The following is a 62,382-nucleotide window of genomic DNA, read 5'->3' on the forward strand; positions in this document are numbered from 1 at the left end:
ACATCTCCGCACACACATAAAATGACGCGTGTAAATCGTGCTTCGCTCAGGGCTGATCGTGCCCCGGATGCATGCTCGGCCACCATACCGCACATTACCAATGATATAGCCTTCGTGTTGCAGAGAAATCAGACAATTACCATATGGATCGGTCGCACAGAATTATAGACGAAAACTTTGACCTTGGTGCATGATTTGCGTGCCAGCTTGTCGATTTGAGAATATGTTCCCATGCTTACTTGAATCAGTCAATTCTGGCAGGTAGACTGCCAAATAATTTCCTTGATTAACAATCTTAAAATTGGGTAGATGCAAATTCAATAAGAGTTTATTTCTTGGTGTGCTCGTGCTACAGTCGAGTGTTTCTATTGAAATATTCTATCACGCCCCATCATCGGATCAATTATTAGACTTTGCGATGAGTGGATTGAACCTGGATAAAAGCCATGGGTGGAAGGGTGCAAGATGTCCACTAGTAGTGCAAATTACTGAATGATAGTATAGAAGTAACTATTGTTAAAGATATCATTTGCAAATGAATCCTTTTACTATATCTGTACCTTGAGAAAACCTCTAAGGTTTGCTTAATGGTTTGTTGAATTGAGGTTTGCCTCGCACTACACCGCAAATGCATAAATTACGATATAAAAGTAGCAATCGCTCATAAGAAGGCTTGCAGGTAAATCCTTTCACAGTAAGCAAACCTTGAAGGTTTCAGCAAATGTATAAAATTCAATGAGACCACAAAAAGAACTTTAAGCTCCTCTCATCTCATGAAGGTAATAGCATATTGAGCTGTCTTTTCAATAAGTTGTGAATATTATTTGTATACAGTTGCGTTCCCACATAAAACACATGACGTTTGTCTAATAACGCGAATATTTAATACGCTTCAGCCTGTCGGTGAATGCTGCGCAGTGATTGGCTTATAGCGCTATGAAGGCTGATTGGCCATAAAGAATGACCTGCGCAGTGACCTCTTATTGCCGCACTGCTATTGGCTGTGACTTATGATACATCATATAACCAAAATCTGAATATACAGGGCTATAAACTGAGCCTAATTGCGTGACATGCATATATCGGATGGAAATTAGTGATTAAACACGTATTATAAAAATTACTTATTGCATTTATAAGATGCGAGTACAATTTTTTCAGACATTACGTATCGAACTGAAAGAAGTTTGTGTACAGGGGCCATCGAACATAATGGATGTGAGCCATGAAATTTTTGGGCAAAACAAATATTTCCAGATGATATTCCTTCCAGCATGTTGAAAAAGATGCAATTGCATATTATTCATTCTCATTTTGAAATATTTGTATCGAGATAATGATAATTTTATTTTTAGAAATTCGTAAATGCTAGGTCATTTTTCCCAAACTGATTTAACAATTATTCCGATCTGCCGGACGAGGCAAGCACATCAGCTTCGTCCAAAATTATTGTTGTCGTGGCAACTGGCAACCTCATAATTTTATCAGTCTTAGGAAGTGCGCCTGCGAAAGTTGTCTTATAATAATAACTGGTGTTGGTTACGCATGCTGTAAGTTAAACTGTTAATGTAACATTACAGCTTAAGTGGTCGATGTATTAAAACAAAGCCACTACATTCTACAGCTTCTTAATCGTTACAGTAACAGTGTCTGGCCGCTGGCGAGTCATCACACATGAGTGACATGACTCGTCACTTTGAGATTGACTGATTGAGTACCGTCAAACGGGGTAATAAGGGACGGGCCGGGTAGCTGGTAATAAGGGATAGTCGTCTCACATTTCATAGAAATGTTGTAGCAGCTCCAGCTAAACTAATCAAAATATTGCAAAACTAAAAATAGTTGCGTAAAGTTCAACATTTTTACTATCTATGTATAATGTAGGGTAAACGCGGTATATTCCGACATCGTGGGTAATTCCGTCACCTCTTTAGTTTTTCCTTTATATTAAGCTTTTTTTCAGTTCCATGCGTTCGTTGATGCAGGGTGGAATTCTAGAAATGGAGGTTCACTTATAAAAAAGCTTTCCACCCAAGGTGGAATGCTTTCCTTAGATACTGTGCTCTGCCAGGTGACTGACTATAAATGAAAAGGAGGATCAAAAGTGGACAAACTAATTCAGTTGTATAGTACCTATTAATATAAACTGTCAATTTGAGCTCAATATAAATGAAAAACTTGAGAAGTGACGGAATTACCTACGATGTCGGAATATACCGCGTTTACCCTAGTGAATAACTGTTTGTATAGGAAGAATATTATGGTTTGAGACTTTTAAATACATCATTGAATATATTAGGAATCCTTTAAGTATACTTGTATTCACTGATTTCAAGTGGTAAATAAATTAATAGATGATTAAGTTAAGAAATGGATTTAGACACATGAAAACTAATTCCGTCACAACTTGAATTGGACACACACAGATCGTTCCAAGCTGTGTACAAAAATTAAAATTTGCTTAATTAAAAGCTTAATAGTTGTTAATTAAAAGCGTACGGTAATTAAGTAGTGTTCAATATTCATTAGTGTTCTAATTCAAAGCCGTGTTGTATTCCAATACAGCTCACACAGCAAACGGAATTCGAACACGTGGATGACGGCATTACGTATCAGTAGAATTTGAAGCGCGTCAGAATACGCCTCACCACGTGCCAAATATTGCCACACACAGTGACGGAATATAGGGATTTGGAAGGTTTGCATTCTAAAGGCTTTCACATAAATATGGCAACATTTTGTGACGTTTCATTGTTGCCAACGCGTACTACGGTGTTTTGAGAGTCACCTAAAGCAAACAGAACTTGAGTAACGCATACAGTTATTTTTTATAGTTTTTCATTTCTCAATGCGTCCTTAATGTGACAGAATATACTGCGTTTACCCTATGATGATAGTATCCCATACCCAGGAGGCGGTACGGCGGTACCTAAACATATTTACAGTAGAACCTCCATTAGCAGAGGCTCCAGTTAACAAAAAAATCAATTAATAACCAAAAATTTTGATAACATTTAACTCATGCAGCAAAAAAAATTCACTTAATGAAAAATTAATGCATCATTGGTCATTACAAAATTGTGCATAGAATGTTATAGATAGAATTGTACACCAGGCAACTTAGAATGAAAATTAGTTAACCCAACCTATGATTTATTTTTTCAAACAATATGATGCCAGATGGTTCTCACTTCTCACTAAAATATTCCTTTAGGTTTCAGCACTGACTGCACTGTCAGGTATGTTTTTTAATATCTCTTTTTGTTTTAGTGAATTCACTTGACCCAATTAAAATGTTGTGAAATTACAAGCTTTCCTTTGGCTATAAGCTTACAGGTACAGAAGAAATGTCATATGGCTGCTGATATGAAGCTTGCAGTGGAGTGTGGACAAGGTCGTTGTTAATGCTCAATGGCATGTCTATGGATATGGTAATATCACATCAATAATACAGTAATGTATGGATATGATAATATCATATCAATAAAGTAAAAACAAGTAAAAATCACAGAAAATGTCATTTATTCTACATCTACATCATCTACAAAGGAAGAGGAACACATCAGAGTACTGTTAGTAATGAATGAGTACATCCCTGCATGTTTAAAATATTTTAAAATTGAGTTTTGTTTCAAGTGTCTCAGATTACCCCTTCCCAGGGGTAATTTGGGATGCTTTTATTTAGGATCTGGCACCTTACAAATAGCATATGGAATTTTTCAGCAATGCCATACAATAGCCCTTGCAAAGAGCTTTAAAATGAGTTCAATTTTGTTTATGAAATGTTTCATGGTAAGAAGTTATTAACAAACAATGCTCAAAACCGTCTCGCATTACCCCGTTTGACGGTATCTGACTCTGCAAATGCTGCTCTTATTATTTGGTGACTTAACTTACCAGTCACCACTTGCAACTAAAATCCATGTAATATACTGGCAGAACTATGTTTTGTAGTGTCAGAATGTTGGATTACTATTTTGTACATATCATTGTGCAATTAGTGGCAAAACAGAGTTTTTTAGACTCTTCCTCAAGTTCAATTTTGAATCCTATAAGCACACCAGCGAAGTAACTAGATACCAGCATGATCATACATGAGATTGACAAGATATTGGTTTAAATCTTGAGTAAATGAGGAAATTTAAAATTAACTGATTCTAAAATAATCTCTGGTTTGCCACTATAGCCACTACATATGATAATGATGTAATAACAAATAAGTGTGTAGCTGTTTCCATCTTGCTTGAAAGTTGTAGTTCATTTAAATTAATATAGTTTATATATTATTAATAGATCATTTCTATTTAAATCTGGAAACTCTAGGACTGTGACAACTTTAGTAGCTTTGACAGTACTGACTCAGAAGCCACACAGAAGGCAGACATATATTCATTATCCCAGCTTTGTCTCAATCTAGGTTAGTGGGCTTGATTTTCCCAATGTTGTAGTTATAAATAATTATTTTACTTATGAAATATATAATATTTAGTAAAATATATATTGCTTATAGTTTTAGGATTGTTATACAGGCATCAATTTGAATTTTCCTTCTTTCATCTCTATCTTAAAATCAAGTCTGTATGGTCTGTAGAATTACTGCTCCAATGACAATTTTGAATTAAATTTTTGGTCTATGTAGATAAGCTAAAGGAATCAATGTTGAATCAATTAGTATCTTTCATCTACCTATATTGATAGCTAACTGTCCTACTAATAAACGAAATACCGTATCCCTTTTAAGCATTATGAACTGTCCTACCACAACCAATATATAAAATGGGTCCCTTAACAGCATTATATTGAAACTTTCAAACCCAAACAGAAGTGTGATATTCAAGCAAGTAAAATACATTCAGAAAATTTCAAATAAGAGATATTTGCTGATCTTCACAGAAATTACATTAATACTATTTAGAACATTTTTATCTAATTTTAATCAATTTCAGATGCTTCATCTATTGTGTCAATGAAAGGGTCCTCAGCAAGCACTTCTAACCCTGGTCTCAATTGACTTATGCTCATCCACAGCAGATGCTGCCAGCCTAATTTTAGGAGTTATTAAAACTCTTATATGCAATGGATACCTGGGGAGGTGAGAAATTATAACTTGCATAAGCATGTTAACATAATTGTTATTAGATGTCCTAGAATTTTTATGATGCAGGTACAAATAATTGTCATGGCAATGATTGAGTTTGTGCACATCTTCTTTACATTTTTCCGTTTTATATAGATTATTCAAAAATGTTTCATTTAGTTGATTGAACAGTCTTGGTTCAGATTCATTAGAGCAAAAGATTATTTATGCTACACAGATTCAGACATCTGAAAGTTTGCTAAATAAGATTTTTGTTTAATTCTTAGTGATACAAGAGGATAAGCTTTGGCAGTAATGTCAAGTACTACATCAAATTTTTATTTCCTTGTTTGATTTGTATCGTTGATAATCAATAGAATGCTAGCACAAATATCCTGTTGATCCACATCTCTGTTTCAATAGTGAAATGTTCTCAATCATCAAATTGCCAATGTGTTCAATCACGTTTTTAACTTGTGCTGATCCTCTGATTTGTTTTTCCCACTTAACGTTTTGAATAACTAACTAATGATAATATATTTACAGGTGTTGAAGAACAGGAGCTGGACAAGAGAAACCAGAATCGGGCTTATAATTTAGCCAATAAAGTTTCTCAATTACGATCAGTAAGTTAAGCTAAGAATTTATTTTATGGTCTTTGTACAGAGAATGATGCCTTCAAATCTCTAAACCATGAATCTTAGTAAAATTAAAACTTATAATGTACTCATTTTCTACAAAAAATGAATGGAATATTTTGCAATACATCATTACCATATAGAATGAGGCTTATAGTTTCCTGAAAAATGTATGCTCCTCAGAAATACAGGAACCTTCTGATGAATCGGTAAAAGCTCCCAATAATATTGATAACTCAGTGATTACTATGAAGAGAGCATTAAAACTTTGATAGTTAATTTTTGAACTAAGATAAAAACTTTAATTGATAAGTCATCAGCAGTAAACTTTTTATCACTCTTCATAATGTACTTCCTTCCTATTATGTACTTATTTTTTCCCTAGGAGTCAAGATTGGATCTTATATATAATGATGCTTCTCTTGATCTGCAGCACAGTGGCGCCAATGTTTATGTTATTAGCCATTGTTTAGAATTTTTATTATGATCAACTTCGAGACTTTTTTAAAGTCTGCTCTACAAGGATACGCAAGATTTGCATTTCATCATTGCTCTTGAAGGGCTCATAGGTTTGTTAGAGCAGACTTGTCAAGATAATGTTTTGAGACTCTAGGTAGTTGAGGGAATTTGTTATTTTTTTGTGGCTTCACGATTAGCCATTGACGAACTGTCAGATATCTACTCTGCAGTGTATAGATAATCTAACCCAGTCTAAATAAGGATAGAATCCTTTCACATGACATTTGAAAACTCGTGATACCTGCGTGTATTTTGCTTAGTTTAATCATGAATGACATCATCTATTCAATCACTAAAATGCGCAGACGTTAAGATTTGTAGAGAAACTGGCAATTTCATGCCTATCAAAGTAATTTAAGCCTATTTATGTATTCTATGATGTTTAATACATTTCACTTTGTTGCAGGTGGCAGTAGATCTTGAGCTAGAAGCGCATGAGCACAATAGGATGCTTGATAATATGGATGGAGATTTTTCTTCTGGCAGCTCATTGCTTGGTGAGTTCAAAATTTCTAGGTTTTATACTCCTCAAAATATTTTTTTCCTTTTTGTTAACATTATATCCCTGCTGATAGAAATGCTAATTGAATAAACTTACCACCTCGAATAAGACAATAGTCAACATTAGACATCGGGAGACTCTGCTTTGCTGCGACTGGAAACTCAATCCTGCCTGCAGTTTTGTTAAATCTTCTTTAAAAGTTGAATTTTAAGCTAGCAAATTAATTGATAGCGTTTGCCATTAGTATGATTTGCCATTAGCACGCATGCCTTATCAATTTACGATATTGCAGGTCTGAGCAGCAACAGACTGCACGGAGTGCTAACGGCGGGGAGGCAGAACAAGCGTGTCATGTGCTACGTCGCCGCTGCTGTAGTCATCATCGTCCTTATTTCTTACCATGCTTTCTCTGGCTCCAGCGTATAGTAGATTTTATTTCACTCTCTCTGTGTAGTCTTGGCTTTAAAGGTAACATGGACTTTAATTTGAAGTCTAATAGCTCTTTATTGCTTCTTTTTCCCCGCTCATTTCCTACATGAAAACACATTTTTGTCCGTAGTCAGTGAAAATGTGTGTGCATCTGTGGAGGTCTACTTCTCTGAAGATATTTTTGTCTTCAAACTAAAATATGTTCTGTATTCAGATTTTTTTATGTGATGCAATAAGGTTAATATCGTGATGAGAATTTGTGACTTATGTAACGTGATGAATACATTTGAATGTTGTTATACTATAGCTGGGGCAATATATTTACAAAGCTCTACCTCGGACAATACAAATTAGTAGGCTGCTGCCATCCGTGTGCTGTTGCTGCTGTTTTTATTGCCACTATCTAATTATTGTTTCTTCTTAATTCAAAACATTTTTGTAGAATAAATTCGTTGAGTTGATCAATGAATATTTAACGATCATCAAAATCACCTTAATTCTATTTGTATTTCTGATGCTTACATTATAAGTTCATTTAAGTTTTTTTTTCTATTTAGTAATTTTTTTATTATTTTCTCAAACAGTTTAAAAGAAATGCATTTTGGTAGTTCTGGAGCTCATAATATTTTGCCAATCAAATGTTTCAGTTTGGAAATGTTGAATGGAAATGCTTTTTATTGCGTAATGTGATAGGTAATGTTCACATGAAATGTTTGATGTTGAGTGTTTATAATGACCTAATGCTGTTCACTCAAATGTACCAATCCAAAACTGATAGATTGTTTAAAATAACTATATTATATTAAACATTCTTGATATCCAACTTCTATTATTATTAGAATTTTGTATTCAAATGCTCAGGTGAACGAGTATGTTATATAAAAGCTTATATGTAGTATTGTACATTGTTCAGTGTTGGCGTTGTTAATAATTCTGGATCCTATTTTCTTACAGAGTTACACTACTTGCCAAGTATTATTGTGTGAAATTGTAATCATACAAACATTATAATTAGAATATTAATCGTTTCGTGCTATGTTAATCTTAATACTATATATTTTAAATTTTATACAAAAGTTACATCGCTTGGGATCTAAAATATTGAGTCACTTAACCGACTTAAGGTATTCTTTATCTCGTCTGTTATTTGCTCTTCTTTTAGTGTAGTTTGCACTTTTTGTGTCTTTCTTTGATCCTTGTTCTTTCTTGATATTTTTCAATCTGGTCTGCTAAATTGAGAGTTTTCACTTGTTATTTAAATCTGAATATCAACCTATTGTAGGGATAATTTTTTTTCTTGGGTCTTAAGTTTTGTGTGTGTTAAGATTTCTCATCGTCATGTGATGAGAGGAACTTACGTATTTTGGGTTGAATGCATAACAAGATATTCTTCAATTCAGGCACTAAACGATTAATTGAAATTTTTTTAGCTGTTTATTTACCTAGACACAGCACATGTTTTATGGAAGTGATGTTGCTGCAAACAATTTTTAGTCGAGGACTATAAAATTTCTATTGTGAGTGCATCCGAGACCATCGCTTGCTCGAGATACACAGTAGCAGCCTAATGAACGTGTTTATGGGACGAGTTCAATCCCAGGCTGGCTGCAGCATTTGCAAAAGTTGAGTCGGACTCGTGCCTTTCCTAAATTTTTCCTAGACCATTTATAACCTCAAGCTTATCCATGCCTAGTCTGATGACGGCTTTTCCCGTCTCCACACAGCTTGACTACACCCCTCGCCTTCTAGTGGGCACCGTATAAACAGAAAATTGAACGTTTTAAATTTGGCTATAACCGTGAGTCCGCAGATGCCATTGGGTGCACAATACTCCACAAAAAAATTCCATTACATCTCGTTAACCTCTGCCTCTGCTCCTGGATAACCAACCATACCATGATTAGTCTGTTATTACAGTTGCCGTGCGTCTCCAGGCTACGGGCACGTTACTAGGATGTACCGGCTTCCTACCTGCCTTGTCGTCTTGACCATCTTGAGATCAAGAATCTTCGTGGTCAATTTTGAATGACGCTTTTTAGCATGTCTGCGAAAAGAAGGAAACTTCCTTTTCTTCTTCGGGTCAGGTTCAATAGAACCTCTCATTTCTTTTTTGGAACATTGAAAGGAAAAAAACTTGGTCTTCTTGAGGTTTGACATCTACTGGTCCCATCCGTGTCTCGCTTATGGAAGATTTTGTCGGTTGAAATTCAATTGGGAGGAATTCTGGTTTCTCTAGGCCGAGTTAATGCCAAATGTTAAGCTCTTCCGCCGTCTCCAAGGAGTAGTGCACGTCGTATGGACAACGACTTCGCGTCAGGACCTGGTGAGGCGGTCTTCCTTTGAGCGCCGTCCCCTCGTAACGACTGCCAGTTGCAGTTTCTTGCTTCCTATCCATTATTCCAAATCGGGCCTGGTAGGGTATATCGGAATATGTCGTGGTTTTGTTTTCAGCACTGTGCTTCTCGACTCTCAAGGATCATGACAGTATACGAGATTCATATAACTATTAACCATTAAGTAAAATTCCGGTTACTACTATTCACAAAATATTTTCTTATTGTTCAGTAGAGAACTGATTATTTCTTCAGGTGATCCGACTCGTCACAGAAAATTACTAAATTCTGATTATATTGACTTTTTATTACAACACTTCTCTTTAACTTCACTTCTTGTTTATTTATCTGTCTGCTACAAATCTTATAATCGACATTAACACACTTCTACCTCTTCAATCGATCTGAAATTTTGCACACTTGCTTAGTTGGAGACAATGCTTGAATCATTTGACAGAATGCTTAATTTTAAAACGTAAAAAATTTTTTTAATCTAAAAAAATTGAAAAAATAATTTTGTCTTCTACGTACAAATCATTTAATTGATATTCAACACACTTCTACATGTACCTGTCCAATCGATCTTAAAATTTCCACACTTTTGCAAAGTCGGAGTCAATGCATGAGTCAATTAACAGAATAAATAATTTTGAAAATTTTAATTTTTTTAATTCTAAAAATAAAATTTAAAAATGATTTTTTTTGTAATATTTGATAATAAAATTAAAAATTCGTTTTATATGTGTAACCTCGGAGATACTGGATTCTTTAGAAGTGTTGTCTGTAAAAAGTTATTTTTAAACGCATATAGTCCAGCAGCTATCCCAAACAATCGTCAGCTATGGAAAGATCGGGTTCCAAAGGTCGGATCCCTTGAGAATCAAGTCACGAAAAGTTCGAGAATCGGCAACAGGCCGTGGGCCTATTTCTTCAACGCCGACACTTCTATTCTATATCATTTCTCTTAACTTACAATATAGTCAAATTTTTGAGCCGGAAACCCGGTTCATTATAAATAACTATTTGGTAGACAGACTACGAGCATGATCCATTACGGCCTTACAATGAAAAATTTGGCTAAGGCATCTATATATCATCGCTCGCTCCGAGACACACAATAGCCGCTGGAATAAAATCCCCATATTACCTATGAAATTCTAGGACTGCTACAACAAAAGCAATAATTTGAATATGACAGTCACAAATGCCTACATAAAATTTTCCTTGATCATTAATCGCATTTAACTTGTGTCGCCTAGTTAGTATCCAGCTTTTCCCTTCCCTGCACAGCCGAGCTGCACTCTCAGAGAAATTAGTGTTACTTTATCTGAATAGCGATGCACTGTTCTGCCAGTGTGTGTGTGTCATCCTGAACTATTTTGGACCGGCAAAATGGTGTATAAGTGCTACGTTCAGAAAGTGTCACTATTTAGACAATTTAGCCAATTAATTTCCTTGAGTGCACCTCTATCGTCAGTCTTGAAAAAATCCGGTAAAAAGACATGCATTTGGATCTTCTATGAACAAGTCACGAAAAGTACAAGAATCGGCGACAGGCCACATCAGGCCTACTCTTCAGCGCCGACATCGTTATGCTATGCTACTTCTCGATTCTTCCTGCGTTAGCACGGTTGGATCGAAAGCGCGTAGTATCGAACAACCTTGGCACGTAACTCGGGGTAATAAGCCCGTTCGTCATATGAGTATAAGTGGCGTTGGAGTTATATTGTAATTATAAATCACGGCTAAGGAATTACCACCAAAAGTAATTAACTTCTCATTGAATAAATCAGGAAGAATCGGGGCAGGATATAAATCAAGCAACAAAATAAAATGAGAACTAGGTCACACGTCTTTTCCTGTCTATGCCGATGAAAATTAGTTAAGTTAAATTAGATCTTGTGTAGTCGCAAGTCGACTGACGTAGTTGTTCTGTTTACGTCGCAACTTTCATCTCACCGCTTTTAAAACGTAGACTTTTCTTCAGAAAGTCGGGCGCACGTTTTGACTTGGACGCATACTGCCAGCCATGGAGGGTTATGGGAGCATGGCTTGGGCACTGCAAACTTGCTTCTGCATGCCCACAACACTTGTGAGTGGTTAAACCTTGGCTCTGGCCAGGCATTCGACCTCCTTTGAAGGAGTTGGTCTCGGAGCTGATATGTGAAAAACGTAGACTTTCGTCAGATAGTCTACGTTAAAGATAACTTACGGTCGACTGTGTCCTAGAGTTAATAACGGCACTACTTATTGTTTCTCGGTGCTACGTACTGGAACCTGCTATCTCACGGCTGAGTCGCTCTCGATGCAACCGTATTTTTATTTTGAAAAATGTTGTAAAGTTTTCGCAACCCTACTTGTAGATTGTTGACGCCCTCATAGTGAAGTCATAGTTGTGTCAACGACTCGAAATGTTTTGCAAGTTGCCAAGCCTGCGGTGGTGTCTGCTCCCATAAATAGTATAATAATTAATAGCGATTTCAGCGTTTATTAGGCCATAGGGCTGTCGCCGATTCTTGACATCGCAGAATATTTACAGCTTGTAGCGGTCTCGAACGCGCAACTCACAGCTTCAATTTTGTTTTTCTTAACCGCCCGGCCTCCTTGCCGATTCTGACCAGAAACTGGCGCACAGAGCTATGATCAAACCCGCACCTCTCTGCTCCAATCCTGGTACTCTGAACTGTAACCACTGGGCCACCGTGTAATAACTCTGTGTAATATAATATTCAGTAAATTCGACATAATATTCAAGTTTTTAATTGAGGCTAGTCGGACCGATAGACCATGAAAAGATCATGTTTTCCAGTCAACAATTCAATACATAAAATTTATGTGAAATATATGCATCCCATCAACCGAAGAAAATGTTCACTGTCATATTACCCAAAGTCTAAAGAACTTTATTCAATGACCTACTGCGCTATTGAAAATGAAAATTTATTTGGTTCTAAAACATGAAACTTGTGGAAAATTTATTTGGGGCTAAAATATAAACTTGTAAAAATAATGTCATTTCATAACCACAGACTATTCTATTCAAACGTCATCTGTCAAACTACAGATGCATTTAATTTAAAAATTATTTGATTTGCCCGCGTTGAAAATTCTAGAGTGGAAGGTTTTGATTGGCTGGAGTTTTCCACTCGGTCCAATCGTTTGAGGCCACCAAAGTCTGCGTCCGAATGCGTTGATCAACTCAAAACTTTTTTATGTTTGATTAAAATTATCCGAAAATTACTCTCAATCCTGCTGCTTCAGACGTTTTACGTTTCTAAAAGAACGCTTCAAGTTATTGAAAACATTTTTTACCTGCAAATAAGAAGTTTATTTCATCACTAGATTTTTTTAGAACGTTCGATTTCAGGATCCGAACGGAAGCACGATAATGTGATGACAGTGTAAGAGAGGTCACACCGGTGTAAACATTGAGCTGTGGAATTCAACGTTTACGGCACATTCACGATGGAATTAAAACTAATCATCGTTGCATCTTTGTTGGCATTTGTAGCTGCTGAGTCATCTGATGTGCTCGAATTGACAGATGCTGATTTTGACAGCAAACTTGCCACAATTGATACCGCTCTTGTAATGTTTTATGCTCCTTGGTAAGTACGCTGTACGATGCTATTTTAGTTAGCCTAAGTTAGGTAGGATATACCTAGATGCATTCTATTCGTAGACTTGAAATCGTTTAATTTATGTTGGAAATAATCGTTTAACTTTCTTTGGATTGTTCATCAACATTTTAAAAATATTCTATTTATAAAGTTATTAAACCATAGTACTTTTTTTCTCAATGCCTTCTATAATTCTATTTATGTACAGGTGTGGCCACTGCAAAAGACTGAAGCCTGAATTCGCCCGAGCATCTTCAGACCTCAAAGACAACGACCCTCCTGTGATCCTTGTTCAGGTGATTTTCACAATATGCCCCATTGTTGATATTGGTGAACTTTTGTTGTTATTACTAAATACTAATTGCAAATACCGGTATGTCAGTCTTGTCATGTCACTCATGTGCTCTACAGCATCTACTGCTACTCTACAGTCATAGTACGTACATGAAGACTGTATGGCTTAATTGTCAATTTGTCAGTAATCAGTAACTGACTTGATTCTTATAGGGAATTTGGCAGAGTAAATTAACTTTAACAGTTGCATCGTGAAATTAGCCTACGTGCATTGAAATACCAAACTATTTCCATATCACAAAATTTGCATTATGATTACAGTACAGTATTTGTCTCTTATTAAATTCAAATAGTAAAGTTAATTGATGCCTAGGCCCTGGCCTAGAGTAGATTTCTACCTCTCCCATAAAGCAGCAAAGAGAAAGACTCCATATACTGTATAGGTATGCCTTTAATGTCAGTAAGTGATAAGTGTTAAGTGATCTTATTTCTTTGTTGCTTTAGCATTTAAAAATTTTGATGACTAACAATATTTTCAATGAAACCAGGCCACATCGTGGTCAGGATAATTTATTGGAACTTTCACTTTCTTCAAATTTTATTCTTGTATAGCACTACTTTGAACAACCAAAGAAATCTTCTAGATTTTCCATGTATTAGAAGATTAGAAGAACAATGAAGAAGTTAAAGGTGGATTATACTGAGGATTGTACTTCTGCAGGTGGATTGTACTGAGGCTGGCAAAGACACCTGCAGCAGGTTTGGTGTGACAGGCTACCCCACTGTGAAGATCTTCAAGGGAGGTGAACTCTCTTCTGACTACAATGGCCCCAGAGAATACAGTGAGTGTCGAGTATGGTTATTTTTTTTCATTCAGTCCTAAATCTGATGCCATTTGATCAAACTGCTCTAGAAAATGATCTATTGGTTTTGTTAATGCAATAATTATAGGCTGAATAATTACAAGTTATTTTTACAATCTTTCCTCCCTATATACACTTACTACTCTCATTCTTATGATAATGGTGATAAATCTGCTGTTATTGAGTGCAGCAATCTGTAGCAGGTCCAGACAGCGTTCCATGCATTGATATGCTCATGCCTGCATTTGTTTCAGATGGAATTGTCAAGTTCATGAAGTCTCAAGTTGGGCCTGCATCAAAGGAATTGAAGAACTTGGCCGACACTGAAACTTTCTTGGCCAAGAATGAAGTTGGCGTTGTTTACTTTGGTGAAGGCTCTCTTAAAGGTGAGTTGGGTGTCATATTAAATTGAAAAATAAAATATTACACTTCATTTATGGAAACTAACTATTAATTCTGGTGAGAATGCTTTTTGCTAAAGCTGTCCCAAAACTTTTCATTTGAAATTGATTTTTTTTTTTGTTTGGCTGTAATCGAATTGTTTGCCACATAAACATTTGTTTTATGAACTTCACACGGTGAAGGCTTTACCTCAGTTTCACTTCATTTGTTAATGCTTTCTACTTTGTTCCTGTTTTTTTTTATAGCTGTTTTCCTGAAGGCCGCTGACATGATGCGCGAGAAAATTAGGTTTGCTCACGTGTCAGATGAAGAGACCCTCAAGAAATATGACGCCAAGGATGCCATCATACTCTTCAGGCCTAAGGTTATGAGCAACAAATTTGAGCCTGACTTCGTCAAATATGAAGGCTCTGAGGATAAAACTGAGATTAAGAAGTTCATCAACGAAAATTAGTAAGTGTACAATAGTGATATAGGTATGTTACTTAACTGGCTGAAACCGTCAAATGCGTTGAGTCTTTATGCATTGTTGTGGTTACCAATGTATTATTGAGTAATACGAGTATCATGTTCTGCATTTGATAGCCAATCAGTTGAAGTTGAGTTATTTCATTTTAATCGTACAGCCCCTGCCTCAATCTAACACCTTTTAGAGATTTCTTTGATCCGTATGATAACTCAAATGAACGGCGATGATGTGATGCATATTAATTTTTTGACTGGACACATATTTACAGTCATGCAGATATTTCATTTCAAATTCTAATGGACTCCAATCTGTGTCCATGGCGTGGCTCAAATTCCACGTTTGAGTTTGTTCTTCTGATCAATGAATTTTGACAGCCATGGCCTGGTCGGTCTGCGCACAACTGATACATCAGGGGACTTCATCGCACCGCTGGTGATCGCTTACTTCAATGTCGACTACGTCAAGAACCCCAAGGGCACCAACTACTGGCGCAACAGAGTTCTCAAGGTTTGTGTGTCACTGGCATGCCTTCTTGTTGAGGCATCAGAAACCAGAACAAAAGGTAGACATTTGAGCGTTAGCAGATGTTGAGCCAAATGTTATATTGCCAATGAAGAATGAGTTTTTATTTATAATAATGGATATTTTGTCTAAAGAAACCTTCATATGAAGGGTCGGTTGACACCGTAATTGCATTGCATTCATGGGATGATTACTGTTCTGAGGCACTATGGTTTACAAGAGGCACTACCTCTTATCAAATTAGGAGGTAGTGCCTCTCGTTTCATTCAATTGTGTATGTTAGTTGGATTCTTGACATTAAATCTTGCTTATTCTTACTTGGTGATTAGTTCTACAAGCTTATATTTCTCAAATTCTGTTTTCAAATTCTCTCATCTCCACTGATATTTATGTTCTTCCAATCTTCCCGAATATGAAATTGTCGAAATAACTGCTGTTGTTGTGATTTCATACATGCGGCTCGAAATTATTTTCTTCTCCCGTGTGAAATTGTCATTCTAATTGCATGTTTATCTAACTTTAATTAGGTCGCTCAAAATTACAAGTCCGACTTCACCTTCGCGGTTGCAAACAACAACGACTTCGCGCACGAGGTTGAAGAGTTCGGCCTGTCCTACGTGTCGGGGGAGAAGCCTGTGGTGTGCGCCTGGGATGCCCAAGGGCAGAAGTTTGTCATGAAGGATGAGTTCAGGTAATTCCTAACTTACTTTATTAAGTATGCTCGTCGCTACTTGTGAGTTGCAAAGAGCTATATCAAGTATGAGTTTGGGCTGAAAAATTGTTCATCATTATTTTGTAAGTGGAAGTAATAGAAAGCGTTGTTTCCTGTACAGAGACTTATAATATCGGCAAAGCCTCTGAGTTGCTTCAAATTCCGAGCCAATATCAGCGGTTCTGTCAGTTTTCGAGCTCAACTTTTTCATCACAATAATATATTTTCATTTAATTGCTGTTTTACTTGATGCTCCTTAAAACTTCCAAGCCAGAACAGTCGCGCTGACCAAAGTTTTTTCACCTTTATTATCTGGAAATTATTCGTTCAGCCTGGAAAGCTTCGAGAGCTTTTTGAAGCAACTGAAGGCCGGCGAGCTGGAGCCTTTCGTGAAGTCTGAGCCCATACCTGAGATCCAAGGCAACGTGATCGTGGCGGTGGGCAAGAACTTCGATGAGGTGGTCACCAACAGCGGTAGGGACGCACTGGTGGAATTCTACGCGCCATGGTGCGGCCACTGCAAGAAACTCACCCCCATTTATGATGAGCTCGGCGACGCGGTGAGTCGCTTCTCGTCGCAAATCAATCCTGCTGCCGTACTCTATTGACCGACTTAAGTATACGTTGCGGCCATTTTTCGTCTGTGATTAGTGGATCTAGCCTGAAATACTGCCAGTGATTGGCTGGCGGAGTTGCGAACCCATGAAATGTTTTTGATGGTATGGAACCATTTGAGTTCCTCCTATTCTCAGTTGTCAATTTGATTTCATTGCTTGATAGTACTTTTTTGCACATGTTAATCCCTCACGTCTGCAATTGTTCATAATCATTGTCTATATTTTAACCGTTGAACTCAGTTCTAACCAATATACTATTTTTTTTAGAATACTTTGGCCCAATCTAATGGTTCCTTCCCTACCCAGTTTCGTCTCTATAAACAGGAATGATTTTCTGTTGTATTGCAGATGGCTGGCGAAGATGTTGACATCATCAAAATGGACGCTACTGCCAATGATGTCCCACCAGCGTTCAATGTCAGAGGTTTCCCGACCTTGTACTGGAAGCCTAAGTCTGGCAAGCCTGTGCCTTACGAGGTCAGTAACTCGTAGCATGTGTCACCCGTCGTTTTGTTTATTCGAGTTGAATGGCGAGTTTCCGGTTATCAAACCCAGACGTGTCTTCAAGACTAACTACTGATGAGGCTTTTCATGGGGATGTCTACTGTATTTATGTAGGTTGGCCCACGTGCAGCGTGGAGCTCTGGCAGTTAATTTCTTAATCATCTTAGTCTAGAATTAATTTCGAGAGCAAATATTCTTTATTTTCTTCGTATGTTTCGTTATGATCGATGATTATGGAATAATTTAAACGTTATGTGTAAAAGATATTTGCCACTAGAAATTTTATTCATTACTAACTAAGAATCATGAATTGTTCATGTGCAGGGAGGGCGAGAACTCGACGACTTTATCAAGTACATCGCCCAGCACGCAACTGACGAGCTCAAGGGCTACACGCGCAGCGGCAAATCCACCAAGGATGAGCTGTAATTCTTCACCGCCGTTCTCTGTGTGGTGTACCGATAGCATTTTTACTTCATCCGTACTGTGTTGCCCCTTTTCTGTGGTCGCGTTGTGTTTCATGTGTGCAGATGGTGCACGTTTGCCGCGTTACATTTCCAAGGTTGGCGTGCAGACGGCACAATGTGCAGCGCAAGCAAATTATGTCTGATAAAACGAATGTTCCGCGACTGCCAGTGGCCCTGCAGTTCGTTGACTTATTTAGCAGTTAAGTTCGCGCAAGTGTTTTTTTTTTTTTTTTTTTTTTTGCTTTTCACAAGGCTTCTGTGCGAGTGCGTTCCCAAGCTTTGTGTACTATTTTTTGAATCGATTAATTAGTCACTGTCCGGCATTGTTCGTATGATTAGTTCGATCAGTATTGCTGAGTAATCATTCCTGATGACTGGTTGGTGCTCTTAACTTGTCTTGAAATTAATTGCATTGATATGTTTCATTTTTGTTTGTACATCACCCAGGCTTTTTATCAAGCCTATCGGTGATAGTGTCGTTAGCTGGTCAAGTGAACATTAAGTGGAGTTTTGTACGTGAATTGTTTTATTTTCCCTCGTGAGATGGAACTCCTGTAGAGAGAAATCGCGTCATTTTGGATGAGATTAGTAAATCCAAATCCCCTTTTGACCCCTGAGCTGTAATGATGAAAGGGTACCAGGTTCCTGGGGACATTTTCTACTGAATCTTTTTGATCCTTTGGGCGATAATGTTTAGGTGCTGTTTTGGACGCGCCCTCTACTACACAAAACGAATTATTTTGCATGAAAATGAACGTATTCAAACTAAAATGTGGATCTTGTGATAGAAACTGCAAAGAAGCGTCTCGTGTCAAGACGATGTCACATTGTCGCGACTGTATGGGGGAAAGCGGGCGTTACCTTCCGAAGATTTATTATCGAGATATTTTTTTAACATCGTTGAAAACGTGTATGATCAACGTATTAATTGGATGCCTTGTTAGTAAACGTGATCCATAATAGATATGACCATAACTTCCAGTACATGCCGTGATTTACGGTGCCTGATCGCCTATGTATGTGGTTGGCCCACTGAAGTACGTGTTTTTACACGTCTGCAGGAGCCAAGATTAAGGTCGAAGGCGTTTTTAATCTGAAAAAGGTGCGCTCACATGAGTTCCCTGATATGATGATATCCTTCCCATCTAGAAGGAACTTTCTTATAATTCATTGCATAGCCGAATTTTTGCTTGTGGCAACTCCCAGGATAATGCAGTTTATGGTCAAACACAAATATAGACAGATATTTCCACATTTTCGAGTATCTAGTCAATCCTGATTGTTCGTTGTTTGTTACTTCAATAATTTTCGACTAATTTGTTACTCCTATAATTAGTCGAGTCGACTCAACTAATATTTGTGATGATAAACGTCTTAAGTCGATATCCACGTGACAACGTTTCTTCTCGCTTCGAGTCACTGACATGTGGAACAGCCTCCCTGAAGATATTGTTGACGCTCCGAGTATGAACGCGTTCAAGAACAGACTAGACAAGGCCATGCATGAGCATATGTTCAGTCTTAAAATGCCTCGTACCCTACGGAACATCTGATATCTAGAAGCGATTTTAAATCTACCGTCCGTAAGGCCAGACTAGTCAAGAAAAGTACAAGAATCGGCGACAGGCCTATCCAGGCCTATTTATTTAATGCCGAAGATACTATACTATACTAAGAGGCGACTAGCTGGTGAATGCTTCGACTAGTCGCCCCGTGTATAAGCACTTATCCATTCCATTCTAAAGTTGGCTCCCGCCTACTCATATCCTGCGCTGCTGGAACCCGAACTGAGTGGCTTCTATCAATGAAGGCAATATTATGCCTAAAAACCTTCGGTTGCACTGAAGTCAGCAGACACAGCGTCAGTCAACATTTAAAACAGCCAGACGAACACACACTGTCAAGAGAGTCTAACGCCATGACTTCCTGTTGTTCTCGTCACATGGTTCTAAGGTCACACGGTGGGAATTTCTTGTAAATGCATAGAAAAAATTAAACTTCTCCTTTGTTTCCGATATAATGTCTTAATAAAGCGCCTTCAGTTAATCTACAATACTTCTTATATTAAAAACTGCCGTATTTTACACTGTGATAAATGTCGCTTCTTGAAACAAATTCTGCAACCCTCCCAAAGGGGCAGAGAAATGGGTATTTTTTACGTTACCTATCCATATACCAGGTATATCGTATTAGACTCGTATCAGAGGCTTATTTAAGGCCAAGACAACTTGTATTATTCACTAAATTCAGATGGAAAGTTTTAGGTGAGGCAAGACGAAACTGGTCGGGGGAAGTAAACACACAATAAATTGATAATGTGAATTTATTTGTTAAGCTACGTGACCTGCTCAATGTGATGATCCAGGAGGAACTGGAAGACCAGGCCAGTGGTGAAGGTCGACGTGATGCACGTGTTTGCGTTGTGAGACGTGGACGTGACGTCGTCGTGGAGACGTTGCACAGGCAGAGATGATTGAGCGATGCCGAGAGACGAGAAGATGTTACCCAAAAGTCAAAACACGTAGTGACGTGGGCACGTAGAGATGTTCACACGTGGAGATAACACCGTAAGCACGCTTTAGTCAAGTGTCACTAACTGCTCGTGGGGAAATTCACTGAATGCACGTGGGGAAAGTCACTGAATGCATGTAGGGAAAATTCACTAAATGCACGTGGGGAAGGTCACTGAATGCACGTGGAGAAGCATAGGTGCGCAGACGAAGATGGCGTCGGTGCGCAGTCTCAGCGCAGACGAAGATGGCGTTGGTACGCAGACGAAGGTGCAGACAGAGGAGACTACACCTAGAGGAGACTATGAAAGGAGCGTGGCGGAAGTGATTTTGCCATCAACCGAATTGAGCTTCCTTTGAACTATTCTTATGATAGTGTGCAAATTATTAATACGATAAACGTAATGTTGAGAGTATTAATAATAATGTAATATACTTAAAATTAGTTCTACGTAGCGAGATATGATATACATAAAATTAGTTATATGTAGCGAGATCCGTTACAGAGAGAAGGTTTCTCCTGATGATATGAAATTGCATATATCATATATGATTGAAAAAAGGCGAACGTATCTGAGACGCAGTGCCTGGTCAGATTGATGACATGAAAATAATTGCTAGGTAGTTAAATAGCTCTAAAACGCCTCACCAGTCTGTTTTCACATCTCTAAAGCCTGTGTTGAATTTTGCTCGTGTTTTCATGCACAAGCTTCTTCACAACTGTGTTATCTACTGATTTTCTTTCTTTCCGAAAACTATTTTGCTCATCAATAAAAACGAAATTTACCACCATTCATTAATTTTAAGGTGTTGCCAGCAGCATCCTTCGAGCGTAGCCTCTTGCAAGATATAACATCAATCGATGTGTTGAGTACCTTGCTGCAACAGTCTACAACAAAGGCCGAGTCATCCATCACAAGGTCCTTCGCATCAGATGCGTTACTTTCAGGAATCCCAAACCAGACCAGGTTGGCCTTCCTACGTTCTCTATCAAGCAATTCACGTGGGCTTTCATTAGCGACTTCAGATAAATCAGCTGTGTTGTTCTTTACTTCCATTTCTTCCGTATTTTTCAACTACAAGTCCGCGTTATTTAAAAATGAAAACACTTTCACTTGTTTGGCTTGTTCATTCTATTTGCACTCACTTTTACTGACTTCACTGAACTGAACTGAAATTCGGTTATTCTCTGGCACGGATCATAAAAAAATGCGAAAAGAGTTCCGAAAACGGCACAGTAAAAAGTTAAATATGTAGAAATTTGGGACCACGAGCACGAGCGTCCGCTCTCGACCACGGTTTAACGGAGACCACCTCTCGACCACGGTTTAACGGAGCGCAGAAAACTAAGAACACTTGTACGCAACAGAGAACATTTTAAAGTTGTACGTGGCGGCAACCATCAGCGCAAATCATTTTGCGCTCACTAAAACGTATCCTTTTTGGGAAGTAGGCTTGTGACAATATTGCTCCGGTCATGTCGGGCGGTACTGGGTTAAGCCGGAATTGACAGCCTTTCAGCTTTTATTTGCAAATTATTTCCCACCGTAACTGATAACAGACGATCATTTCAGTTATTAGACGAAGGGTATTGCATTACCTATTTTTCCCAACTACCAGCAGGTGCTAGTTTCTGCACAAGCAAAGCCTAGATCGTGAGTTGACCCGCGTTAGTGGAACGTCAAAATGAAGTGGACCTCCAGTCAGGCGGACTGAAACACTTCCAAGGATGGAGGCAGGTCAAATAATTACCCAACTCTGACCGGGAAGAGGCATCTACAGACTAAGGCTCTACTTAACTAATAACTAAAGTGTCAATTCAAGGAAAGACTGGTAAAATACGCTGCCTGACATCAAACCCTTTCAGTTTCGTACCCAGAACTTATTCCACTTCTTAAGTTCTTCCTCATTTTCCCCTATACTTGAACTTGACAATCTCATATGAGATTTTATGTGATGCGGCCCAGAGAGTGTTTTTAGACGAAAGATTTGTGACATAGAATCTGCCCGAACATCTTAACGCAAAATTTTCTTAACGTTATATTGTAATATCTCATGATATCTGATTAATTTTGCGGCACCTTGGGCGAGTCGTTGCTATTTCTAACGCTAAAGATTTAGTGCCATTTTTGTATCTCTCACTTGGCTATTATTGATATTGCGCTATGCGCTAGCAGTTTGATTTGAGCTGAATATTGAACGAACTCCACCTCACTGCTATGTTCAACAATCAACATGCTCATCCGATACTTGCATAAATTGAATAACGTCTAATAATATCGAAATATCAATGTGTAATTTAGTTTGGGATATGCTTTGAATTAATTTCGCCAATCTCATAATTTATCATAAGAGTGAGAGCAGTTATTAATCAATGGCGGCTGCAACAATGATTGGGTAATGTTGCAGGCAACAAACATTTCAGTCAAGCGGGATATTCCTCTTATTTCGGTGTTGATAAAAATTACGCTCATCCTGAACATTGGATTATGATGTATTGTATCAAAGAGCTATGGCATACAATATCATTACTCTGACTTCCCTTCACAACTCGTAAAACGATATCGTTTACCAATTTATATCCGCTTTAAGATCTGCCTACCGGTAGCCGATCTTTAGGTTCTGGAAGCCCAACATCTCCGCCGCATTTAAATGATCTTTAATTCGTCGCGTGACGTAGGGTTAAAAAGGGAAGCGAGTATGGCGGCACGTTTTCATTAAAGGCATTATTATTGCATTCTGTTATAACAATTTGCTTTGTGTCAGTGTCAGTTCAACACTTTTTGGCAAATATTTATTCGATAATTTGTTATGGTTCTGGTTCTCCGCTTCTCTCTCTGTATAATCATAATGTGAAGCATCGAATGTGTTGATTGTGCATTTCATTTGTGTTGCAACAAATGCATCAATTTACAGACTGCAAATTGCAGTAATGACTCGCATGAGTCAATAAGAGTAATTAATATTACCAGCCTGCTGTCGACACTTGACTGACTGACTGAGTTGACCGAACGTCCGAACCCTCAGCCTCAAGTCAAGCCTCAAATCTCAATGCCATGGCATGTGCCTGGCTGCTAGTCTGGAAAAGTCCTATTTTTGTCTGAAATATCGCGGCTCTAATATCATATAATTTCAGTAGGTATGAAATCTCGCAGCTTGAATGTCATAAATTTTTGTTCGATTAAAAAATTGCGGTTTGCACTTTGCAAACATGTCATTTCATAAAATTTTCAACTTCCGCAATCCGCATTGCTTTACCGTTTCCGCCAAAAATATCTTGCAGAAAAAACATAAACATCGTAATGTAAACAAATAAACAAAACGTTTGTTGAAGATCGCGCATAGTTGCGGTCATGTCAAAGCGGTCAGACTGTATATTAACACGTGCTGAACTTACAGTAGAGACAAATTTTATTGTTGNGACTGGGTCAAGGTCCGAAGGCCAGATTACGAATGGTATTACAGATATGCAAATGATTATGACAACTTGAGTTACTTGACGTTGTAATATCCTAGGTCGGTGCTAATAATATTAATATGTAGCCAAATAATATTCAACAGAAAATCAACTGCAGTTGCTAATTGATAATGATGCTTAAGGCAATAAAATGGATAATACTGTTGAGTCAGAGTTATTGGGTAACTCTGCTAAAATTCGATAGGCTAGCAACGTTCCTCAAAAATGAGTTACGGGGGGTAACTGGAGAAAATATATATACAAGGTCGCTACAAAAGTATTGTTTTGATATACGATTGAACAGGAAAGTCATAAATTAATTAGTTCATTCATTATTAAAAATAAAGATTTAATTGTTCTGTATACATCAAGTTCTGTTTACATGGAAAACATTTTCAAACATTTCTAACGCAACGGTCGATTAATCCCTGTATTTAGTTTTACAAGAATTTTCAACCTGTAGATCAAGGCAACATTTGCAATTTATTTCATTGCCATCATCGGAAGATGCAAACCCGTTCGATGCGACATGCTTAGCTTTGGATACGTGATTTTGAATTGGATATTCATTGTAACTTTAATTGTGCAAGAAGTGCTACTGGTTATGAAATTAAAATAAAAATTCTTAGTTTTGTTATAGTAACTGTTGCTGATAACTGATAAGTTGATAACTGGTCAGTCTGGACCAGGACTGGACCCTAAACTAAAGTTAACTAAACTTCTTGACTAAAGAAAGCCCTTTTAATAGCCAAAGAAGTTTGTCGTAGCTTGTTATACATTGCACAAGCTTCATTTGCCTATTCTGTGCTTCTTTTTAATTTCAAGTATTGCCGATTACTCTAACATATTGGAATGTGCTGCATTGATGTCTTTTATTTTATTGTCAGGTGCAGCTGACAACGCTGAAAATGAATAAATTCGATGCAATCTGCATAGGATAAAGAGTTGAAAATGAAACAAAATTAATATCTTAGTTTTGTATTTAAAAATGAGTTCATCATTCCGAGAAAGCTGTGCCCTCTGCATTTTAGGGATAGCTTGCGTTTGATTACGCGCAATATTTACGTATCACTATTAGAAGCGGTCAGACGTCATTGTTCATTCAGGAGTAAAGAAGGCACGGTACCTGGTGTGAAGAAATTAAACCATCCAATGTACAAAAACTTGAGGTTATCTACTAATCTTCTTATTAACTATGATTTTTTTTGTTGTTAAGTGCATAGTGACAAACCAGAGAGTTTTTAGAATCAGTTCATTTTTAATTTCCTCATTTACCCAAGATGCAAACCAATTTCTTATGTATGATGATGCTGGTATCCAGGATACTTTACTGGTCTACTTATAGGACTCAAAAATGAACTTGAGGGAGAGTCTAAAAAACTCTCTGCTTTGCCACTATGGTTAAGTGAGCTGTGACCAAACTAGCTACTAAGAAACCTACCGACCAACGACTGGAAAACCTACCGACCAACGACTGGAAAACCTACCGAGTACCGACCAACGACTGGAAAACCTACCGACCAACGAGTGGCATGTGGATTTTCAACGACCAGATGACCCCTGAGATACTATTACAACGACTCTTATGCCACACTATGAAACCTGGATGGTAGGTAGGCTATTAGATTGTAAAAATGGCTTCTCACCTTTTTCAAGCGCTCGATCAAAACAGCTTTGACACCGTTTTTATCCAAATTTCTTTTTTCTAACTCAGCGCGTAATTCCACAACTCGCATATCTTCAAGTTTTTTCATTTTTGTGTCGCACTTGGACTATTGGATCTGTTTGTAGACAATTGATACACACGTCTGCACTTTCATAGATTATCTTCCAATATGGCGGAGGCAGAAAACAAATGAGCGACGGTGAAGACTTACTGAAATTAGGCGTAAATTGATGTGTACAATTTTTACCCTAAAAATACATGACAGAACTATGTCATAACTTGCGAAATCCATTCCTGAGATTGAATTTGGCAAATTATGCCTATATATGCACGATATATATAAATACATGGAATTATTACAAGTTCCACTATTTTGCGGTCCTCATTATGGTCGCTAAGCGCTGCTGATCTCCGAGATCTAAGTCTGAATAATTGGTGCATAATATTGACATGGGCATGAAATACTTCTCAGATTGGTGACGCATCCTAATGAAACTGCATAAAATAATCGACTCTGGAACTCACTATTACGTATTTTCCTACTCAACGGGCGTCTCAGCGGCCAGTTGTCTGCGGGGTGAACGCTAATGAAAACGTGGAAAATTGTGCAACCCGAAAAAAACTGTAGATTTTCGGAGATCAAGTGAAAATTTTCACTGGATTTTGAACGATATATCATGTTCGGGTTATACTAAACATTTTTTCCGCAACGGATTGGATGTAAACAATGTTAAAAAATGTTAATTGTTTGAAGTATAGTTTGAATTACGATGAATTTGAAAGAAATCCGTTCGGTATGTATGAATTTATGACTGGGTAAGTTGAAAATGAAGTCATGTTTTCCGTATTAATATAAAAGTATTTGATGTAAAAATCTGAAATAAATCTGTCCGCAAATTACTAATATTATCTACTTATATTTCAAATTTGAAAGAAATCCGTTCGGTATTTATGGATTTATGACTGGGTAAGTTGAAGGTGAAGTTAGGTTTGCCTCTTGAGATCGCGCTTGAGTTCGCGCTTGAGTTCGCTGAAGTGTCGATCCGGTTGAGCTCTGCAGCTTGCAACATTTTTTGCCTCTTCTACATTAAATGCATGAATATCCTGGTAACTTCCGAATGGAGTCGGATTGAAAAAAAGTCCGATTTTAGCACATCTTGAGCAGATTATTGGTCTAATTTTATGCAAAAATTCCATTAATATATTTTGAGCAGTTGAAAGGTATTTCGTTTTCAGTGTGAGCAAACGCACCAACTATACTGTAGAGTGTATAGGGTGTATCCGAGGGATAATTATCATCCGATACCATAGTTTATAGCTATATAACATATCATAGCATAGTGATGTCAGCACTGAATAATAGGCCTGATGTGGCCTATCAGCTGTCACCGATTTTTGTACTTTTCGTGAATTGTCCACAGGAAATCTAAAAACAGGTCCTTCGACCGGAATCTTTTCAAAATTGACGACAGTTTGAAATAGCTGCTAAATTTCCACCGGGTACGATATGGTGCATTAGTGCTAGGCATTTCAAGTCTGAACATATATTTCTCCATAGTTTTGTCTAGTCTGTTCTTGAACGAGTTTATACCCGGAGCGTCAACGATGTGATCGGGGAGGCTGTTCCACATGTCGGTGATTCGAAGCGAGAAGAAATGATGTCGCGTGGATGAGTTGCAACGCGGTTTTGTAGTTTATAGCCGTGGCTCCTGTGTTGGTTCAGGTTTCGAATTCTAGTAATACTTCTGGGACCTTATAAATATAGCGGTTTCAGCGTTTATTGTGCCGTAGGCCTGTCACTGATTCATAACATCGCAGATCATCCACAGCTTGTTGCGGGCTCGAACTCGCAACTCACTGCTACAATTCCGCCGTACTCAACCGCCCGTCCTCCTTGCCGATTCTGACCAGAAACTGTCGCACAGAACTGGGATTGAACCCGCTCCTCTCTGCTCCAATTCTGGTACTCTGAACTTTAACTACTGGGCAACCCTGCCACGCCACACGGAAACCCCTCCCCTACCTATAAGCTCCCAGCGATTCTTATTTGGCTTCTTTTGTTGAGATCAAACGCTTGACTCGTGTCTATTGCGTTTTGAAAAAGCACATTGGCATGATTCGGTGAGCAGGGAAGTGCAAAATTTGTGTCATACCGTAAAAATGAGCTTAGTAGACAAAGTAGAAGCATGACTGGAACTCTTCTTTTGTTCAAATCGCTGGATAAGAGCCTCCGAAATGAAATGGAGCATGTCAGGGCCTCAGTTTGTCTTAACGGTTTACTCAAGTTTGCCTTTTTACGGGCAAGCACGCTAGACGGTATGGTAGTGTAGCTGTTTTCTTTAGAGCAGCAATTCAAAGTTTTAACTACAGGAGGCCAAAACGTAGCACTGCTGTACCATGTTAGCCTATCTTCCCCGTATTGACGAGATATAGAGACAATGCAAACTTTCGTTACAAAAGCATTAGTTTGACAACGTGATGACTTGTAACAGTTCACGTTGTAACCTACATATATAAATGTCACTTTACATATAGTTATCCAATTTTAACAGTCCATCCCTCCGAAGCAGCTAACTCATCACGCAAAACCGCTGGTCACTGCTGCCCAAGCAAGTTCAGTTTCTTTATCGCACCACTTGTGATTACTGCCCAGGCACTCGCTATTAGGGGCTCATCTACGTCGTGGCGAGACCCCTCTCGGAGTGCTAAATTGGCCCCACTTCAACCTTACTGGTGAGCCATGGGGAGATGGCCCGCAGAGTTCTGCGACAGGAGGACGCTAACCAGTTGGCTTGAAACAAGATTTTTTCTAATGGGGTGTGGAGGCTAGAACCAGATCAAATTTAATTATTGTTGACTTTGTCTCCGTTTCGGGGTTTTTAAGGCCAGGGTAATAAGAGTTAGGATAATACTTGCTCGATGATGGTGGCCCCGGGACTAACTAGGAGACCAGGGCACGTGGTGACGACGAGGTGTCAGGAGCACGTGGTGATGACGAGGTGTCAGGAGCACGTGGAGGGCAGCAATGTGTGTTTAGTTGGTGCTGACGTGATGTGTTGCTGCTAAACAAAGCTTTGTTAATTTTGAACACACGGTTCAATTTGGTAAGTAAGCAAGTTATTAAGTGCGTTTAAGGCATGACAAATTTGACTAACACAGAACATTGCACTCTCTACAGATTCCATCTATCACGGCTTCGCTACATTGATCACAATTCACAAGTGGAGACAAGTCAAGCCGAAAGGCAATGTTTCTAAGTTAGTCAACTTACCACGATCCTACCGGAGAAGCGGCTGGTATGAGAGTGAGCTCTGAGTGGGTAGAAGTGAGCAGCGAGAAACCTACCGGAAATGAATGTTGCCAACGGATGTAGTGATTCACAAGTATGAATTCTATCTAAACTCTTTTCTTAAATATAAAAGTAGTTATGTAGAGAAATTTGCTGCATCGGGACTTAGCGAGCCAGTTGCCAGATCCCTGTACCTTCTCCTCCTGCTCGGTGGCGACATCAAGCCAAACCCGGGCCCTGTCACCGGATGCCCCACCCGCACCACGCGTATAACATCTTCTCGCGTGGGTGGGGGATCTGTCCTGTGCAACACTTGCCAACGCATGTTCCACCTCCAGTGCACTTTATTTTCAACCCTTATAAACTATACCAACAACTGGTTCTGCTCGCTGTGCCTCTCACTGGCCAAGACATTCGCGCCGCAAATTCAACTGCGTACACAGGTCCCTCACTCGCCGGTGCCTCCCCTCGGCTTCTATTGCAGCCTGGCCCCCCGCCTGGGTCTCCCTCTCCGCCTCGCAGTCTATCCCGCTCGACCACAAGCCAGCATACCGCAAACAAAACCTTAACATCCTACAACTTAAAATTGATGGCCTGCACATAAAGCACGTCGAATTTCATGCAATTCGGACAAATTTCACGTCGCCATCCCATCTTACGAGACAAAGCGCAGGCAATCGCTCATGACACCTGCTATTCCAAACTACACTGCCGGCAGACAGGATAGCCTACACGGGTAATGTGGTGGATTAATTACATGTATTTACTAATATATTGAATCCTAGGGGAAAACACAGCACATCAGAACTCTGGCATAAGTAGACAGGAACGCAGAACTACAGGCATTTCACATCCAGATGGGTTACGAAAAAAAACATTACCCCAACGTATACATTACTCCAGTACACTCACCAGATTAGGCGGCCTACTACCGGCTCCCCAGCGACGTCATTTTAGATTATCTGCAATTATTTAATCATTGTGCCATTGCGAAAGATTAGTTCGTTTCCATGCAATCACTAAATCCTGTTCCGCCAATTTGGACAGCTGTTTGGTCCTAGTCCGGGTTGCAAAAGAGAAGAGACATTTGGGGTTCTGTTCTGACCGCTGAAGCGGAAGGTGTGCTGTGCTGAGCTCCCATGACGAAAGCCGGCTTCAGCCGGCTGCCACGTCATCGTTCTCAAATTTTAAGTGCCCGTGGATGCTGTACATTGCTGTCTCGCTCCGAGGCGTTGAACCGGCGAAGGAGCTACTTGCTATAGACAAATACCTAGCAATGCCCACTGCAAAATGCAGTTCAGCTGATACGATTTGAGAAAAATTTTTTTTTGCATCGCGGCCGTCGCCTAGTCCTGACTGGCTTCGCCAGGTGTACTGTTTGAGTGCTTGGAACCGTTACTTTACAAAAACCTTAAGATAGCCCCAGCCCCCATGTGTGGTTGGTGCCTCCGCCCTCCGGGTCTGGGTTTATGGTTGGTGCCCCGTCTTCACATTAATTCTCATCATATTCTTCACATTCATTCTCTTCATATTCTTCACATTCATTCTATTCTTGCAAGTTCGTATACCGTGAGTTTCCGGAAACTCATTAGCTCAGCGTTACTTCCCCCAGGTGAGTGGTTGGTGCCCCCAGGTGAGTGGTTAGCCGTTAGTGCCCCCAGGTGAGTGGTTAGTGCCCCCAGGTGAGTGGTTAGTGCCCCCAGGTGAGTGGTTAGTGCCCCCAGGTGCGTGGTTAGTGCCCCCAGGTGAGTGGTTATTGCCCCCAGGTGAGTGGTTAGTGCCCCCAGGCGCTCTCTGCCCTGGAGTGGGACTCTCTGCCCTGGAGTGGGAGTGGGATTTTCCACCCCGGTGTGGTCTCCACTTTGGCGGCCCCATTCTGCAGTCATTCAGCCGTCAAGAAACATGGACAACTCTTCAGAACACCTAAATTTGTTGCTGAACCTAATTTTTCCTTACTAACACCGTAATTTCCTTAAACCGTCCTGTCATGGGGCCACATTAGGTGTGGTCTCCACTTTGGTGGCCCCATTCTGCAGTCATTCAGCCGTCAAGAAACATGGACAACTCTTCAGAACACCTAAATTTGTTGCTGAACCTAATTTTTCCTTACTTAGCTTACTAACACCGTAATTTCCTTAAACCGTCCTGTCATGGGCCACATTGAACTAGTATTCAGAGGCTCCCATAAACTTTGATTTAAGAAGAAGAAGAAGAGACATTTCGTTTGCGTCCTCTCTGGCTTGGAAATCCAGACTCTGACCACACGAATATTACTGGGAGGAGGAGACTATCAAAAACAAACACAGCACCTCATAATTAAAGCAGTTGCAGAATTTCTCACAAGCACTGGTCGTTTGGAAACGCTGTGAGAAGACCATTTGTTGGGGGCAACCTTGAAAGCAGGGAAACAGCGAGCATCATCCAGGCCATTTGGAAGTAGTTGCTGTTCCACCTGCAAGCCAATGAAACTTGTCTGCTGCTGAGGAAGAGACCCAAGAAAGCAATCAACACTGCCATGTCCAGATGTGACAGTTGGCCCACAGGAGGTCATCTACACATCTCAAACAAAGCTAACAACAACAACAACATTTCGTTTGTTTGCTCGAGGACTCGAGGTGAGAAGGCGTGCTACGCATGCTGCTAGTGCTCTGTGCCATAGAAAACCGCAAACGCAAAGCGTTAATCATCACAAAAAATTCTAGTGAATCTAGTCTTCTCTTAAATTACCTCACTTGAAAATCATTATAGAATCTTAGGCTGAGATGTTTTCATGTGGAAATTAAGTTAACACCCAATTTTGGGAACAAAACCACCGGCAGGCCATCCGGGACGGCCAAGCGGCAACTGGCAACTTGGCAAGGATGACTAAGGAAAAGGAAACTGAACCACAACTGGCCACTTCATCAGCCCCTGCTGAAACTCCCTTGTCTCAGCAGCCAAAAAGCAAGAGAGCAAATACCAAAACGCAAGCGCCATAGAGAAAAGTTGTGTCTGATTCAGTCTGAATTTGCTGGATCATTGAAAAGCCAAATGAGCTAATTCAGTCATGGAATATATCTACTTGGCAAGTTGTGCATGATCTAAAAATTATGGTTCATATATTATTTTTGATATAAAAATTTTAGTTAAGATAGGATAGGTAGTAAGAATAAAAATAAGAGGGAATCAGGGATTAAAGTTGCATTTGAAAGAATCAAGAATGAGGGTTGCAACTTGCAATACTTTTAAGTTTAGAAATTCAATAAGACTACCATAAATATTAATCCATTAGCAATTCCTCTGCAAGTGAAACACAACAAATTAACATTTATGAATTAATAACAAATCATGCCACCAATAAAACATTACCATGTGCCAGGCTGTAGAGTAGGGCCTTTCAGCTAGAGATATAGGCGTCTTTTCAAGCTCTCCATCAGCCACACTGCCACATTGACCTTAAATCGGTGTTCATGGCCGATCATAAACTATGGCTCACCATTCTCAGGCAGCCATGACCGATCATAAACTATAGATTGCTCGATCATCCCCAACTGTCACCGCGCCCATCTTCAGCTTGTTTGATTGCTTGTATCTGTCACCTGATCAGTGATTACAATGTGCGTACGTCTGGCAAGCCCAATGCTAGTATGCTACTGCTGAAAAAATTTGTCAATCTATTGTGTTCTAACGCGATCTATTGTGTTCTAATGCAATCTATTGTGTTCTAACGTGATCTATTGTGTTCTAACATGATCCATTGCGTTCTACCACGATCTATAGCGTTCTAACGCGATCTATTGTGTTCCAACGCAATCTATTGTGTTCCAACGCGATCTATTGTGTTCTAACGTGATCTATTGTGTTCTAACGTGATCTATTGCGTTCTAACGCAATCTATTGTGTTCTAACGCAATCTATTGTGTTCTAACGCGATCTATTGTGTTCTAACACAATCTATTGTGTTCTAACGTGTTCTATTGTTTTCCAACGTGATCTATTGTGTTCTACGCAATCTATTGTGTTCTAACGCAATCTATTGTGTTCTACTAACGCGATCTATTGTGTTCTAACACAATCTATTGTGTTCTAACGTGTTCTATTGTTTTCCAACGTGATCTATTGTGTTCTAACGCGATCTATTGTGTTCTAACATGATCTATTGTGTTCTAACGTGATCTATTGCGTTCTATAGCGTTCTAACATGATCTATTGTGTTCCAACGCAATCTATTGTGTTCTAACGTGATCTATTGTGTTCTAACATGATCTATTGTGTTCTAACATGATCTATTGTGTTCTAACGTGATCTATGTATTGTGTTCTAACGTGATCTATTGTGTTCTAACATGATCTATTGTGTTCTAACATGATCTATTGTGTTCTAACGCAATCTATTGTGTTCTAACGCAATCTATTATGTTCTAACGCGATCTATTGTTTTCTAACGCAATCTATTGTGTTCTAACGCAATCTATTGTGTTCTAACGTGTTCTATTGTTTTCCAACGTGATCTATTGCGTTCTAACGCGATCTATTGTGTTCTAACATGATCTATTGTGTTCTAACGTGATCTATTGCGTTCTATAGCCTTCTAATGTGATCTACTGTGTTCTAACTCGATCTATTGTGTTCTAATGTGATCTATTGTGTTCTAACGTGATCTATTGTGTTCTAACGTGATCTATTGTGTTCAAACGTGATCTATTGTGTTCTAACGTGATCTATTGTGTTCTAACGTGATCTATTGCGTTCTATAGCGTTCTAATGCGATCTATTGTGTTCTAACGCAATCTATTGTGTTCTAACGTGTTCTATTGTATTCTAACATGATCTATTGCGTTCTAACGCAATCTATTGTGTTCTAATGCAATCTATTGTGTTCTAACGCAATCTATTGTGTTCTAATGCGATCTATTGTGTTCTAACACAATCTATTGGGTTCTAAGGTGATCTATAGCGTTCTAACACGATCTATTCTATTGCGTTCTAACATGATCTATTGCATTCTAATGCAATCTATTGCGTTCTAACGCGATCTATAGCGTTCTAACGCGATCTATTGCGTTCTAACATGATCTATTGCATTCTAATGCAATCTATTGCGTTCTAACGCAATCTATAGCGTTCTAACGTGATCTATAGCGTTCTATAGCGTTCTAACACAATCTATTGCACTCTAAAGCAATTTAACCCTTTAGCGGGCAAGCATTGAAATATCCAGAAATTAAAATTTTGGAAACCATTTCAAGAAAGTAAGAAGTATTATACAATATATTTATTTATATGAATTTTTGCAAATTTTGCCCATTGAAGGTTTAAATTGCACCTGAAGAATTCAATAAATGCGATCAGTACACAAAATTTTTCTTAATAATTAAAATTCAGTTTATGCAAATGAAAAATAAGAAACATAAAAATTTAATTAAATTTAATCAAGTGGCCAAAATAAATAAATATATATATTGATACTTCCACCTATTGAAGAAAATGCGGAAAGAGCATCAATTCCATTGTCTGAGTCAAAACCTTCATTTAAATGCTCATATTTCAATTTATGGACTTTGCAGTTGGTGATGCTGTAGATAGAACAATGGTCAGATAATTAGTGATTGACTGAGACATTATAAGGATGACTCAAAAACAAACAAGAAGCCGTGGTGAGGCTTTTTGTGACGCGATTTCAAGTGATCATATATGGTAACTTACCCGTGAAAGGGTTAATGTAACCCAAGGCAATCTAATGTAACCCAAGGCAATCTAATGTAACCCAAGGCAATCTAATGTAACCCAAGGCAATCTAATGTAGCCTAAGGCAATCTAATGTAACCTAATGCATTCTAATGCGCAATCTAATGCATTCTAATTCAATCTAATGCATTCTAATTCAATCTAATATAAACTAATACAATCTAATGCATTCAAATTCAAACTGACACTTTCTACTGNTGTAGCTCTCACAGGTGCCGGAACTGCACACTACATTGCGTAGTTCAGGTGGCTATGAGCTCGTGTGCTTGGGTGCTCAAATGTAGCTCTCACAGGCGCCGGAACTGCGCGCTACATTGCGTAGTTCAGGTGGCTATGAGCTCGTGTGCTTGGGTACTCAAATGTAGCTCTCACAGCCATCGGAACTACGTGCTACAACACATAGTTATGATCGTAGCGTGTAGATCAATACGGCGCATCGGCCATATCGATCGTAAATCGCGATTTATGGAGAAGCATAATTGGCGACCGGCATCCAGTGGCATCCACCTTGGCGTCTTTGGTGCATGAAATTGGCGTCCTCGACCTATGTTGTGCCATGCTCTACAGTCTGGTCTGTAGCACAGTTGTAACAATGGGAAGGCCAAATTTAGTATGAAAACAGCAATGGAATGTGGAAATAGCACTCCCCACTCTGCTTAGGAGCTGAGTCAGTCAGTCAGCTGACTGCTGACAGCCATGAAATACCTAATAAATAGGTACAGTGAATTCACTGGACACTGATATTGAGTAAATTTGAAGTCTCACGACTCACGCTAAGACTGACTCAGTCTTAGCGAGGGGCCCTGGCCAATGCCAAGTGACCTTGCAATGCATATGTAAACATATTGTCCTACGTCCTAATCCTGTAAGCTGTAACGGTACCAATTAACTATTAACCTATAGATATTAGTAAGAGGTTAGACGTTACTCGTTAGAGAGTTCAATTTAGAGGACAATCTGGTAACGATCAAACGATGTTTGCAACTCGCAACTTCGCAAGCATCAGCAATCGTATAGAAGTTGAATATAACCAAATAAACCAATAATACAAAAATCCGCAGTTACTTTAAATTTATACTAATAAAAACATCAATTATAAAAGAACGACATTTACCCCGCTAAAAACATTAGAGCAAGCAATATCTAAATGGAGTTGCTGAAGCTGAATTCCGCTTTCCTTTTCTTGCAGAATCAGACAGCGTCCAGTCCGGACTACGGAGTGATTGTTGTCTTCGACAGGTTGGGTAAGAAGAAGCCACAATAGTTCCCTTTCGTTTGGCCACTTATAATACCCGGACTCAGCAGTAGGTATATCGACTACTAATAGTCTGCATCTTAATATTTGTGCTTAATTTTTTTCTTCGCAGGCTCTACCGGTCATCAACCGCCTTAATGCAGCCGATCGAGTGCTCCCTTTGGGATGATCGTCTCCGCCAAGAAGATGTACAAGTAGCAATGAAGAATGAGACTGATGTTTTTCTTACGTCTCGCTCTTACTAATTTATTTTAAACCTCCTACCAGGTTGGCAACATTCTCTCATTAATGTTGCAAGGTTAACCAAACAATGAAATCTAAATATCATGACCAGTTATCCTCGTGGTCGTGCTAAAAAACTGCCGTATTAGGTTTTAGTGACATAATTGAACAGACGTATTATTTCTATCGGCAGCAAAATACTAACTGATAGGCGTTTAACAAAATGAAGATGAAACGAATGCACAGACTAACATTTCAAGATAACAACAAGAGTCCAATAAATTCACGTTCAGACCCACAGGACAGGGGAGGACTGTCGGAGGCCACCACTGCCTTACGCCACATTGACTTATGTGATACCTTCCATCAGTAACGTAGCTTTCAATACTTCTTGACTTGCACGTAATCTGCCGCAGATAAATCCACTGAAGTAGACCAATCAACCTTCAGTAATTCAGCTGTACATACTCTGGCCTAGAATCGTCCGCAAACGCATGAAAATTTTCACATCAACTTGTCTGCGCGCGTCAAACCTTTGAAGGGAATGTTCTTTACACCCACCTGAGGCCAGTATCTTTGCCCTGCATCTCCTCGGCCTCCGGTCGAACGCCCGTGCGTCGAATCTGCCATTCATGTAGCTAATGTGGGTGCCTCTGTCGGTGGCAGTTGGGCCGGCGTTGGTCTAATGCCATGTTTAAACTATTTTAGACTTAGCAATTATCTCAATGTTGACGTCTCTGATGTACACCGAGCTAAGCAGTCTACTATGTTCTTAAATACAAATTTTTTGCAGTAAAAACTAATGAGCCGACATCGAAAAGATTAATGCGAAGTTAGAGTTGAACCTAACGCCTGAACCTTATAAACTCATTTGAAAATATGGTTCTTCGAGTCAGAATTTTAGCAATTTTGATACGCAACGATTTTCGAACGAATCGCAAAACTTACTAACGAATTTTTGACACATCTATCAAACAGTAGTTTGTTTATTGCACAGAACATAGTGATATCGGCGCTGAAGAGTAGGCCTGATGTGGCCTGTCGCCGAACTTTTCGTGACTTGTTCATATAGAAGATCTAAAATCTTGTCATTTGACTGGATATCCTTATGACTGACGATAGTTTGAAATAGCTACTTGACTTCCACCGGGTTCGATATAGTGCTAGGCATTTCAAATCTGAACATATATTTTTCCATAGCTTTATCCAGTCTGTTCTTGAACGCGTTCATACTTGAGCGCAAACGATGTCATCGGGGAAGCTGTTCCACTTGTCGGTGATTCGAAGCGAGAAGAAATGTTGTCGCGTGGATAAGTTGCAGCGTTTTTTTTTTAGTTTACAGCCGTGGCCCCTGGTGTTGGTTCTTGTTTCAAATTCTAGTAATCCTTCAGGGACCTTGTATAAACCATGAGTGTACTTGTATACTTCAATGAGGTCCCCACATATGTAGTCCTTACATGGCACTACATATTAATAATGTCAAGTAAACGTTGATGACAATCGAAGTTAAGTCAATTTTTATGTTGTTACATCATCGATTCCAACTTTCTTGAAATTATTTTCATGTATGACTCTCATGCATAAACGAATTAATAAACAATCGACCCTGCATCGCTGGTAGCATTTCGCCTAATAATATTATTTAAGGGGCGTCACTCGATCAAATATTCCGTTCTGGTGATTGCATTTACTATAAAAGTAGTCCTGACCAGTTTAATTATCATTCACATATTATTCTGGATGCGCATGGAACAACGCCCTTATTGACGTATTGTATAACCTAAATATTCTGATTCTATAAAATATTTAGTACGTCTTTTTACAACTCCTCGTTCTGCGGGGCAAATGATGTACTAGTGCCGGAATTCAGATTAAATGCCGATTTTCTGATTATATTAAGAATACAGTATGACAATAATTAATTTTATTAACACATCATAAATTTTTTGGCTGCTGTACATATGTTCAGACTATTGTGTACTCATTTACTCGTTAGATAATACAGGTCGAGGAACACGGTACGTTGAATTTTTGTTCCAAGTAACAAAAATTCATCGTTCGATGTGAAGACAGAGTAGAGGCATTTTCATTCGCTATCGTGCACTAAAAATAATAACACAGCAATAAAATCTTCGATTCCCATATGACCACAGCAATAACAACAATCACATTTTATATCATCTCATTTCGTTTTTTTATAGCAATTTAAGTTAATAACATCCATACCATTCATTCAGAACAGGAAAAATTCAAATCATAAGGTGGCGAGAATAGAAAGAGTTCTAATGATGAGACGTGATGTGAGTTGGAGACGTGAAGATAATCTTATGAAAAGTAAGAGTTCTAATGATGAGACGCGATGTGAGTTGGAGACGTGAAGATAATCTTATGAAAAGTAAGAGTTCTAATGATGAGACGCGATGTGAGTTGGAGACGTGAAGATAATCTTATGAAAAGTAAGAGTTCTAATGATGAGACGCGATGTGAGTTGGAGACGTGAAGATAATCTTATGAAAAGTAAGAGTTCTAATGATGAGACGTGATGTGAGTTGGAGGCGTGGAGATAATCTTGATGAAGCACAGCATTGGAGTTCCTCCCTGTGGTCTAAAGGCTCAGATTTGTGTGATTAAGAATTTGATTGTTAGGACAGCAGGATTAATTTAAATATTTAAATCTTGCATTATCTTATAAGCAAATGTTGTTCGTATCAAATATCATATGTATCAAAATACCTCATAATAGTGCTGACTGATAATATGTGCAGAATCTGACTTAAGAATAAACCCTTACTGATGCAAACTGGAGCGCTGTCAGGGGTCCAGCCCCCTGGGTCCTGGCACGTGACATTGATGACGTCATCGTCCGTCGTGGCGCCCAGGAGCTGCGAGTTGTTGCAGCGGTAGGAGGCCGACGCCCCAATGCTGACGCTGCCCTCCCACTGCAGGAGTAGCTGTGGCTGCTGAGACTGCGGGGGTGGTCCATAACACTCTGAAATATACAGTGATTATATAGCGTCTGCGACAAAATGACAGGACTTTGAATGACAACGAGAGAAACATGCTAACAGTATTAGTTTATTATTTGAAAAATGCAATCAGAAGGCATAGAATTGAAAGAAAATATGCCGCGATAATAAATAATACGCTGTTATGAAAGTGAGATCTTAAATCGAAATAGAGAATGCATATTCTGTTCTTACGTGTACAGTTGTCGAGCAGAACAGGACTCCACTCAGCAATGCTGTCGGCCATGTCGCATCGAACCTCCTGCTCGGCTCGACCATCAATTGTTGCGAGACCGCGTGGACACAAGTAACTGGTGGGGGTAAAAATCTGTTTAAAATGGTCAGTTTGAAAAGACTTCGGCAGATATCTGAAGTCAATACAGGTATCACAAGACAACGGAAAGGCCCAGGCAGGTGAGTGAAAGTAGGTATTATAGTGGGCGGTGAGCTAATAGAGTTGATAGTAGTGTTAGGGAGATTTCAGCGCTGCAAAAATAGCTCTGTTGGAGTCACTACCTTGAATTAAATAAGATCATCGCAAAGTTTCTCGGTGCGGCCCTTCTCACAGTCGTTCTGACTGTACAAGAGACAATCTCTGGTTTCTCCCCCAAGCATCCCCCAACACCAGATAGGAGAAGTCTTGAAGGTAATGATGTGAATTGAAAATTTGCCTTTCGCTAGTGAGCAGCAGTATACACTCGGCAGGTAAATGATATAATTATTCGATTATCTAAATAATGTTAACTATCACCTTATCGTTAGATGCCCGCGTTACAAGATGTTATTCAGGAGAGACATAAGGCACGCAGAACACGTGAAATTCACGTGACTCACGTGACTATAGCGCCAGCTTTGGTCTTAAGATTCGGCCACATCATGAGCATGTCGGCGCGGGGTGGGACGGGAGGCAGACCTGTGCATGCTGCTCAATCAATAAAAAAATACTCAATTTGTTTTTTAAAAACTTTTGAAAAGCTCAACTGAATACAGGTGAACCGGTATAAACGGAGATTATAATCGCCTAAGATTCATATAGCATGCCAATGTTCTATCGATGTTATAGCGCTCACTAGGTTTATGCATCAACTTTAGTTGCGAAACATCAAGAAATACATTAAGAAATGCGTTGAATTCTTCTTTGTATCAACAGTTATAATAAATAGCCCCACTTCATACCCCGCAACTCCCCAGCTACATGGGGCTACTTGTGCTATTACAACGCAAAAATAATATCTGTGATCGTACAGTTTGGCAGGGCGCCGGTCCCAGCCCTGTCTCCAGCCTGCACTTTTATTATAGCATAAGTATGACATAGATATAATTATGACACTAAATACATAAGTATAACACCAAGTACATAAGTACAACGTTGAGATATAAGTTTAACACTGCTAAAGTTGTACGCAAGTTCGAGTGAGCGCACAGTTTGGCAGGGCGCAGGTCGACACCAGCTCTGCGTCTTGCCAGCCGCCGAGGGCCGCGTAGCAGACGATCTTCAGAGACGGCGTTTGGGACAACACCACAACCTGGAGTTGGGCACGCAAACAGGCGATCAAGTCAAATGTGTGAGAGAAGCGAGGCCTGTTCGTAGGATAAGAAAGTCTATAGCTACAACAGTTGTAACTATGGCAAGGGTATAAAGTTATACCGCAGTGCAAATCAAAAACTGCAGTGCAACTCATCTATAAGACAAGATTTTCTAAACATCAGCAATCTCTAATTCAAAGTAATACGGTGTTAAATTATCGATGAACCTCATGATATTATAGTGATTTAGACTGTTTCTATTTTCGGCAACACAATCTGGCCAGCTTTTCTTGTCTGATGACAGCAATACATAGTTTAAACTAAGATATTTGCCTGTAGCTCCACTAATCTTATTAATTCATGTCTTATATAAACTCAGTAGGGGGTGTAGACACGAGCACCTGAGAGCCTGGGCACGTGTAGGTGATGGTCGTGCCGAGAGGTATGACAGCAGGTCGCGTGTAGTCCCACGTCTGCACGCTGCCGACAGGAGTAGGCGGGGAATCCCAGCATTCTGCAGTCAGAATATGGGTCTTATTGTCCAAATTATGACTCACTTTCTTACCCACAGCACGAATAGATGTCGAACGTAGCGCTGATGCGCTTTTTTGCCGGGCCAACTGGTCCAGGATGACCCACACGAGGGTAAAATATTCATACTATTTGGAGAAAGTCTCGCTCATTTTTTGACCATAATTCTGGTAGTCTTCATTACAAATCATTCTTTTGATGTACAGCTAGATTATAGCTCCTGATGTACAGACCATACGGCCCTGATGTTCGAGGCATCGCAAAATTTTTGGCGTATATACTGGCCAGTTTTCGACCAGATTTCATACTATTGATGTTTTTCTTTGATATATTATTAAGCAATTTTTCTTAGTGTCAAAATTGTAAAGGGACCTACAAAAGTCTAGCAGACCTAAAAGAAAACCAGAACAAAAAAAAATTATTTATTCATTCTGTGGTATAGTTTCTATTTGTGCGAAACATTGACACGTGGTTAGTTTGACTTTATACCTAATGTGTGTCAATGGAAAGCACCGACCATCTTTTTATCAACAATGCACAAAGTGTTCGTAAGAGCAATAGCAGGTTCACCACAACACTACATACGAAATGATACGATAAAGCACCGACCATATTTTCAACATTGCACAAAGTGTTCGTAATTGCAATAGCAGGTTCACCACAACGCTACATACGATAAAGCACCGATCATATTTTGCAACATTGCACAAAGTGTTCGTAATTGCAATAGCAGGTTCACCACAACGCTACATACGATAAAGCACCGATCATATTAGCAACATTACACAAAGTGTTCGTAAGAGCAGTGGTGGGCAGTAGCGCGCTACATTTTCAGTAGCGGTAGCGGTAGGGGCTCTACATTTAAGGAAATGTAGCAGTTGCGGTAGCGCCCGCTACATATTTAAGTAGCGATACGAGGTTTTGCCGCTACAGCGCTACCGCTACATTTATAGATAAAGCCTTTAGATTTTACTTAAAGGGACCGGCTACCCTCCAACAAAACTTTTTTGTTTACAGACGGATCGTTTTGAAACTTGGTACACACATGTAAAACAGAAATCTAAGACCTNGAGAAATAGCAGGTTCACCACAACACTACATACGATAAAGCACCGACCATATTAGCAACATTACACAAAGTGTTCGTAAGAGAAATAGCAGGTTCACCACAACACTACATACGATAAAGCACCGACCATATTAGCAACATTACACAAAGTGTTCGTAAGAGCAATAGCAGGTTCACCACAACACTACATACGATAAAGCACCGACCATATTAGCAACATTACACAAAGTGTTCGTAAGAGAAATAGCAGGTTCACCACAACACTACATACGATAAAGCACCGACCATATTAGCAACATTACACAAAGTGTTCGTAAGAGCAATAGCAGGTTCACCACAATACTACCTAGGATGGCCGGTGTTTGGCAGACGACGAAGCGGTATCGGGATTTGCAGCTCGTAGAGCGTCCGATGCGTAGAAGAAGCTTCGTCAGTTCGCTGGTGCTGTTCATTGTTGTGTAGTTCAGGGCGTGAGAAACTCCTGCCTCCTGCCACACGTCACGGAAGTCTTCCAGTATGATGGCCGTGTTATCTGAAGGTGTAAAATAATCGAGTGGGTTAAAATTTAAGGTGGCATGTAACGTCAATGCCCCTCAAGTCGACACATTACTCAATTCGCCGGCCTACAAGAGAAACGATAATTTTAAACCCAAAACTTAGCCACAATTTTTCTAGCGAAATCAAACAGCTTCGTATTTATTAAGTGATAATCGAAGCATAAAAATTATATTTTTGACTAGTATGCAATTTTTGACGAACGTCTAGAATGCAGCACCTGAGTAGCGACTCAAGAGTCAAAGAGTCATTGACGGTAGTCCGTGTGATTGCGAAATTCTGATGTTTTCTACTTCTATGAGTCATAAATTTAGATAATTAATTATTAAAAAATAGATGCAGAGCTCATAAATCTCCGGTAAATGTGTCTGCGTCCAATAACTTGACTTAAATTAAGGTTCAACTCGCTGGCATCGGTGACCCATTTTTATTGATCATATTACCTTCGTCGTTTACATCTTTCGCACTGACTTATTCTAATGATAACTCTATGAACTTGATAAATCTGCAGTTTCATTACAGCATTCTTAAAGTTTTAGTTTAGCAGAACCTAATGAATTTACTGTTGTATGATTGTGGCGACGTGGTGAGGGAGAGGTAGAGGCAGTCGCGCTGGTCATCGTTGGGCAGCGGCAGCGTCTGGAGGCTGTTGTTGAGCATCACCTTCCACCCGCCGTCAGCACCGCTGTAGTAAGTTTTACTCAATATTATAAAATTAAAATTTAACTTCATATATTTGATCAAGCGTGAAAGATTGCCCGATGATTTGATGGGCGGTAAATAGTTTTTGAACATAGATATATGGACAAGTTAAAATATTACAGATATTCCCTTAGCGTTTTGAGTCGCCGTGTCTCACAGGTCATTTATTCCTGTCAGTAATGCCACTTGGATGTCTTGTTCGGAATTCGACGAGTTGTTGTATTCCTGAGACGCCAAAAGAATCTGGGCCACGAGCTGCGGTATGGACGGCAGCGCTTGTGCAATAGCGTCCACAGAGAGGGCGGGCATGGCGCCCACGCGTCCACATCTGTCGTACGCGGTGTACGCGCTGCCCGACCCTACATCCATGACACTGCTGCACCAACCGCCTGACCGCACCTGACCTTCTGGACACACAGCTGCACACACAACACGTGTGATGAGTATAACGTCTGGACACACCGCTGCACACACAACACGTGTGATGAGTATAACGTCTGGACACACCGCTGCACACACAACACGTGTGATGAGTGTAACGTCTGGACACACCGCTGCACACACAACACGTGCGATGAGCCTAGCGACGTCTCTAACAACGCTTGAAGAAGTTCCAAATCAAATATACATTTATTGCTCACCCGGAAAGCTGCAGATGAAGTAGATAGGTTCTGTGAGAATGCAGAAGGAGGCGATACCGAGGCCGCTCCTGTCGAGCACGAGACAATCCTTGGTTTGGTCGCCCTCCACCCCGCATCCTGCAGCCTCCCCCTGCCCGGTGTTCTTCGCACACTGAATAGGGAACACCCCGCGACGCCCGTCAGCCCACGTGCCCACTCCCTCCGCTCCCCTGCACACCAAAAGTCTTGCACACCTGTATTTATGTACTGTATTTGTGTTTTTTGATACGCTGGCCGAAAAATATAATATCGGTAAGTGGAATAAACCAGTGGAGCGAATTTTATAGACCGCAAAACTTTATATTTAAGTGGAAATCTTTGGTGCTTTTTGTTGCTCTACAGATTTTGATAAGCTGACCTGTCGTTGTAGCTGACGAAGTAGAGGCCGGTCTGCGTCAGGAAGGATGCCACCATCCACTGCATCTGCGTCACGCGGTGACCGGCGGCATGATAATGTCAGGTCATAAGGCGTCACATAAACTGCAGTACGGCCACCTCTCCACAACACCAGCCTGCACCACTCGTCCTCCACCTCTCCACAAAATCAGCCTGCATCACTCGTCCTCCACCTCTCCACACCCCCAGCCTGCACCACTCCTCCTCCAACTCTCCACAACACCACCACACCACCATCACACCACACTACCATCACACCCACCACACCAGCATCACACCACATCAGCATCACACCACACCACCACCATCAAACCACACCACACTCACCACTCTGACGGAGCTGGGGATGTAGGCCAGTGAGGCCCTTCGTGAGGCGCAGGCGAGGCTCGCCTGCCAGAAGCTCGACGCCTTGAAGGCGCTCCACGCCACGCCTGCGGCAACGGCGCGGCGTTATGGGATTACGCCTTTTGGCGGGGAGTTTGAGACGAAGCCTCACATGAACTTTAATGACAAGGTCACGAAAAATATAAGTGTCGGCGACAGGCCTAAGCAGAACTATTCTTCAATGCCGAAGATATTATACTGTGCTGTACTTTACTGTATATACTGTACTGTACTATAAATACTTTCACATTTCATAACATTGAACGATACATTGACTGTGACTTTCCTTTTCTGACCATACCCTTTTGATCGTACCCTCTCTAATAATACCATATCTGACCACACACCTCTTTGATCATAGGGCATTAATGACCTAATGTTGTATAGGCGTCGCCCCTTGATTATAATTGAGAATTATTTCTAAACCAAACATTGTGTATGGAAATATAATAATGGGATATTGTAGAACTTTGTCCATTCTGTGATTTCACATGTTCTCTTTGAACGGTAGAGCTTTGGGTGTGATAAATACCAACGAACCCTTCCCCCCACTTCGAGATTCTCGCAGTGACCAAGGCCGTTCGTTGCAGGCACCTCCGCAAACAGATCGAACTAAGTCGTCAATGACGAATCCAAGACGCATGCTCGCATTTTGCGGAAAATTCAGCTGAGCACGGCAGTGGCCTCGGTCGTTTTCTCGCAGGCATGCGCGAAATAACTCATCCTTTCCTACTTGGGGTTTTGAAGGCTAAAACTGCACTAACTGGGGCTTTTGAACGGTGCTGTTGACGGGGCGAAGCACTCACACTGGCCGTCTAGGGTGCTGTTGACGAGGCGAGGCACACTCACCCTGGTCGTCGAGGGAGCCGTTGACGGGGCGAGGCACACTCACCCTGGTCGTCGAGGGAGCCGTTGACAGGGCGAGGCACACTCACCCTTGTCGTCGAGGGAGCCGTTGACGGGGCGAGGCACACTCACCCTGGTCGTCGAGGGAGCCGTTGACGGGGCGAGGCACGCTCTCTGACACCGAGTAGCACCACCACCCCGATGGCTCCAGCACGAAGCCTCGAGGGCACACGGCTATCGTGACGTGGCAAAACATATCACAAATGCTGCATTTATATTTCTTTGTATGGAAATATCAATAGGAGGCTGGAATGTAAGGGATGAATTTTGTGAAGATTTTCTTAGATGAAATTGACTTGAGCAATTGCAATATGAAGTTTTACTGTAGCGGGTTGATGGCTTGTACGTACTACGCTAAAGTACATTGGCCGTACTTTCGGGTGGAATGGCATCAATGGTACTTAAAGTATCTGCAATACGAGCGCTGAAGGCAGGTATTCATACATGAGTTCCTTCACACTTCCTACTTCCGAAATACACACAGCTCTCCAACAAGCTACATCTATACAAATTAAAGAAGCAAGCGTTATATTGCATTTTTTGTAAACATAGCTAATACAATATCTCAAGCCACAAGATCGCAGTCTTGACAACGCAAATCCTATAATGAACATAGTAAAATGAAATAGATTTGATATTCTAAATGTATTTCTCTCAACAAAAACCAAAAGCTTTTATCTTGAGGAAACTCCGAGACCATACCAGTGAGCCCGCTGGCAGCGAAACGGCGGGCGCATCCTGCAGCAATGCGAGAGAACTTTTCAGTGTAAAAAGTTTACGGAAACTTTCTTGTCGTGAACTTATTTATTAGCTACCTCGACAGGGGAGTTTAATGTCGATATTGGAATAGTTCTTGTTGGCGAGGCACTCGCTGAAGGGAGCGGACGAGTTGGTCCCCTCCTCCAGCAGGTGACGCTCACACACCACAGAGATGCGAGTGCCCACGCCACGTCTCGACGTCACGTTGCCCGTGTACGTGTCACGTCGGTATGTGGGATCAGACACGCGTATGAACGGCGGGCACGTCATCTCTGGCGGGGTAATGAGAAATGCTATGAATATAAACATCACGACCTGATGTTGAGTAATGTTGTGTGTGGTGTTGTGCTGGATCTTCAGGAGGATGGAGTGTAGCATGTCTTGTCGGGTGTTGTGTAGGATGTTCGGTAGGATGAAGTGCGGCATATTTTGTCGGGTGTTGTGTAGGATGTTCAGGAGGATGAAGTGTAGCATGTTTTGTCGGGTGTTGTGTAGGATGTTCGGTAGGATGAAGTGCGACATAGATTGTCGGGTGTTGTGTAAGATGTTCGGTAGGATGAAGTGTGGCATAGTTTGTCGGGTGTGTGTAGGATATTCGGTAGGATGAAATATGGCATAGTTTGCCGGGTGTTGTGTAGGATGTTCGGTAGGATGAAGTGTGGCATAGTTTGTCGGGTGTTGTGTAGGATGTTCGGTAGGATGAAGTGTGGCATGTTTTTCGGGTGTTGTGTAGGATGTTCGGTAGGATGAAGTGTGGCATGTTTTTCGGGTGTTGTGTAGGATGTTCGGTAGGATGAAGTGTGGCATGTTTTTCGGGTGTTGTGTAGGATGTTCGGTAGGATGAAGTGTGGCATGTTTTTCGGGTGTTGTGTAGGATGTTCGGTAGGATGAAGTGTGGCATGTTTTTCGGGTGTTGTGTAGGATGTTCGGTAGGATGAAGTGTGGCATGTTTTTCGGGTGTTGTGTAGGATGTTCGGTAGGATGAAGTGTGGCATGTTTTTCGGGTGTTGTGTAGGATGTTCGGTAGGATGAAGTGTGGCATGTTTTTCGGGTGTTGTGTAGGATGTTCGGTAGGATGAAGTGTGGCATGTTTTTCGGGTGTTGTGTAGGATGTTCGGTAGGATGAAGTGTGGCATGTTTTTCGGGTGTTGTGTAGGATGTTCGGTAGGATGAAGTGTGGCATGTTTTTCGGGTGTTGTGTAGGATGTTCGGTAGGATGAAGTGTGGCATGTTTTTCGGGTGTTGTGTAGGATGTTCGGTAGGATGAAGTGTGGCATGTTTTTCGGGTGTTGTGTAGGATGTTCGGTAGGATGAAGTGTGGCATGTTTTTCGGGTGTTGTGTAGGATGTTCAGTAGGATGAAGTGTGGCATGTTTTTCGGGTGTTGTGTAGGATGTTCAGTAGGATGAAATGTGGCTTGTTTTGCGGGATGTTCTGCAGAATGTTATGTGAATTCTCATGAGCGACATTTTTTCGTATTTAAAAATGTTCTCACATCTTGCATCGAGTTGTTGCGGAAATTTATTTGTAAATCAATCAGTAATTATTGGGTTAAGAACGTAATTTTCTGTTTTTCGTCGATATAGCATAAATTTGTTATAAAATTTCTTGTTCTTGTCTAAGAATAAATGTGTAGTACCTGAATGTAAAATGTGTAATGCCTGAAGAATTTTATGTCTGCAGTGCCCTATCCCAACATCGTGTATTGGTTTCACCTCGATCGTATGAGATGGGGCGCAGTCTGAGGGAAACCGAAGTCAGGATGGCATTCCATGAAGCCCAAGCCAGAGAGGCGAAGGCTAGACGCCCAAACGCTGCCGTGGAGCCAGAAATAATCTGAATACAAACCACAAATAACAATCAACAAACTGTACACTATGTTAAAATAATGATTTAGGCAACTAATGCTTCATTCACTAACGTCAAACTGGAACGCTCGTTTATCAATGTGGAACGCATGACCCTGAACGTCCACTGTGGAACTTTCAGTCCTGTTGAACTTCATTGAAGAAACAGGACTGAAGCATAACATCTTCATTGAAGAAACAGGAAGTGTTAGATGTTAATTTGTGAATTTCACTTCAATTTTGATGCACAAATAATTAACCACAATACACAGAATTATATAACCTATTCGTGAATTTTATGCTAAGATCTCCAGCCGGTCTCACCGTGCTACTGCTCCCGCCGCTGAGCTGAACCTCGGTGGTGACAAGAGCTGAACCGTTGACGTCCTTCAGGCCATCGCCTGCACATCAAACTCAAGTCAGCGTTTCACAGTGAACAGGACACGCCTCCTATGTGGTGCGTGGGACGCGTGTTGCCAGCACCTCACAAGGAGAATGCAGGATACGCCTCCTATATGGTGCGTGGGACGCGGAGGACATGCATCGTACAGTGTGCGAAGGACGCGTGTTCTCTTTCAATATATTCACTGAATATATATTAGATTCGGATTGATCATTGATTGTTTAGAGCAATATATGCTTTTGAACAACACATAATAAACGTTATGCGTAGCATGATGGAATGCATTGTTTGACCTGCAGTTCCGTAGTAGTCGGTGACGCTGACGCTGTAGTTGGCAGTGACGTTAGCGATGCTGAAGGCGTACGTCGCCCACAGCTCCTCCGTGGCACTCGCCACATTCGCCTGCAGGCGCTGTACCTCGCGCCCCCCGTCCCCCGTCAGCGCCAGCAGCGTGTCCAGCCCTAGAGGAGGCAACCAGCAAGAACCTGTCATGGCCGGTTCTAAGAATCGGCCGGAATTTTGCTCTAGATATATCATGAAAACCTGTTAAAGCAGGTTATGAGAACCTGCTATGGTAGGTTCTGCACCGATATTGTTTTTTTCGTTAAGGCTCCGAGTATAAATGCGTTCAAGAACAGAGTGGATAAAGCTATGGCGAAATATATGTTCAGACTTGAAATGCCTAGAACCGTATCGAACCCGGTGGAAGTCTAGGAGTTATTTCAAACTATCGTCAGCTTGGAAAGGATCCGGCCGAAGGACCTGTTTTTAGATCTCCTGTGGACAAGTCACGAAAAGTGCAAGCATCTGCTACAGGCCACATCAGGCCCATTCTTCAGCGCCGATATCACTATGATATGATATGATTTGATTAGTATAGACCAGATGACCCAGTTAACCTGCCCAGAAGTTGTCCGTGACGTGCCCAGGTCCACGTGACCTGCCCAGAAGTTGTCCGTGACGTGCTCAGGTCTACTGACCTGCCCAGAAGTTGTCAGTGACGTGCCTAGGTCTACTGACCTGCCCAGAAGTTGTCGGTGACGTGACCCACGCCACGAGTGAAGTGAGTCAGGGTGACCAGGTTGGCAGTGTCGGGGTACACGCTGGGGTGGAAGAGGTGGCGGCGCCTCGCTACCACCGCCCAACCCCCCTCGCCTTCCACCAGCGAGCAGAACACCTGCCCCAAAACCTGATGTGTTATACTGGACACCTGCCCCAACACCTCATGTGTTATGCTGAGCACCTGCCCCAACACCTCATGTGTTATGCTGGACACTTGCCCCAACACCTCATGTGTTATGCTGGACACCTGCCCCAACACCTCATGTGTTATGCTCAACACCTGCCCCAACACCCCATGTGCTGAACACCCCACGCCCCCTGCTCAGCCCCCTCCTCCTACTCAGTCCCTCTTCGCCCCCACTCACGACGCGCGGCAGGGGCGGCGCCCCCACGCGCAGCAAAAAGGCCCCCGATGTGCGATGCCCCAAAGAGTACACGGCAGCACAGCTCGTCAGGTCTTGCCTGCAGTCTGCGGGGAAGGAGGGGTGGGATGGTTCAAACTATTTTCGATCATCGAGTCATTCGGTTTAACAATCATTTCTGCCAGCAATCACCGCTGCAGTGGGTAATTGTTCACCATCGTCTCTGCCAACTAGGACTAGGCACTACGACACACTCAGATAATGAAACTTCATTTGTGCCGATGGAGAAATAAGACTTGGCTGCCCTGGAGCGAAATTTCTCTCACCGTATTTGCAGGTAGGAGGCGCCGGTGTCCATAGGCCGGATGGCATACACGTGGTGATGGCGGTGTTGATGTTAGTGAGGTTGAACGATGTTGGGTCCTGATTGCGCGAGTCACTGGGACACCACAACACCCTCTGCTCCCCCAGCAAACCCACAGGGCCACGACCCTGCAGTATGCGCCACTCCGCCCCCACATCAACACTCCCACACTCCTCTGCAGGGAAAACAGATAAATTATAGCTGTGCTAATCAAGACCGTTCAAAAAGTAAATTTTCCACTGATCAGAAGGAAACGCGTCGTCCGAAACTCTTCCCATGTTAAACTAGGCGAATTGATCAATTTTCCAAGGACTTCACGGTTCTACAATATATTATTTCTTCAAATTATTTACTTCAAAAGTACCTACCTATTCCGGTGTTAACTTGACGGATTCTCGCAATAATTTGACTTTTCCCTGAGTTAATTTGACTCATTTGACCCCACACATTTATTTGACGACAGAAGGAGGCACTCACTGTTGGGGGCGCCCGCCAGCAGGGATACCCACGATGCCCTGGGCAGTGCAGGGTCGTCCGTTGGCCCTGTGTTCGTGAGGGCATCACGTGTTATTACTCATAACATTCTGGTTTAATTACTGTCTATAATTAAATTTCTTTTTTGTTGATAACACTGATTATTCCCCAGTTTATTACTTCTAAAAATTTTTCATTGATTTTATCTACTATTTTTTGGTGCCTATACATATCTTATCTTATTCATGAATTCTACGACTCACTTTCATGCAAATTATAGTTCAGGGCATGACTGTCAGTACAGAAAAATTTCCTAGAAGTAAACAGACTCCTATTGGTAAAAGCAAAGTCCCTATTGTTCAACATATGTCGGCTGAAGCTTATTAGTGCCGGTCATCCGCTGGCTTTTCATCGGCCTCCTGAAAACTACACCCGCTGCCTGCAACCAGCGGGGACACAGATCTTATCACGCATATCGCGAGCTCCGGGCGTGTAAGAAAAGAGCCCGTACCTTATGCTGCCGACCTGAATACATAGCCTTTAGGTTTCGCCATTCACTGGGCGGAACTCTGCATATTCAATTTGGGAAGATATAAACGTAACTGTTTAGCACAAAAGGTGGGGTTTCAGGAAAGAGTGTATCTCAATGCGGAGAACAAAGTTCCACTCACAAGTCACAGCATCAGTGAAGAATATATTCGCCAAAGTTTCCGATTGACTTTTTGACGTTGATAAAGTTTGTGCTGATGCGTTTGTATTTGATTGGTCGGACGTAGCAAGGAAATCCGTGTTTGATGTATCATATGTTGATGTATTTCTAGTACAGAATTGAATAGCTTGGTCACAGTCAGGACTTTCGAACCAGGGACAGTAACTGCCATTAGAAGTCTGGTCGGCCACGTAAGGGAGCCATCGCTCCGGGATGGTTGAGTCGTTGCTGCAGAGACAGCCTTGATCCAGCACCGCTGCCCAACACAAGCGCCCATGCTTTATTTATTCGTCACAAGATTGCTTCCTTCCACATACTCTTTGGAAGCCTACCACTCGTACAAATCATTTCAATCCTTACGCTGTTTTTTTGCCAATCGCAGGTTATGAGGCAATTTGAATCTTCAAAAACTGGAGTATATAATAAAAATATCATGAAGCGTATACTCACTACTATAAAATGCATGGTGCGTCATAGATACTTAATTATTAAGTGGTTAATTCATCCGAAATTATTGCAGGTGTTTGAAAATTTTACTTTTTCCCTTATGGGTATATGATGTGATAATTTTTTATCACAGTTTTGAAATAACCTTATAGGAAGATTCTGCAAAGAGCCAAATCTGGAGAGGGCGCTGACCAAAGGAATTAATCATTTTTACTTTCACTGAAGTCTGTCTTGACAGCAAACGCGCCATACAATCTCAGCCACTGAACTGATAACTCACCCTCACGTACACGTCATCCTAAGGGCACCCATTGTCTTCATCTCTTGCTATTTAGCGAATTGAAGAGAACTTCCTCTGACGCAACCTGTAGAAAAAATTTATTGATATTCACAGAAGAAAAAGCATACCTGCAATTTTGGAAGCCCTGAATTTGCAAAGGTTGACGCATCCTGGGACTGTTGCTGCACCCTCCATGTACCAGAGTGTATCCAAGACTTGTCCTTCAATCATCCTGGTGCTGAATGGAGCAAACCTTGCGGCTGTTGCAGCAGCATCAGCAACACTTGCAGTGCTGCCAGTACTGGCGCCGTCAGTGTTGATAGTGCTCGACCCTGCCAACAATCTGATGGCGTCCATGACAGTTGCTGGTACCCCACGGCAGTCACTCGAATCTGAATTTTAATAATTATATTTAAACGTTTAGTGGTCGCTTATTAGACAACTCAAGTAGGAACAATATTTGATATACATAAGACAATTTTTCATAGGTTTTTGATACTACTTGAGGGGAAGTTTTAAGGAGGTTTGATTATATTATATATCACACAATAATGTAAAATGTCGCCACCTGAGTGTTTGATGTGTAATGAACAGGTTTGAAAAAACTTACTATATGTAACACCTTTACAGAGGGCAAAACGTGTGTCGTTATCAATCGGAGCCACCGTCCACTGGAAGCTGCTGTACCATTTTTCTTTGTAGTCAAGCGAGCCCGACAGCGTCTCATTGGAACTTTCAGATGTTGCTGTTCTTGAGTTGTTTACAGAAGCTGTTATGGTGATCGGTGTGGTGTTGGAGGTTGTTTGTGTGGTGCTGCTAGAGCCAGTAGAGCTTGAGGTGGTATGTGTGGTGCTGGTAGAGCCAGTAGAGCTTGGGGTGGTATGTGTGGTGCTGGTAGAGCCAGTGGTGCTTGATGTTGTGCTGGTAGAGCCAGCGGTGCTTGGGGTGGTTGGTGTGGTGCTGGTAGAGCCAGTGGAGCTTGCGGTGGTATGTGTGATGCTGGTAGAGCCAGTGGTGCTTGATGTTGTGCTGGTAGAGCCAGTGGTGTTTGGGGTGGTTGGTGTTGCGCTGGTAAAGCCAGTGGTGCTTGATGTTGAGTTAGAGGAGCTAGAGGAGGTAGAGGTTGTAGATATTGTTAAACTTGACGCAAAAGAAGTTGAGTTCTTCACGCCGCTGCTGACTGCAGCAAAAAGTGATTTTGCATCTATAATGTCAGTTATTTTCCATTGTAGGCTGGATACACGACCTGAGACAGAAACAATAAGTAAACGTCGTCCATTAATATAAATCTCATTTCCCCATTTCGCCACTATTTGCAACAGCGCATCAATTTTTCAAAAAATGTTTGAAGCACATTAAATAAAACAGTGACCAAATATACACAATGCACACAAATAAAAGGTTAATGAAAAGTTTCAGAATATAATGATACAAGTTAGAAATAAGTTTGTCAAACCGGCATAGGCGTCAACCACAGCGCGGAGTTGGAAGGCTCCGGCGACAAGGCTCACTACATGGCGGGGGTCCCAAATACTGAAACATTAGAGAAGCAAATTATGAACCGAAATAATGAATCATTATGGAATAGTTCAAACCTTTTATTCTAGGGGCAAAATTTGTCCATCTTATACAAATATGATGCAAATGCTGAATTTTATGAATTTTGTACGGATCTTAAAGAATGAATCGACGCGGAAAGATGGCAGTGTACATACCTGTCATTGTCGGCAGGTTGCCCAGTCAAGTTTGCAAGTGCTTCAAGAACGGCTGTGGCAGCGCCGGTTTGAGGAGGTCTGAAAAAATGATCAAAATAGATTGTTCAATTAATGAACTCATCCAAATAAATTTGTGGTTGCTGCAGCTTCAAACGGAATTACAGCAATATTTGAGATTCTTTACTAAGTTATTCAAGACCAGGCAAGGCTAAACAGCAGCATCACCTCTTCACTCACCCCTACAGGCCAGGCTAAACAGCAGCCATCATCCCTTCACTCGCCCCCACAGACCGGGCTAAACAGCAGCCATCACCTCTTCACTCGCCCCCACAGACCAGGCTAAACAGCAGCCATCACTTCTTCACTCACCCCCACAGACCGGGCTAAACAGCAGCCATCACCTCTTCACTCGCCCCCACAGACCAGGCTAAACAGCAGCCATCACCCCTTCACTCACCCCCACAGACCAGGCTAAACAGTAGCCATCACCCCTTCACTCACCCAACAAGTTTGAAACGGACGAAGCGCTGCAAGGACAGATTTTGAACGACGTAGTTATCACAAAAAGTTTGTATTTCACTCCTGCGCATCGGGGTCTTGGATATGACGTAAAACTCGGCAGCTTGGTCGATATTCTTTTCCTGAGGCGCGCTGAGAGTCTGGGTGCCACTGCAGGCATCTACTGCTGTAATGCTGCTGGTGTTAGTGCCAGAGGTGTTGATGGTGGCATAGGTTATGTTATTGTAGCTTATTGTTGCGTTAGAGTCACTTGTAATAGTGATGCTGGTAACATTGTTGATGATTGTACTTATTCCACTAGTTATGTTGCTAAAACCTGTTGTATTGTAGGTCAGAACAACGGTGTTAGTGTTGGTGTTGTTATTGTTGTCGTAAGTGCTGCTGGTATTGTTAAGGTAGACGTTGGTGCAGTCCACGCTGGCAGCGCTGCTGTTGATGTCAGGACCGCGTGTTGGGGGCGGCACCAACACCTCGATACCTGCAAGCGCCACGGCGGTCCCTGGCGCAACTGCAATGGACAAATTTCAGGCTCAGTTCGTCATATTTGGGAACGTTTTCCACTAGCTTTTTTCTTATATGCGACAGAATACTTCAAAATTATCGAATATTGTTATGTACAATTCTTAGTAATTGTCATACCCGAGAAGCCGAGGAGTGCAAAGATATGCACTGCGTCATCCAGTAACATCGATTTAGATTGAACGCCTTCAATCGACTCTGAAATAAGTTTATATTTAAGGTTGAGGAGCAGCACTAGACCACCGAGCTCTCTCACGCTAGGATACTCTGCTGGTCAGAGATCAATCCATACACAAATGTTTTAGGCTATAAGGAGTCGATCGATCTTTACTTAAGATTCGACCAAGGCTCTATTTTACAACACTTCTCTTTAACTTCTCTTCTTGTTTGTTTGTTTGTTTGTCTGCTACAAATATTGTAATCGAAATTTAATACACTTCTACTTATCCTATCGATCTGAAATTTTGCACACTTGTGTGAATTCAGAGGCAATGCATGAATCAATTTATAGAATAAATAATTTTGAAAAAAATTATATATTAAAAAAATTTATATATTACAAAAATTTAAAAATTAGTTTTTTTTAATATTCGAAAATTAAATGAGAAATTCATTGTACATCTGTAAGATTGGAGACACTTGATTCTTTGGATGTGTTGTCTTTAAAAAGTAATTTTTAAACGTATACTTTTTTATAACACTTCTCTTTAACTTCTCTTGCTTGTTTGTTTGCGTATTTGTCTGCTACAAATATTATAATCGATATTTAACACACTTCTACCAGTCCAATCGATCTGTAATCTTACACACTTGCGTAAAGTCGGAGACAATGCTTGAATAAATTGACAGAATAAATAATTTGAGTAATGTAAAAATTTTTCTTCTATATGGAAGAAAAAAATTGTAATATTATTATAATAATAATATTATATATATATATATTATATTATTATAATAATATTATTATTAATAATAATATTATAAAAATTGTAATATTATTTTTTGTTAATATCGAAACTTAAAATTAGAAATTCATTGTACATGTGTAACATCTGAGACACCGGCCTCTTCAGAAGTGTTGTCTTTAAAAAATAATTTTTAAACGCATATTATTCCCGATCAGGTTCTCTTCTTCGTAATCTTTATGTGCCAGTATATTGTCACACTATTTAGAATTACAGATTCTTAGCAGTGAGACTTGTTTACATGTTATTCTGTGTGCTGGCAGTTTTGAGGGCTGTAGAGTCTCCAAGCGATGTCTCGAAGACTGCATATCACGACGGATGCCTGGCTGGTATATAAGCCATGGAAGCGATATCATCGGACAACAATAGTGCGATAGCATCGGGCTATAATGCAGCAATGGCGCCTGGCTTTAATATTGAGATAGCATCACGCCATACGTAAGGAAAATGATCTCTTGTTACGTTGAGGGTGCGTGCCTGTGCGTGACGAGCGGCGATGAGAATCTATCAACGCAAACAATATTCCTAAGAACCCCGAGTGTCACTTCGCGAGGGCGTATGTGCGGCTGTCATCAATAGCAGTCACTGCGCTGATAAGAACCTCTTTGTTGAGTGAAGGTGAGCTCATCAAAAGATAGACTCATGATATTGTCGGAAAAGAGTGCGCTGCTGCGCAAATAGTTAATTTCACTAGAATAAATTATCAAAAGTGTGTGGAAAATTACATGTCCACATTTAGGGATGTACTTCTCATCATAGCTCAGTGGTGAGGTTCCTTGTGGTGCGTCCCTCATCACAGCCACGCGGTGAAGCAGCTTGTGGTGCACCTCTCATCACAGCTCCGTGGTGAAGCAAAACCCGAGATACGACATTCTAATGAGTATCTTAATTTCACTAACGGTAAATTGTCCCTCGCGGGAGTTCAGTTGGGGAGATTTGAAGAACTTAATTCTTCAGGCCCATTGTGGGATTTAACTTGCATGCTTGCATGCATTTAACTTAACTTCACCCTTATTACCTTAACTTGTGAGCGAACTACCGTAGGCGTCGCGCATACCGGTCTTGTCGAGCCGCTCTATCACTCTCCCAAGTACAGCCTTAGCAACTTCAAAGTTAGGTTTTACATCTGCAATTTTGTCAGACCACCAAGGTATTTCAACAAAATATTTACCATCTTCTAGAACCAAAGACTTCTCAAAATTGTCAAGGTGAGAAGCGTCAGAATTGGCAATTTCATTGTTAGTCTCCTTAATTCCAATAGAATCCAACTTGAACAGATTGTCCAAGTGGCCCTCAATTTCACTGTCTTTGGCAATGCTAGCAATAGGATCTCTGCATGTGCAGACGGGATCCAGAACAAAATTGACCAATGAAGAGGATACTGAATGATCTGACACTGCACTCGAAACCTTGCTAAGTGAAGTAATCTGACTTGAAGTTAAGAAATTCTCAACATCACCAAAGGGAATAAGTTTACCTGCTAATGAAAATACACTGCCTCTTAAGCACAGAACTACATGGAAATCTTTCAAGAACTGCAAAACATCTATTCCTATTAAGCCCTCCAGTTCTACTGTGTCACTACAGTTGGTGAAGGAGCTGTCAGCCAGAGGTGCAATCCGAGAAATGTTCTCGGTAACTAATCCTAAGCCCCTCATGGCAAAGGTCAACCTGAACTCATCACTGACAAGAATAGGTAGCTGAACGCGACCTCCAGCTTCTTCTAAATCAAAGAGCAAACTAATTTCTGAGAACTGTCTAACCCCACTCTGAAGAAAAGTATTAATAACAAAGTCCTTTTTAGTCCTATCCTGTGGTACACCTAGCTTATCTAACACCCGGTTAGTGACGTACGACTTCTGACTACAAGTGTCAATCAGAAATCTAACCTTAGTTTTCTTGTAGCCACGGGACACGGTCAAAGTAATGGTAGGCAAAAGATGAGAGCTCCTCCCCTGCTGAGAGGAATTCAAGCACCAGTTTACGTTACTGGAAGGAGTTTCTTTTGAGTTCTCAGAATTACATTTAAATTTAGGACACAAGGCTGAAATGTGGGTTTTCTTGCTGCAAAAACTACACGGATAATCTAGGTTAGATGGACAAGAAGGCTTCATGTGCTTGGAACTTGAACACAAAAAACACAACCCTAACTCTTTACATCTAGAAATTCTGCTGGCTGGACTAGGATACTTTGAACACTTCAACATGGAATGATTGGCTGCGCCACAGAACTCACAAGACTTGCTTGAAACACCTGCTGCCGAATTCACAAGAACTGACCTTTCGTCAGACAACGTACGGACAGGTTTTGCATCAGAGACTTTGTCTTTGGGTTCAGCGGGCTTCATAGCTGAAGTATCCTTACGCAAGTTGAGCATTCTAATGATCTCTACGTAGTTGTCAAAAATCTGATCTAAGCTAGGGTAGTTAGTGTCTAATCTAATAATGAATTCATCCCTAACAATGGCAGGCAACTTGTGAAGAATCAAATGGCTAACAAACTCTGCAGATGCTTCGCTGCTCAACAAATCACGCTTATAATGTTCATTAAAAAAAAGTTTAGTTTCAAAAAAAGTATGATCAGGTTTAGGTTTCAATGCAAGCAGCTTCTGATACAGATCATCAATAACGGCCTTACGGTTCAAAAATTCAGATTCAAGCAATTTTAAAGCAACATCATAATTTTCATTGTTAACCTGCAAATGCTGCAGAACTTTGAGGGCATAGCCTCGCAAATAAGTTTTTAAATAGGTGAATTTGGCTGAAGGCGAAAGAGTCTTACGGTGACCAATGCAGTTTTGAAATTGCATAATGAAAGCACTGAACTCCAAATGGCTAGCACCTTCCCCTGAGAACACCGGGCAGCTAAGATTAGGCAATTTAAGTTCAAAAGCAGTTTCGTTGACTTTGCAAGTTTGAGCTGATTTTTCTAAAGCGGCAATTTTAGTGGTAACCTCAATTAAATAGGCACTCTGACTTTCTAGTTCATTATCAAATTCCTCGGAAAATTCCGAAGAATCTCCTTGCAAGGATAAGATGGCGTTAATTTGTTCATCAATTGATTTTACATTTGACAACAGATCTTTAATGGAGGCAATAGCAGAACTCACCGCTGATTCAGGTGATTCGTCCAACTTCTTGAGCAGCATGGTGATCTGACTCTTACGGACGGCCCTACTACGCCTCAGTTGCGTCAAGTCAACCTGGCTTTTGTCCGAATCGCACATCGCGACAAATTAGGAGTTCTAACTAGAAAAATTGATTAATGCAAATGCACAGGATCGAAATGAGAGAGAGACCAGTGACAAACAAATAGATAAGAATTATATTGAATTTCGGTACAACTGGAAATAAAAAAAACAAAGAAAGCGTTGAAACTTTTATTGTGGTTCCGCAAAGAGAATTGGTTCGCAGAACGAAGCCAGAAGGAAACGAGAAGCACGAAGCGCGATGAGGAACTCGTGCACTGTAGTAAAATACGTACGCACATAAGTACAAATTCGAACGTTAGAAGTCTAGAACACAATATTTGATTTAAATAGAATGAGTCACTGTTTCAGGTGAATATGTCTCTCTCTCCAATTCTCACCATATATTGCCGGAGGCAACAGAACATATAAGCAAGGAGAAGTTCCGTTCAAAAATCAGAAACGGCAGAGTTGAAGACCAAGTAGAGGTGGTTGGGTGGATTCTTATCTGAATAAGACAGAAAACCAACGTAAGACTATCATTAATGGATTTAAAGTTATAACGCAATGTATTTCAGTATGGTTTCAGTAAATTCAGAATAATGAGAATAGTTTCAAATAATCAATATGACAAACCTATTTGTTTCCGTTGAGGAACCCTAGACAAGAGTTCTCATGAAGAGAACTATTAGGAAGAAAAAAGTGAAAACAGTAATAGGAGTGTTCGCTCGTACTTAAAGAGAGTAAAGCGCATGCAAGCATGCAGTTAATTAATTCACAGCACTAGGCATGTGACATAATCGGTATACACCGAAGCTCCAAGGAGCCAATAACCCTATACGGGTTCCAAGCACTGGCGTAAAGCCGGTTAAGCAAGATCTTAATTAAACGAGCGAAACACAGAAGTTCTAACATGCATTTAAATGGAACAAAATAAAATGAAAACACACTCGCACAAACTCAAATTAAGTAACAGATAAGCAAGAGTTAACAAAAGTAATAATACTGTTTGAGCAAGAGGTCTTCACTCCGGTAAGGTTAAAGCAATAGTGTCAAGATCGAGCTAACGAGCTTCGACTATGCCTCTTAACACGAGACAAACGATAAGCGTATAAACTTTAACAAATTAATTAGACAACAAATTTTAACACCGGCTGTGTCACGCTCGGGAAGGTATATGAATCGCACTGTGGACTTGGGCTATGCTGACCTCTAGCTATCCACCATACAGTTTACACATCCAGATTCCGGAGTGTTGTGTAGCAGCACTGAGCACTGCATTAACCTGCTGAAGAACAGAACAGAACATCGTCAATAATTCAGTTGGTGCATTTCCCGGTTGAGCAGGGCATTCATCAATCAGCCGCTGACGAATTATTTAAGTAACAACTGGGACATTGAAGAGCCATTTCTCCTACCTCCAGAGACAAGCTCACAACCAGACTAAGACTCAGAAAATTCAAAGCATTCAACAATCAACTTCATCTCAAAATTGTCGGTGAATTCAACAGGCTTGTGACACCAGTGAAAACTACGTAGGGTAGGGCAGGAAGCCAGGAAGAGCACCAAAATGCCTCCAATACCTGGAGGCTTGGGCAGAATTTTCTGAAATTTGTAGGTTAAACCGTTAAAACAATTGTTCTATAAGCAATTTTTAAATTAGGCTACGGTATATAATTTGCAAGCTGTGGATGCTGAAAAAAATGATATTTTTTATGGTAAAAATTAGACTAGAAGTCTAGAGTTTGTACCTACTAGGCTACTACCTAGTTACCTACAAATAATGAAATGGGTTGAAATTAACCATATGAATCATGGGTGTTGTGTTGTTGTTGTTGCAAGCACAGGTGATTTCTTGTTTCTGGCAGATGTCCCAAAATTGATAGATGTTCTGGCAGTTCTGCCACACTGCCACTGTGCCACCCACAGCAGTGACAGCACAATCCTGGAGAGTGGAGACAGTGGAGAGTCACTAGCAGCTAGCCTAGCTAGCCTACTTGCTAGAGTGCAGCAAAGCTGGAAAAGTCTTATTTCTTCTGAAATATTGTGGCACTAGTGTCATAAATTTTTGTTTGATTGAAAAAATTGCATTTGCATTTTGTAATCATGTCATTTCATAAAATGTTCAACTTCTGCAACCTGCAGTATATGTATACTTCAATGCTCCTGCCTCCTGCCAAAATAACATGCAGAATGTAATAAAAAGTCAACTCAAAACATTTCCTACATGAAGATCACATAGTTGTGGTCACGTCAGGGTCAGACCAGAGTCAGAGTGGTCATACTGCATTACCACTTGTTCAGTTGCTGCTTAAGTGAAGACAAATGCTAGTGACTGTTTTCTGTAATCTGTATGGGACTTTGTAAATTGTAAATAACATGGGACTTTGTATGCATGGGACTTTGTAAATAACAAGTTTGTGGCAAATTGCAGGTCATAGGCCTAAATGGCTTTACAGGGCCGAGATATGGAATTTACGGCTCAAAGAAATGGAATCACGGCTGGCAAACCCATGAAGCCATGTCTTGAACAAATGGAAACATGGCTGGCAAACCCATGAAGCCATAGCTTGAAAAATCCAGTCGCGTCTTGCTTAGTAAATATACCTATTCCATGCCTGGAGTGCAGGGGAAATATATCAATGGGATTGTCATTTGTCATTTTGAAACTTATTACAGAACTGAGAAATCCCTTGTCTTGAAGTTGAAAGTGACCAGACAAACCTGCAATAAATTCGAATCTTGTTCAGTGCCCCGAAATTCGAACCTATTTCGCGGGATACCCCCGCGAAATTGAACTAAAATGTTTGTCTTACCAGTGGCCGTCGCGTCGAAGGTGAGGTTTTCTTTTCGGTTTAGTCAGGGAAAACCCATAGGAGCACTTTTGGTCGGGTCCCCTTTAATTTCCTATATAGGCAGCAC

General features: G+C 40.6%; 4 protein-coding genes and 2 long non-coding RNA genes across 8 annotated transcripts; 2 read left to right on the plus strand and 4 right to left on the minus strand.

The window, feature by feature from the left end:
* The first annotated feature begins 1,439 nt into the window (after positions 1–1,439).
* LOC108682180 (BET1-like protein) lies at positions 1,440–9,793 on the plus strand. 3 transcript variants are annotated; one of them, XM_018171306.2, is made up of 5 exons: positions 1,440–1,568; positions 4,947–5,092; positions 5,624–5,703; positions 6,641–6,731; positions 7,029–9,793. In XM_018171306.2, the coding sequence occupies exons 2-5, from the start codon at positions 5,077–5,079 to the stop codon at positions 7,160–7,162; spliced, it is 321 nt and encodes a 106-aa protein (XP_018026795.1). In that variant the 5' UTR covers positions 1,440–1,568; positions 4,947–5,076; the 3' UTR covers positions 7,163–9,793. The 3 variants fall into 3 exon arrangements, with proteins under 3 accessions (XP_018026795.1, XP_018026794.1, XP_018026796.1); XM_018171305.2 differs by having other exon boundaries at positions 1,440–1,550; XM_018171307.2 differs by lacking the exon at positions 1,440–1,568 and adding an exon at positions 4,347–4,417.
* A 3,086-nt stretch (positions 9,794–12,879) lies between these two features.
* Positions 12,880–18,483, plus strand: LOC108682170 (protein disulfide-isomerase A3). Its single transcript, XM_018171294.2, has 10 exons — positions 12,880–13,106; positions 13,327–13,414; positions 14,134–14,254; positions 14,530–14,661; positions 14,923–15,130; positions 15,521–15,653; positions 16,196–16,359; positions 16,712–16,940; positions 17,346–17,474; positions 17,826–18,483. Exons 1-10 carry the CDS (start codon positions 12,964–12,966, stop codon positions 17,928–17,930), a joined length of 1,452 nt encoding a protein of 483 aa, XP_018026783.1. The 5' UTR covers positions 12,880–12,963; the 3' UTR covers positions 17,931–18,483.
* Positions 17,554–26,400, minus strand: LOC108682171. Its single transcript, XR_001931553.2, has 3 exons — positions 25,582–26,400; positions 21,121–21,122; positions 17,554–17,566 (listed from the first exon to the last, which is right to left on the minus strand). It is a non-coding gene; the product is annotated as an uncharacterized LOC108682171 (long non-coding RNA).
* LOC125177712 lies at positions 25,336–25,575 on the minus strand. The gene is made up of 2 exons (XR_007156628.1): positions 25,449–25,575; positions 25,336–25,418 (listed from the first exon to the last, which is right to left on the minus strand). It is a non-coding gene; the product is annotated as an uncharacterized LOC125177712 (long non-coding RNA).
* An 11,647-nt stretch (positions 26,401–38,047) lies between the features above and the next one.
* Positions 38,048–55,681, minus strand: LOC108682150. Its single transcript, XM_047879965.1, has 27 exons — positions 55,428–55,681; positions 54,771–55,296; positions 54,270–54,347; positions 54,011–54,087; positions 53,165–53,800; positions 52,683–52,946; positions 51,790–52,083; positions 51,122–51,187; positions 50,607–50,819; positions 50,284–50,387; positions 49,877–50,066; positions 49,150–49,317; positions 48,778–48,854; positions 48,322–48,442; positions 46,664–46,879; positions 45,921–46,022; positions 44,886–44,989; positions 44,521–44,585; positions 44,124–44,332; positions 43,640–43,901; positions 43,344–43,465; positions 42,572–42,757; positions 41,027–41,139; positions 40,522–40,624; positions 39,933–40,020; positions 39,294–39,409; positions 38,048–39,082 (listed from the first exon to the last, which is right to left on the minus strand). The coding sequence occupies exons 1-27, from the start codon at positions 55,474–55,476 to the stop codon at positions 38,802–38,804; spliced, it is 4,830 nt and encodes a 1,609-aa protein (XP_047735921.1). The 5' UTR covers positions 55,477–55,681; the 3' UTR covers positions 38,048–38,801.
* A 1,610-nt stretch (positions 55,682–57,291) lies between these two features.
* LOC125177710 lies at positions 57,292–58,775 on the minus strand. The gene has a single exon (XM_047879966.1). It carries the CDS (start codon positions 58,648–58,650, stop codon positions 57,292–57,294), a length of 1,359 nt encoding a protein of 452 aa, XP_047735922.1. The 5' UTR covers positions 58,651–58,775.
* Positions 58,776–62,382: the final 3,607 nt, after the last annotated feature.

This window comes from Hyalella azteca, unplaced genomic scaffold (assembly GCF_000764305.2).
Source record: "Hyalella azteca isolate HAZT.00-mixed unplaced genomic scaffold, Hazt_2.0.2 contig4353, whole genome shotgun sequence".
NCBI lineage: Eukaryota > Metazoa > Arthropoda > Malacostraca > Amphipoda > Hyalellidae > Hyalella > Hyalella azteca.

What these genes read in the sequence shown, in the direction of transcription:
- LOC108682150 (XM_047879965.1), bottom strand. Translation starts at nt 55,476, where the DNA reads ATGTTACTGGATGACGCAGTGCATATCTTTGCACTCCTCGGCTTCTCG. An exon ending in GCCTCCTACCTGCAAATACG is followed by an intron (nt 50,388 to 50,606) that starts GTGAGAGAAATT and finishes CCTTCCCCGCAG; the next exon opens with ACTGCAGGCAAGACCTGACG. An exon ending in GACCTGCGCCCTGCCAAACT is followed by an intron (nt 40,021 to 40,521) that starts GTGCGCTCACTC and finishes TTGATTGAGCAG; the next exon opens with CATGCACAGGTCTGCCTCCC.
- LOC108682180 (XM_018171306.2), top strand. An exon ending in AAGTTTCTCAATTACGATCA is followed by an intron (nt 5,704 to 6,640) that starts GTAAGTTAAGCT and finishes ACTTTGTTGCAG; the next exon opens with GTGGCAGTAGATCTTGAGCT. An exon ending in TTCTGGCAGCTCATTGCTTG is followed by an intron (nt 6,732 to 7,028) that starts GTGAGTTCAAAA and finishes ACGATATTGCAG; the next exon opens with GTCTGAGCAGCAACAGACTG.
- LOC108682170 (XM_018171294.2), top strand. Translation starts at nt 12,964, where the DNA reads ATGGAATTAAAACTAATCATCGTTGCATCTTTGTTGGCATTTGTAGCT. An exon ending in CTCCTGTGATCCTTGTTCAG is followed by an intron (nt 13,415 to 14,133) that starts GTGATTTTCACA and finishes GTACTTCTGCAG; the next exon opens with GTGGATTGTACTGAGGCTGG. An exon ending in GGCGCAACAGAGTTCTCAAG is followed by an intron (nt 15,654 to 16,195) that starts GTTTGTGTGTCA and finishes AACTTTAATTAG; the next exon opens with GTCGCTCAAAATTACAAGTC.
- LOC125177710 (XM_047879966.1), bottom strand. Translation starts at nt 58,650, where the DNA reads ATGCTCAACTTGCGTAAGGATACTTCAGCTATGAAGCCCGCTGAACCC.